General features: G+C 41.4%; 1 protein-coding gene and 1 long non-coding RNA gene across 5 annotated transcripts; one reads left to right on the plus strand and one right to left on the minus strand.

The window, feature by feature from the left end:
• Positions 1-11,858: 11,858 nt before the first annotated feature.
• Positions 11,859-39,820, minus strand: TMEM106B (transmembrane protein 106B). Of its 4 annotated transcripts, XR_012157544.2 has the most exons (11): positions 39,151-39,820; positions 34,105-34,169; positions 31,970-32,191; positions 25,665-25,728; positions 23,121-23,280; positions 21,104-21,244; positions 20,965-21,014; positions 18,839-18,892; positions 17,591-17,810; positions 15,906-15,956; positions 11,859-13,342 (listed from the first exon to the last, which is right to left on the minus strand). XR_012157544.2 is itself a non-coding variant. In XM_073333839.2 (9 exons), exons 2-9 carry the CDS (start codon positions 34,160-34,162, stop codon positions 17,672-17,674), a joined length of 888 nt encoding a protein of 295 aa, XP_073189940.1. In that variant the 5' UTR covers positions 34,163-34,169; positions 39,151-39,820; the 3' UTR covers positions 16,509-17,671. The 4 variants fall into 4 exon arrangements, 2 of the variants coding, with proteins under 2 accessions (XP_073189940.1, XP_073189941.1); XR_012157545.2 differs by lacking the exon at positions 15,906-15,956; XM_073333839.2 differs by lacking the exons at positions 11,859-13,342; positions 15,906-15,956 and having other exon boundaries at positions 16,509-17,810.
• Positions 39,821-39,849: 29 nt separating this feature from the next.
• Positions 39,850-42,302, plus strand: LOC140907581 (uncharacterized). The gene is made up of 2 exons (XR_012157546.1): positions 39,850-40,930; positions 41,745-42,302. It is a non-coding gene; the product is annotated as an uncharacterized LOC140907581 (long non-coding RNA).
• The last annotated feature ends 29,787 nt before the right edge of the window (positions 42,303-72,089 follow it).

A 72,089-nucleotide genomic window follows, 5' to 3' on the forward strand; every position in this document is an offset into this window, starting at 1 on the left:
GCTAGCAATCCTCATCTCTTGCCTGCCTGGCAGAAGATGGTACAGTACGACTACTAGCAGTCCGTATCGCCTGCCCGCTCACCATAAGACGGTTCAATAGGACTGCAGGACTAAAGAGAATGACCTGGTCAAGTCACTCCAAATTTAGTCCCTGCGCCCATGTCTGCCCAGGCGCTCCCAGCCGACGTGGCCAGGAGCACCTCGGACACGACGAGGACGACTACCAATCGTATTGCACTGTCTGCTGCCAGAAGGCAATGGGTTGCTGCTACTGTGCAGCAAAGCCGTACCGCATCTGCCAGCACCCAGGAGACATAGGGTGACGATTACCTGAGCTGGCTCCATGCTTGCCGTGGTATGGCATCTGCACAGGTAACTCATGAAAAAAGGCGCGAAATGATTGTCTGCCCTTGCTTTCACGGAGGGAGGGAGGGAACGGGGGCCTGACGACACGTACCCAGAACCACCCGCGACAATGTTTTAGCCCCATCAGAGTGCTCCATTGTGAGTGCTCTGGACAGCACTCTCAGATGCCCGATTGTTTGCCATTGCTCGGACGCTGGGAGGGGCGCTTACAGGGTTGGCTTCAGGGAGCTAAAAATCAACAAAGGGGGTGGCTTTACATCAAGGAGTATTTCAGGCAGGACTTCACGGAGGGTTCCAATAAGAAATGGTGCACCTAAGTTATTGTCCTTATTGGAACAAGAAGGTTAGCCTGGCCTCTGATTGATACATGGCTAGATTTACCTCGCTGCACCTTCTCTGTAAGTGACTGCAGTGTGATCTAGAAGAATGAGTCCCCTAGACAGGGGAGGGGGGGAAGCAAATGAGTACAAAACAAATCTGGTCTATTTCTTGTTTTGATCCACTCCATCTATCTTTTACATCTTTGGCTGGCAGCAGACGGTGCAGAAGGACTGCATGCCATCCACATCTCATGGCTGCTCGGCAGAAGATGGTACAGTACGACTGCTAGCAGTCCGTATCGCCTGCCCGCTCACCATAAGACGGTTCAATAGGACTGACTGCAGGACTAAAGAGAATGACCTGCTCAAGTCACTCCAAATTTAGTCCCTGCGCCCATGTCTGCCCAGGCGCTCCTGATCGACCTCACAGAGGCGACCAGGAGCACCTCAGACATGACAATGATGGCTACCAGTCGTACTGTACCGTCTGCTGCCACAAGGCAAGGGGTTGCTGCTACTGTGTAGCAATGCCGTACCGCGTCTGCCAGCACCCAGGAGACATAGGGTGACGGTTACCTGAGCGGGCTCCATGCTTGCCGTGGTATGGCGTCTGCACAGGTAACTCAGGAAAAAAGGCGCGAAATGATTGTCTGCCCTTGCTTTCACGGGGGGAGGGAGGGAACAGGGGCCTGACGATATGTACCCAGAACCACCCGCGACAATGTTTTAGCCCCATCAGGCATTGGGATCTCAACCCAGAATTCCAATGGGCAGCGCAGATTGCGGGAACTGCGGGTTAGCTACCCACAGTGCAACGCTCCGGAAGTTGACTCTAGCCTCGGTACTGTGGAAGCGCTCCGCCGAGTTAATGCACTTAGAGCATTTTCTGTGGGGACACACACACTCGAATATATAAAACCGATTTCTAAAAAAAACGACTTCTATAAATTCGACCTAATTTCGTAGTGTAGACATACCCTTAGACTGGATAGGGAATCTCAGCTTTAGCAGGACCTGAAAATGCTGATCCATTTCATGAGGAAATTATAGCACACGGAATTGTCCACTTGAGATGAGGCCTAACCAAAACCTCTGAGGCCAAACCACACACAGACGTATGTGTGTTCTGTGGAGATTGGCAGGCAAAACATATTTCAAGTCCATTACACAGCGAAAAGGTTAGCATTTAACTTGCCCCTGACTTTTGTTCTTTTATCTCACAGACTTTCCCACACCCTCTCCCTCCTAGGTTTTCCTTCTCCCATTGTTTACATCGTAAGTAGTTTGTTTTCCCTTACTGTGCAAAACCTTAAACCAGGAGCCTAAGGTATCAATCTTTGTAAATGTCCTGTACGAGCAGTACAACATACATAACATGAGATGATCAACTTATCAATACAGTAACAATCTGTTTGAACAATAAGTATACTCTAGATTTGAATAGTGTATATGAACAGTTCAGTTTTTAGTGACTCTGAACAAAGCTTGCTTAGACTATGCAGTTTTGATTGTGATAGAGCTTGTGAAGTCCCTAGCGCCATTCCTTGTAAATGCAGAATTGCTTTCTACATCATATCTCAGATTTGTTTTGGCCAACATTAAAGAGCCCATATACTAAGGCTACTACTGCTTCTGCTATTCCATCATCTAACCAATCTCCTTGTTGGAAAAGTTTTCCTGAAGATTAGCCTGGATTTCCTTCAAGTTGTACTACCTTCTGTTTCACTAGTGAAAATATCTGATGGTAGGGGGAACCGAGGGAAGTGACACAAGACTTTTATTCACGCTATTACCTTAAGTGCTTGGTAGTGAGAAATTGCAATTGAACTGTCATGCTACAAGACTTCTTTCATAGAAGGAAATGACTTATTGTAACAGCCACTGATCTGAGTGCTTTAGGCTGCTGATTTGTGATGACTACTTCACCCACAAAATGTAAGATTCAGTACAAAGGTAGTTCCAATAATGTGACATCTTGCACTAGTAGGTTCTGTAGGATTTTAATTTTGTGTGATGGTACATATACCCAGGGTTAGACAGTGCTATATTGTTTTTGTTTGTTTGTTTTTAAAAGGAAATCATTGCCCTGCCTCCCACAAGGGAAGTATGTGACTATGGCTTTGTACACACTACAGCTTACGTCGGTATAAGTTATGTCGCTCAGGTGTGTGAATAAGCCACCCCTTGAGCGACGTAAGTTACACCGACCTAAGTACTAGGTCAGCAAGAGAGCTTCTCCCGCCGACATAGCTACTGCTGCTCGTGAGGGCTGGAGTAATTAAGTCAATTTGAGAGCTCTCTCCTGTCCGCTTAGAGCGTCCGCACTAGCAGCACTACAGCGGTGCAGCTGCATCAGTGCTATGTTCTGGTGTAAACACTACATTACAGACCTATATCGGTATAACTCTCTCGCTCGAGGTGCATGAAAAATGTGCGTATCATTCTTGAGGTCTGGTCTAAAAAGTGATGGTGCATGTGTGGTGTTTGAAAGAAGAATAAAATGGATATTTCATCTGGAGATGGCTATAGAGAGAGAAACAATACAAAGAGTTGGTTAAGCCACAAAATCTACCTCCCAGATGTTACCTTTATAACAGTAGTAGGTGAGCCTTCTAAAGATTAGAAAGTGTATTTTGCTTTGGGATATCAGTGGCACAGACTTCCCACCGTCATAAGATTTCCTGTGTTGCCTCGCTGTGATTGATTTACAAATAACTATGGCTTTTCCCCTGATGTTTCGTGTTTTAGAACAGAATTTGAGACAGCCTGTGCTCTACTCATAATTCAGTGCTTTTAGTGCCATACATTTTTATAAGTGGAGCAGTAATATGCTCACACTAAGATGCTGTGCTGCTTTCTTTCAATAGATGGTGCCATATACTTTTGTGCACTGATGAAGTGTGTTATTAAAGAGTGGGAGTGATTTGCATTAACTTCTAGGAAAACCAAAAGTGGCTGCATGAAAAGACAGTGTTAAAATTATAATAAAACTTCCTTGCTCTTGTCATTTTTTGTCACTATTGTGTTTAAAAGTAACTAGAAGCAAAAATACCCTTTTAGGAAAAGGTATAAAATGCATCATATGTAATCAAGAAGCTAAAACTACTCCCTAGTCCATACATTTTTTCCTCTTTCCCCAGTTAATCAACAGTTTGCATATGACTTACACAACTAATCATAATGATCTGTTGAATGCATTCCCACTTATGCACATTTTAATTTTTAGATATGTAATACTTTCTTAAACAATCACAGTAGCTTCAGTGCCACTACAGTTTAACCATAAAATAATTTAAAAATGGGGTTTTAGTTCAATAAATGCATTCAAAAGAAATACACATTTCATTTTTTTTTTTTTACAAAGGTACAGTACCCATGTTTCTTAGTGAAATAGTTCAGCCAAGTTAATTTTTCTTTTTCTACCCCACAGGTATTCCAAAGAGCATTCACTTGTTTTGCAGAATAAAGGTCTGAAAACATTCCCATTGAGAGAACAATCTATTCGGAATTATAAAAACACAGGATTATGTTTCAATTGCTAGTTAGTGAGGGCTGCATATTTAAAGAGCACCTGTATTCTGTGCAAAAAGGCTTCCAGGGTTCTACGTTTGTCTGTCTCAATGAAACTCTATAAAATTTGCTCAGCTTATAGGCACAAGGGTGTCTCTCGCTTCTCCTCCCCCGCCCCCCCTCAAGTGCTAGCCCTGCAAACTAAACCTGGTCTCTGGGAGTCTGGGTTCTTTCTTCTTGTTCATTGTCACCAGTACTCCTAACTAAAGCAACATTTCTTAGGTGCTCACTTTATTTTTTTGCCCCTTAATTATGTCTATAATGCACCCGAATTACTGGTGCTAAAGCCCTTATAAAAAGATGAGCCTTGCAGTGTGTAAAAACTAACAAAACTATTCTAAACCAAGGAGGGAGGGGGTTCCATACATAAATCTACTTGTTTCATTGGTGGCAGGGGCGAGGGCTGCACCATTTACCACTAGGAATGCAATCTTTGGTGAAAAAAATCACATCAGCTCAAAGAAGCTCTTGGACCTAAGCACCATTTGCTGGACTGTTTCCTGTATCTAATTCCATAACAATAAGGCAGTTCTTAGTCCCATATATTTTATCAAAGGTCATTTCTGATTTCCCTGCCAACCAATTCATCAACCTGTGATCCCTTGCTCCTGTAGCCAGGAACAGGGAGTTATATGGGCCCATGGTGCCCGTGCTCCAGCAATATTCAGGGCTTGGGGGCCCGGCTTAACCAACATTACACACACACACGCACACACACGAGCATAAGTTTTAAACAATTTAATACTGTACACAGCAATGATGATTGTGAAGCTTGGTTGAGGTGGCGAAGTCAGAGGGTAGAAGGGGGTGGGATATTTCCCAGGGAATGCCTTGCTGCTAAATGATGAACTAGCACTCGGCTGAGCCCTCAAGGGTTAACACATTGTTGTTAATGTAGCCTCACACTCTACAGGGCAGCACAAATGGAGGGAGGGGAGACAGCATGGCAGAGAGACACATGTGTGTGAGAGACAGAGAGAGAGAGAGAAACACATTGCCCTTTTAAGTATGCTGACCCCACTCCAAGTACACTGCCTTTTTAAGTTGATCAGCAAGTTGAGACAGCAGCTTCTGAGAGCAAGCTCCGTCGGTCTGGAGCCCTGTCATGTGTCCCCCTACTCTATGGAGATGAGGTAAAGGAGCAGGGGTGGGGAGGGCAGGAACGGGGGAGGGGGACACCCTGACATTAGCACCCCTCATCTCTCTCCTGCCCACATAGCAAGCAGGAGGCTCCCGGGAGCAGCTGCAAGGCAAAGAGGGCAGGAGCAGCACACGGCAGTGGGGGAGGGACAACTGAACTGCCCGGCAATTGATAGCCTGCTGGGCGGCTGCCGCACAGGGAACTTAGGGGAGCTGATGGGGGGCTGCTGGTCCACCCTGGTTCAAAGCCCCCACCAGCTAGTTGCAATGGGCTGTTTTTTCTGCAAACAGTGGACAAAGCAGATGGTTGCCAAACAACTTTATAAGGGAGCAGTGCGCAACTTTAAACGAGCATGTTCCCTAACTGATCAGCAACATAACAATGTTAATCGGGACTAACGTTAAGTGAAGAGTTACTGTACTAACCTTTTGTAGCTGTTCTTCAAGATGCAGTGCGCCTGTCCATTCCACCCTTGGTGTGTGCACACCCCGAAATTTCTCTCAGTGGTAACTATAAGGGCAGCTTGAGTGCCCTTTGCTGCCATGCACCACTGCGCACCAGTATAAAGGATCCAGATGCCCCCCGAGCAACCTCAGTTCCTTCTTGGCAGACAACTCCAATACCAAGGGGTAGGAGGGTAAGTCATGGAATGGACATGTGCATAACCCTTAGTTCAGAGGGGGCCCAGATGAGCGCCCCATCCCAGGACAAACACATCCATCATAAGTTCAGCGAAGGCTAAGGGTGGACAAATGGAATGCCCGCTCAAACATTGTGTGGGTCCGCCCACCAATTTAGTAATGTTAGTACTTGCAAGGGTACAGTGTCCAGATGGTGGCAAATTGGTAAATAAACGGAGGCCAGACAACTTAAGAGTCCGGCGATGCAGTCACAAGTTTGGACTCTTGTGTATGGAAGAAAAGCTCTTGTGTCAGTAAGAGTCCAGCACCGCTCCAATAAACTCTATCCTCTGCACTGCACAAAGGGTAGACTTAGAAAAGATGACCAGTAGACCTAGAGCTTTGAAGGTTGTCTGGATGAGTTGAACCTGAGCCCTGGACTAGCCCTTGACTAGCTGTTTGACCAGATAAGGATAGACCTGTACTCCTAGTCTCCTCAGGAATGTTGCTACCATAGACATACATTTTGTGAAAACCCAAGTTGCTGCTGACAGGCCAAAAGGCAGCACAGTGAACTGGTAATGAGAGTTCTTCACTATGAACCTGATAAATTCCCACGTGAAAGTAGGCATCTCAAAATCGAGGGTGGCGTACCAGTCTCCAGGGAGGGAATAATGGAAGCCAGGGTGAGCATGGAAACAATCTTTTTCAGATATTTTTTGAGCTGGCACAGGTCTAAAATTGGTCTGAGACCTCTCTTTAGTTTCAGTATTAAGAAACAACAGAAATAGAACTCCTTCCCTGTGACACACTCTGGAATCTCTTCTATAGAGAGACACCATCCTGGATTAGAAGCTCCTTGTGAGAGTGATCTCTGACAGAGATGGGAAGGGAGAATGGGAGGCAGGAGTAGAAATAAATTGGATGGTATCTCTCACTTCCACAGTGCTTAATACCCAGTGATCTGAGGTAATTCGGGACCAAATCACTGAGAAAGTAGGAAAGGCAGTTTGCAAATCTGGGAAAAATGGAATCTGGCATGGCATCCTCAAGTGTCCATCAACATGCCTGTTGAGCATCCCCTGGGTGTCTAGATGGTGCAGGCATTGATGCAAAGGCAAAATGAGGAATAGGTCTATGCCAGCAACCACTACTCTGCTTTTTCTGCAGTTCCTCCCAAGGAGCAAGGGCAGAAGAGGTCTGCTGTGGGTGAAAGTGCTTTCTGGACAGGACTGGAGTAGACAACCCCAAAGACTTTAGAGTTGTCCTACAGTTCTTCAAGCTGTGGTGCTTACAGTTTGCTCTGAAAACAGAGTAGACCCATCAAAAGGCAGCTCCTGTAAAGTCTGTCAGACTTCTTGTGGAAGCTCTGAAGACTACAGCCAAGAGCTCCTGTGCATGACCACTGCAGAAGCCATGGACCTAGCTGCCAAGTCTGCTGCATCCAGCACAGCTTGCAGGAAAGATCTCGCTACAGATTTCCCCTCACCAACTAACAAGAACTCATGCCTAGCATCCTTTGGAAGCATATCTCTAAGCTTTAAAATTGAGTCCAAGACATTCAAATCACACCAGCCCAAAAAGTACTTGCTGGTTGGCAATCCTAAGTTGCAACCCCCAGTATAATAAACCTTTCTACCAAACAAATCTAGGGTTTTTTGCATCTTTTGATTTTGGGGTTGCTCCTTGTTCCATTTCATTGTCCACTGACACCACCACAGAGCCCAGGAATGGAAACAGGGAAGGTTGTGAGACAATATACAGGTAAATCAACCCCTGGGAAGGCACATAGTATTTATGTTTGGCCCTTTTTGGAGGTAAGGGGAAGACATGATGGGGTATGCCAGAGAGCCTTAATAGGATTCATAAATGCCTCATTCATAGGTAAGGCCACTCTTAAAGGCCCTACTGTGGCCAAAACGTCAACAAGGTGGTGTAAGGATTCTTTAGCCACCTCCACCTTGATCCCTAGGCTTAAAGCCACACTCTAACAGCTCTTGGTGAGCCTCACGGTTATTGGGGGAGGCAAAATGACCCCGGACGAGTCTTCCTCCTTTCCTGATGAGAGAAGCACAGGCTGAGGCTGCTCTTTCTCCACTAGTTGTCCAGCAGGGTGCTCCTGCACTACCTCTTGCTGCTCACTACTGGTCCCGGTACTGGGCTCAGGAACAGGCAGTGCCTAGTGAGTGGGTGCCCCATGCCTCTCCAAGGACCCCCCTCCCCCCCAAAAAAGACACACATCATGTATGACCTAGAAACAATGGGGAAACCCCATGGATTCCAAAAAGGCCATTGAACTGGTGGAGGGCCTCAGGGACCAGCCTGGCCACCCTCTTGATGATACTCCCAGATGTCTCCTAACAGTGTAGTAGTGTCTTAGTACGGAGTAGCAAAAGTGGCTCCAAAGCTGGGAAACATAGGAGCCAATGTCCGATTCAGAGGACGACACTCTCCCTCTGCTGACCACGGAGGAGCTGCTCCAGGAGACCAGTGCCAAGTTGAATGACGCAGAGCAGCCATCATTGCAGACTTCCCCTTCAATAGTACAGACGTGCAGTTTGAGGCAATGGTTGACAGAGTACTGAGCACTGCACTGATGCTGCTGGCGCCTGTGTGCTGCTGGTACGGAGAGCACAGTTTTCTGCATTTGTTATGCTTATAAGAAGCACATGGGATCTTTTTCTGCAGAAAAGGCAATACACCGCATTTATTGAAGATACAACAATTAGCATATACATTCAATCACACCACACACACACACCGTGCCACCAGTCAATGTTATAGTTACCAGTCCAAAGTCTGGAAAACCAAGTGGCCAGCTAGGTTGACCACCGGTAGGGAGGAGCCGGGTTCAGTCAGTCACGACACAATGCACCAGGAAAGTCATGGCAGGATGAACCCAAAGTTTCATGGCAAGGCACCCTGTTTACATAGTGATTTTCCTTCATTGGGACCAATGAGTTTTGCACTGTCATGCTGTAATCAATTGTTGTTTGACGAGTGCTTGTCTTCTTGAATTGTCCTTCTTTATCACAGCAATCTTGTCCCCATTGATAGGGCCTGTCTCATCTTAAGAGTCGTCAATCTGCCCTCCTCTGACATTTCATTAGGGGCGTGTTGCAGCCTCTTGGCACCCTTGCATCTGTTTCTGGTTCCTCCCTCCTACATCTGGCTCAGTGATGGCCTTCACACATTCCTCATTCACTCACAAAACAGAATTTACACAGAACATTTTGAATAGGAACATCAAATTGCAATGCACAAGAAAACAATCATGGCATTCTTTTACTTATTTTAAAATGCTAAACCTACAACAAAATAGTGACCTTAAAATGTCTGTTACTGCCTTGAAATCAGCCCAGACACAGATTCTGGCTGATGCATCTTTACCAAATAGCCCATTAGGCCATTCCTTTCTGCTCTTCAAAAAGGGTGGCTGGGAGGATATGATCAAATCATACTCCAATACATTTAATACATGCTACATCATCTCAATACTCTTTATCCTTCATTCTAAATCATACAAAATGCAAGCAAAAATCCTACTACTACACACTTCTGGAGAAACTGACACCAAAAGGCTCAGCAAATCTTTCAAGGCCCCAAATGCCTCTTGCATGTCAGTATCAAGATGGTCTCAGGACTGTGTGGTGCTACACACAGAAGGCGCTCCCTCAGGCACCAGACTCAACAGCACATGTTTTGGTGTCAGTCAATGGTGCTGACTTCTGCAATGCCAAAGAAGAGGAAGGCTTAGGTTTTGGCTGCACTCTACTTTTATCCCCATGCCTAGATGACTTCAGTGGTAGCAAGCTTCCCTTGTCAGCAGTCTACGTAGAAGTCTTATGCCGCTTAGGCACTGGGGAAGGTGAACACTGTTGAGACTCTGGTTAGGAGAGCGCCTCCTATGTTGCCAATGCCAAGGTATTTGGTGCAGAGTCTGACCATGTCCTATAGCCCTTCAAGAGTCTGTCTGACCAGGCTCTGACAGAGGCCTTAAAACTGCTTCAATGAGCAAAATCTTTATCCTGGCTTCTCTGACTTTGTCCAAGGCTGAAAGTTTTTGCAGCTCTGGCAATGATCCAGAATAGGAGCTTCACCAAGAGACTTCAAGGAGCTAAGGCATCAGCCTAGTACAAGAGATGCAGGGCTTGAAGCTCAATGAGCAAGGCATCCATCAATGCAGAGTAATGAAAAAAAAATCCAACTGAAGGCAAAAATGAAAACTTCCACTAAGTACTAATATAAATCTAGAAAGCTATCTACAATTGTAAATTTACAGTGAATACTCAGAGCACTGGCTAAAGGAAGTCAAGCGATTCCAACAACAATCACAGGCAATGAGAAGGAGCAGAGGGAGCTTGGGGGTGGTGGGGCCTTTTATACCGGCATGCAGTGGCACACAGCAGCAGAAGGTGCTCGAGTTGCCCCAAAAAGTACCTCTGAGGGAAAAATTTCCAACGGTGAGGTGCACATACAAAACAAGAATGGAATGTATATGGTCACTCAAAGAATAAAGCAAGACAGCTACAGAAATCTAGGAAAATAGCAGGGATATACTCAAAACATCCTCTCTTTTGCATGAAATATCAGATTCACAACTGGGGGCAGGGGGAGGGGAGGAGAGGAGAGGATTTACAAAGGCTCTGAGAGCCGTTAGGCATCTAGTTCCCACTAAAGTCCATGGGAGTCAGGCACCTAACTGCATTAGTTGCCTCTGAAAATTCCACCCTCATTTTTTCTTTTGTTAGCCCCCTCAATTTACCATACCAAAATGAATTCATTTGCACTTACCCACTAAGTTACAGGGCTAACATTAGCCACGTTCTGTTCACAGGCTACAAATCATTTACATGTTCCATCAACAATTATTTATTCTGCCTATGTAACTATTCTTAATCTTATTCATAAAAGAGAACAATGCTATTAGACTTTTGTAACATTGGATCCAAACTATAGTTGCAAGTCAGACACAAACTACACCATTCTTCCCCCATTAATGAGATATCACCTACATCTAGGGTTTGTTACTTACTGCCTAACAGCTGACCCCCCTCACCCCCAAAATCTTGGTGTCCTGGCCCTATCTTCCAGAATCACAGAGAAACATCTGCTGTTTTTTTGTTTGTTTTTTTTTTTGGGGGGGGGGGGTTATCAGTAATTCCACATTGGGCAGAGATCAAAACAAACTTCTCTCTTCCCCTCAGCCCCCAAGGTATCCCAGCTGACTCCTAACTACGCCCACCTTTGCCTCCTATCCTTATAAATTTAAAACTGTAAACTCAAAACTCTCACACCACAAGTTATTCTAGCATCCACTTTCTGGCCCATTAAGACAATAACTCTTGGACTGATGTTAGTGGAAGTGCATTTAGAAACCAGACTAATGGCATTAGTGACAAATTAATCTGTTTATATGTTGGGGGGGGGGGGAAGGGAGTGGAAAGTGTTAAGAATGAGAAAGGGTTTTCAGTATATTTTAATAAACCATGTACAAGACTTATTTTGAATAAGTTTTATTTTTCATTTCCTTTAAGTTATTGTTCATACACTGGTGTTATAGAATTTTTCTTTATCAACTTGGTAAACTAAAGCATAATGGACAATGTGTATTGTTTAGCTTTAAAGTAATCCAATTTAGCAATTATGTTTCTTTTAAAATAAACTAACAGGTAAAAAAGTCGATCCTCAGGCTCATACAGGCTTGCTGCTAGAGAACCTCAGATGTACATACAACACTATGAAACTTAATCCATTAATGTATGAAAACTCAAGACATGAGAAAATCAATTTTATTAGAAAACACTGGATTGAAGTTATTAAAAAGCTACAGGATCCAAGTTTACTTTCAAAAATTAACTTTTAATAGCATTCTTTCCACGAGTGCACAATTCCTTTTAAAATTCCCATTATGAAGTCCCTTTCAGAACTTTAAACACAAATAGTGATATAACTTAATATTCCCCTCAGTTTACTAACATTTTAAGACAACTGATGCATGTCCAAATACACTGACATATGAAAGATTTACCATGCTTGATCAACTGAATGCAAACAGATTATATTTGCCACACAATTACAAAAGCAACAGTTACAGCTTCTATATTACAAAAATAGTTATCACCTATTAGCATCTCTATACATATATTTAGCAATATGCATTTTCTGTACAATGAACACTAATAGTGGTTAAATTGGTGGAAAATTACTTATTAAAACAAAATTAAAGGACTCAGTAATTAAGTGGCTTAATTAATAGATAATGTAAAATCTTTAATGTCCAATAGACAACTACACCAAAACTGCAGACTTGTTCCCCATCATCAACCATGACAAATGGCAGTATAGTTACCGGTGCACTACCAATACCTAAAGCAGTGACCCAGCATTTTAATCCAGGCTAGGGAATACTTTCTGGTATTCACAGATCCCACACACTGGGGCTTGTTCTCTGCTCTCCACATTTCTTACCAATTAAGAACTGTTTCTGACAGATAATGATGGGTTCTTGATAATCTTAAGTACATCCATGTCCCAAGCAGGCCCATACAAGAATAGAATTCCATGGCCAGCAGAAAAAAAACTACTATTTCTTACCCTGTCAGTATAACCAATTAACTAAATTAGGGTTTAAGGGTTTCCCAAATGAAACAGTGTATGATGTTTTTGTAATGCATCTAGTTGTTACCATTCCAGTGAGCAAGACAGTTCAAGACTGACCTAAAAATCATTCTAAATAATGAATACTATTACCTTTAGACCTCTTATCACACTAAATTCATGTTTTTAACATGCTGAATAAAAAGTCTATTAGTTACTTATTATCCCAACACATTTCTGATTAATACAGTTTAAAGAAGGTAGGTTTCCCCTTCTAGAAAAGGAATATATCTTAAAGTGTTGCCAGACATGTCATAATTTAAGTAAAAAATAATCCAAACTACTACAAGTGTCAACCAAGGGCCTGATCCTGAAAACCTTACTATGTAATTAACTCTTGCACATTAACTAGTCCCACTGAAGTTAACAGGAATATACACATAATAAATGGGTTGTGGAGTCAGGTGCCAGGTTATTGGCAGACAAAACTTACAAAATGTTTTCTGGTTATAGACTTGTTACACACATTTAAGAGAACTTCATGTTATATTTTTCAGCTTTTAACAACGGCAACTAAAAACATTTTGCCTGTAACACTCAACACACCACCTCCAAACATCTCAATCATTTCACCCTTTCCAAGGACATATTTCAGTAATCAGCTGGTAGCACTAAGTCCATGATGAAAATGTAAAGCCTCGCTGGTAAGTAGTCTGCTCTAGTCACTGTACAGTAAAAAACAAAAACAATGTTTTGAATTATACTACTATTTAGCAGATTACTCACTTGGAGAATTTCAAGGACAGTTTGTATCAAAGTTGATCAGTGTGTGTGTTAAAATAAAGTTGCTAAATATAACAGCAATGTTAATATTAAGGTAATACACACATCAGAAGTGCATTAAAACTGTCAAACTATACTGCATAGCAAATTATTAAAGCACACTGACCTCCACATTACAATTTTTAAAAATTATGCAATCTTCTACCAAAGAGTCTCCAGATGAAGAAACAAGTTACAAATGTGGTGGAACATCTGGAAGGCATTTTTTTCCCACAATTCATGAGTAACAATGTATCATGGGCTCTGTCTTTCAGAACAAAAGTTGCCTTTGGAATTCCTCTAGTGTGTATTCAAGCAGCAGATCTCCAGTGTTTGTAGAATACTTTTTTCTTTTTTTAAACATTTTAAATTAAACAGGTTCAATTTTTCTAGTTAGAAACAGATCAAAGTGTCTAGTAGCTTATTGACCTAACATGCCATGCAGTTTACCACAGCATAAATTAAGCTTTTAGTTTTCTAACAATGAATATATTTGACAGTTATGTTTTAAAAGCACATTTTCTGTTTAATGTCATAACTGCACATAATTTATTATTTGTATTACCATAGTGCCCGGGATCCTGGTATTTGACCAGGACTGCTCTGTGCTAGGTGCTGTACAATCACAGAATAAAGAGGTGATCACTGCCCTAGGAAGCTTACATCATCCCAGTCATATTTCAATAGAGTTTCTATTTTAGAGTGCAACAGATCTGCTACAGAATAAAAACTAAGAAAATGCAAGTGACAAACTATACCAGAGATATTGTTTGCATTACAACAGTGCAACTTTAAAAAGAAAACGTCTTACATTATAGCACCAAGTTACAAATAAGTTACAAGAAAATTACACAAACATTTTGGGAGAGTGGGGAGTCCAAGTTGTAGTTAGGATATTCATCTTCCTCAGCTCAAGAGAATTAGGACTAATTTCTAGGTTTCCTCAAGTGCAACCAAACAGTTGGGATTAAAAGAGTGGATTTTCAGTATAATCTGAATTTCTCTTTAAAAAGTTAAATACATGTAACAACATAAATGAGCCTTAAGAAGAAGAGATCAATCCAGTTAAGAGTAAGTGTATGGGTCATTTTTAACCAAATACATCTGGTATCAGCTGTTCTAGTATACATTTATATTAGCCTCTCCCTTCACCCCCACATCGCAGTTCCAGAGTCATTTCCAAGCTAACACATTCCAATGGATACAAAGTAAGCACCTTAATTTAAATTGCATATCATCTCCTCAGAGACTTTGTGGCCAAATAAATCAGCATTTTACAAACCAAATTATACAAGGATATGCTTCACTATGGACCTAATTAGTAGCTTTTGGGGCTTCTATGAAAAGAGAATGCTTTCCAACCTACGTTTCTTGTACTATTTCAGGCCCTGATTCTGCATAATAACTCGCTCATTAGCCCCTATCATACACTCAGGTAGATCCTTTTTCAGAATCAAGTCCATGAAGAACTCTACATTTTTGTCATCTTGAACCAAAAGTTTCTTAGCTGGACTAGCCTAAGGAAAGTAACTAGCTTTTACACAGATGTATTACCACTGACAGCACTGTTCACAGAAAGACACATTTTATTAATGGATCATTTTCTCAAAATAGCCAATACCAAGAAGCTTATGTAGAAGTAAAATTGATTAAGAGTTTCAGTCTATTTCTGAACCCACAGTTTTGCTCACGGAATGTTTTGCACTGTATCATTGGCAGGTTGTAGCCTTAAATCTGGCATGGCCAGATCCAGAAAGAAATAAACCATGATTTAGGGAGATCCTGCAGTGGCAAAGTGCTCTAGAGGTGGTAACTCTTACCACACACTACTCTCTGCTGCTGGCACAGGGGCCTGGCCAGAGCCTCTCTATATCCCAGTCACTGGCTGAGAAATCAGCCCTTTTTAACTGTCAGCAGTTAGCTGCTCCACACAAATACTGGTACAAGCTCCGCACACAGCCATCTTAGTATCACCAATCACCAACCTCCACCCCAGGCATGCTTTGTTACTGCCAGCCATGGTCAAAGACTGGGCATTTGCAACTAAATGTTTATGTATATAAGAGCACTAGGTTATATTAAGTTCAGTAAAACTTTTTTGATTCGGATTTTACACCATTTTTCGAGTTTACAACCCACAACCAAAAATATTTTTAAGGCAGCAAAAGTAACTTGGTGTTGAAATGCCAGCATTGTGTCTTCTGGTTCAGTGTGAACTGACCAGCACTATTTTACAGAATTGTGATGATTTAGAGTCCAATAACGCAAAGAGATATAGGCAGGCACACCTTCGCACCCATGCAGAACCCTTAGCAGGACCGTCACTTATAGCAGAGTAACTTTTTCTTTTTCTTTTTTTTTTTAAATTAAATTGTGACGTTTAGCTCCATATAACAAAAAATGTGAAGAACAAAAAACAAAATTACATTTTTAAACTTTCAGACTATTTCTTAACTGAAAAGTTACCTTTAGAATATAACACTACTGCCAATGAACTGGATTCGTATTTCTAATATCCTATGTTAGAAAGATATGGAAGCATTAAAGCGGCAGTACCTGTTATTTAAAAATACTGTTCATTTTAATTTAACAATCTAACCACTCAATAGCACAGTATACATTAACCTGTCGTTATCCAATTTAGAACTAACTAAATCAGGATTCTTTTAACTAAACTGAAGACATTATTTGGATTGAAGTAAAAGAACAAAAAAGTGTTTTAAAGACATTAAAAGTAGTCTCCAAAAATCAAAGAAATGTTAAGATTAAACATAAATTAAATTATGTTCCTCATAAGGTGAAATGCACAAGCACACAGTTCTGCGGCCAATTATACCTGGCATTCAGTGACACTGAAAACATTTACTCAGGACTATTTTGGTTTGTTATCAGAAAGTAGCCACATCTGAGTTCTTGTAGTTTAGTGTTTGCATAGGTACTTGCACTTTAAAATAAATAAATAAATAAAAAAGTCACTCTCCAATCTCATAATGTGAAGTGTGACAGCTCAAGAGGATTTGGGCAACTACTGCTTATTCAGTCGAGAGAGATGTTAACACTGACAAGTAGTTTAGGTACACATTCTTTATATTTCAAAGCAATTATGATTAGTTATATTTTCAGTTTACACTTAGCTGCCCAAAAGCCAAATCTAGATTTCCTATGTATACTGTTTAAGTGATTCCGTGTAAACTTGAAAGTGATACACTTGTACACCAAACTACTACTACAAAAAAAAAGGGGGGGGGGAGGGGAATGGTAACTTTATGCATTTTATATTTTTCATTATCCAATAGAGACTTCAACATTCTTTAACTAAGTGATGAATTTTGCAAAGCAGTCATGAATTTGTGTCATATGCATGATTCATTTTTAAAAATATGAATGTAATGAACATTTTCCATAACTTCCCATCCTGGGACACGGGCAGAGAGGAGGTAGAAACAAAAACAAATGAACAGTAGCCAACTTAACACCAGATCCAAAATTCCACATTCAAGGAAAACAAAAACTTTCATTCAAGTCAATAACAGTTTTGTTTGTGCTTAAGGAGTGTGTGTGTGGGCGGGGGGGGGGGGGGGGGGCGGGGGGGGATAAATCAAGCAGTTAACCTGTAACGGAAGCATATCTAAAACAGAATTCCTATACAAAGAAAGCTGTATTGTCGTAAGTTTACTAATGCATTCTCAAGTTACCACATATGCAAGACATATCCAGACACTCTAAAGGAAACCGGTGACTTAAATAGAAGCCTTGATCTGTACTACTGTGTTATAGTTTCATTTCTCAGTAAATAACTTTTAGCTTATATATTTATTCCTCTCTCACAAATGTTCCTTAGTGACATTGTTTCATCTATACAACTAAATATATGCACATTTACTTTAAAAATCTTATAGCCACATTGTGCTGTAGGCAATAATCCAAGCTCTCTGTCTAAAAATTTAAGATGCATTTTTTGTAATGAAACAATCCGACAGAAATATCTACATATCATATAAGTAAACAGAAGGGGAAATACACTGTTCAACAATTGTGGCTATATACATTTTGCACTTTTCCTCCTCCCGCAGATCGTATTGTAAGCGAACAGACCCTTCAGGGTTGCTAAACTTTACACACACACACACCCCTTTTAAATAGTAGCAAACCTGATCAACGTTTCTACTAAGACGAAGTCTGGCAGCAACAACAGCCATCTTTTTCTTCCTGCATCATCCACTCCGCCACTTTTACTGTGGAGGTCGAAGTACGTTTAGATATTCTGACTGGCCCATTTGATAAGTCGTGTTTCCACCACAGTCTACATACTGGTATCTCTCCTGGGATATTTGTTCAGAGTGGCCAAAGTAAGAGGTCGTCACTGTCACTCTTAAATACAGACAAAAAGAGAAGAGACGTTTGGTTTGTAAAGGCTACAGAAAAGGAATTTGTGAGATGATCAGTATTTTAAATCAGATATACATTTTCTTCAAAAAAATTTTAAAACAGTTTATATAAATATAAGCAATTTTTATTTCACATTAGTGGCTAGCTAAATTTTAATTAAAAGTTAATATTGTACTACATGACCAGAGCTACTATTATACGTGACTACACTATACTTGGAGAGGATGGTGAAACCAATGAAGCGGTATCAATTTACCCTAGCTGAAGATCTGATCCATAAAACACACTCCTAGCATATCCTGTTGAGTTTTGTGTTTTAAAAATAGTCATGATGGACTGTATTCAATGTTATTAAGACAAAGTGTAAAAGCCCAAACTTTGATCTATTTTTTTATTATCTGGGTGCAAAGGAAAGGTAAATATTTACATCCAAACCATCCAAATATTCAACACCTCTGGTCTTCACACCAACACAAGAAACTGGCAGCAAGCTTGAAAACAGAGACAATGTATACAGGTGGAGAAGAGATGGGTAAGGGACAGTTTCAGGTTTAAACTATAAAACCCAGTGAGACTTTCGTAATTTTTAAAATTAAAAAAAAAATACTATAACCCTGCCTGCAAGTGAGCATAACTTATTTTAAAGGCTTTCTTAAAAACTAATTTAGCAAATATGACTTATCAGACCAATGGTCCTGGAGACAAAAGGTCTCCGGTCACAGAGCAGACAGAGCACTGGCATTGGCTGTGCAAGTTTCATCACCCTTCCAGGCTCCATGTTAAGGCAAGATCACATTTACACAGCAAATAATTTCTTAGAAGCTGAATCATACAAAGGAACGATGACCCATTTAGTAATTTTAACACATTATAAATTAGAATGTTTATTCATTTTACATAGAATATATTTACCCCCATATTTAAGAACACTGTAGATGAAATTTTTTTCAAATACACTGAATGGCTTCACTAATTACTTTTATGCACAAATACAAGTGATCCATACTTACTGCATCATGACTACTATGTTATGCACTTTAATAGATGGCAAGGTACAGTAATCACTGAAATAACAAAACCAGAATTAGACTAATCAAGTGGTAAGATTTAACAAGCTAAAATACTTTTTAAATAACTAAAATTCTAATAGAGAGGATATTTATGTGCTCCTTGGTCTTTAAAGAAAACTAAGTATGAAGAGCTGCTATTAATGTAAATTAACTATAAAATATTTTTAGTAAAAAGTTGCTACAAATAGAGCATATTGGCATCTTCTCTACACACAAATCCCTTTTTAAGTTTACATGCAAAAAGTCATTCTATATAATTGTAGATTTTTTTTTTTCCTGTTAACTGCTTTTTAAAGTGAGGAAAGGGAAAGACTGTATTTTAACAACAAATGTTTAGTCATAGGCTTGCAATTTAAATTTAAATTTCAAGCAGGGGATAGCTGGGCTCTGTAACCAATAGTTCAATTTAAATCTCAAGATATGGGCAAAGAAAGCACAACAGAAAAGCCTCAACACATCACTAAGGCTACGTTCACACTACAGCTTAAGTCAGTATAAGTTATGTCACTTAGGGGTGCGAATAAACTGCTCGCCTGAGCTACACAAGTTACACCGACCTAAGCTCTGGTGTGGACAGAGCTATGTCGGCGGGAGGGCTTCTCCTGCTGATACAGCTACCACTGCTTGTGGGGGCTAAAGTAACTAAGGGCTTGTCTACACTTACATTTTATAGCACTCTAACTTGCTGGCTCAGGGGTGTGAAAAAAATCACCACCCTGAGCGCAGCAAGTCTGAGTGCTTTAAAGAGCTAGTGTAGATGGGCTCCCAGCGCTGGGAGCCGGGCTCCCAGCACTCGGAGCTTATCCCCTCGTGGAGGTGGACTACCAGGAGCGCTGGGAGACCTCTCTCCCAGCGCTCACGCGCGACCACACTCGCACTTCAAAGCGCTGCTGCGGGAGCGCTCCCACCACAGCGCTTTGAAGTTTCCAGTGTAGCCAGGCCTTAAGTCAAAGGGAGAGCTCTCTCCCTTCAGCTTAGAGTACCTCCACTAGCAGCGATGCTGCTGTACCACTGTAAGCTCTGTAGTGTAGCTAGCCTAAGATTTCTGCCGGACTCCTGGTGCAAAGTTGCAAGGGAAAGAGTCAACAAGGTTGGCAGGCTTTTTTGATTAACTCTTTGTGCCCACCCATTTTAAATTTGGACATTAAGAAACATGAACAATAATTATGGCAGTAAGATTCCGAGCTAAGTTATGTATTTGAATCATTAGACTTGTATGTATTCTTTTAAAAAGTTCAGAAAATACAAGTGTTTAAGCATTTGTAAGCTAATTTCACATTTATTCTAATGTTTATTAGCAATATTTTTTTTAAATTTTCTCCAAACATACCAAGACACTAGTTCTCATTGAGTACTATGGCTTAGACCCTGCAATTGGTGTCTACAGTTGTATCAAATTGAAACTTTTTTTGACTGTGTATGAATTAAATACAAAAAGCTCATCTGAAAGATGTTCATGGACAAAAGATTCTTCATATTATGGTAACAAAAATGGCAGAGTTAAGTTTTACCAAACTACAAAATTCAACTGAAATTTCAACCCAAATACATTTCTTTTTTGAAGTTATAAATGAACAAATGCTTATAAATTGTCTCCTCAATTGCAACCACAGGAATTACACCATTGTACATCCGTAGTGACATCCATAGTCCAAAGAGGATAAATATAAGGGATATAATCCCTCATGTTTGCATCATAAATCAACTCCCAGCCAGACAGTTAGTTAGGAAAAAAACCTTTTCTTGGAGCAGATTACTGTAAATTAGTCCATTACAAGAATTCTGGCACCCTTCTCTGAAGCACTGGGTGCTGGCTAATGCTAGAGACAGGAAACTAAAGTAGATGAACCAGTGGTCTGATTGACTACAGCAATGCCCATGTTCCTGTCTACCATTCATAAAAAAGCAGTATTTGCTTTACTACTGTATATTTAGTAATTCCTAATCCAAATATAGCACAAGTACAGCAATGTGGTAAATGTTAGTTTTTAGTGGGCACCATATATAGCATCATTAGTACAATGTTGTATACACACACACACGTATTTTAAAAGTCAAACACTTACAACATGTAGCTCATTTCATCCTGTATGACTGTGGGCACCATATAATCAATCTGGAAAAAGACCCCAACAATAATTCAATGAAATGATCAGAAAACACAAGATCAAATATGGCTCATTTCAAAAACATATCCACATTTACCTGCTTCATATCCAGTGGACCAATGTTGGTGATATTGTTTAGCCGGGCCTTCCCGATAACCGTTTTTGAAAACTGAACTTGGGCTGTAACGTTTGCCACTTCAACAGAATAATAATTGTTGTTTGTTATATTTAGGGTGTTCTGCCATAAAATAAAATAAAATAAAATAAAAAGAGAACTTTAGAATTGCCCATCATGAGTTTCTTGAAAAATAACCATTTTGAAAATTGTTGAGTAGAAGACATTAAAGTGTCTCATATCAAAGTGAAATAGTTGTATAAATTATCTTTTGCTTTATCTATCTAACTCTGCATACTTTTCTAAACATATTATCTAAACAGTTACAGTGTTTCTCAAATGCAGCCATCAGGGGCTTTTCTTGCGGCCACAACCTCCTCAGCTGTGATGGAGGGGTGGGAGCGAGAGGAAGTGGCAAAATAGCGGCCCTTCCCTGTTGCTCCTGGATGGACTGCACTGTTGTTGGTTACTGGGGCTGCCAGCAGGGGTTGGGCCTTGCCCCGCTCTGGAGACACCTGGGGCACAACACTGGAGGAGGAGCAGGCAATTGGTGAGTTCCCCGCTTTCCCGGGGTGATGGGGCTAGACTTTGGGCTTCAGCTAGACTTTGGACAGGGCAGCAGCAGGCCTGTTGCTCCAGCCTCATTGCTTCAGGCTCTAACCCCGGGCTCTGTCCCCTGGCCGTGGGGCTTTGGGAGCCGACCACAGGGCTTCAGGTTCCAGCCCCTGCCTGCCTCCCCCAGCCACTCACCCATCCCATCACCCCAACCCAGGTTTAATTTGTCCCCAGACTTGCCAGGGCTGAGTAAGGCTGCTGTGAAAAGTGATATTTTTAAATAAATTACAAGGATTTGGACATGTATATGTGCATATTTATTTGTTTTTCCTAAAGCTAATCAAGTACTTTAGGGGAAAAAAATATGAGAGCGGCTACCAGCCAAAGTTGGTGGCCACACTCCGAGTCCACCAAAAAATTTGTACTGAGAACCAACATGTTAAAACATGTTTTAAAACACTAGGTAGCATCTGGTGAAGGCAGAGACAGTGGTGTTTTCACAAATGTTAATTAATATTTTTACTAAATCTCATTTCTTATAGGATAAACAAGGTCTTAAATGGCAAGAATGTGAGTGTGGTAGAAGTATACCCAATTTTCTCCCTTGCAATATCTGTCAGCTCATTAATTTATGCAGGCCGTAACAGGAAATTCACTTCTGTTCACATAAAATGAACAACTGGGTTTTCAGCAAAGATTCCAACTCCATGAAGATTTGTGAGAGAAAGGAAAACTGAATCTACTTTCCCAGTTCACAGGAGAACGTGGATCTGTAATGCATACACTACATGGGGAGCATTTAGCTATTGTATCCACAGAGTAGCCCCTTTTCTTAGCCTCCTTCCAGCATGCTGCCACCTTTGCACCAAATTATTTAGAGCCATCCCTGTTCACTACTCTATCCAATTCAGCATGCTGGTTCTAAACACTTACGATACTTACATTTTAGGTGGCCACATTTTAAGAGGTATCCACCTCAACAGTTGCAATCACCTTGTATATTATTTTTAGTGAAGTACAGGTATAGACTTAAGGAAGGCATATCTTTCTGAATAGTAGACCTAGAATCCTGGCACACCCTCCCAAAGCAGATCAGGAAAAATCCCAGCTTCTACCTCTAAGTCACACTGTAAGACCTCTACTGTTCCCCAAAGATCCAGACCAGATGAAAGTCTCACAGTAAACTGAGGGTAGCAGCCCATGAGTATGCAAACTGGAGAGAGAATTTGACCACCTGAACAGTTGTCACTATTTTTATAATCCACATAAAATCCCGTTGGGGTAAACATTGTCATAATGCTTACAAATAAATGATATACATTATGTGCCTAGTAAAATTCTATATAATAAAGCATTTTTGACTGGATCCATACATTGTGTTTTAAGGGGAAACTATTTACACAAGTTTACTGTTCACTTTACCACAATGTTCAGATTGTCTTACCGTAATATTTAGATATATTATGCGCCTACTTGTTTCATAACTGACATATACGGACTTCACTCCAATGTATTCGACATCGATGGAACGAGGAAATAAGAAGAATACAGCCAGCCCAGAAAGGAGTAAGCATACAATTACAGAAGCAGTCACATAAAGTTTTCTGGAAAAACAAAACAAAAAAAACGAAAAAAACCTGTTAATCTAGTGATATTACCAACAAAAGTGATTTGTTATAAAATTCAAACCGCTCTTTTCCTATAGTTTATTTTCTTTTTAAGTATATAAGCATTCCTCTGTAAAATCAAGATATTTAATCCAGTCTGTCTCAATCTTTCACTCTAACTCCTTAAATTCCATTTAAGCTGAGAGCAATTAAACTGCATATTATATTTAAGAAAAATATTGGCGTATAGGTTAATTTTGCTTTCAAGTAGAGTTCAATTATGGAAGTAATTGATGTAATTAGTGACTCAAACTTCAACAGATATGGATACTCTGGTCTAAAATTTTTAACCTTATTCTGGAGCCCAATTTAAGAAAAAGACCTCAATCAAAAAATACTCTTAATTTGAAATAGAACCCTCAGAACTGAGAGAGCAAGGAAATCAAATTCTGAAATATTGTCATATATGAGAATGAGGCTCCCATATGCCTTTCAAGGCACCTTATCTTACAGGAAAAAATATTTTATACTAAAGCTAAATAGTAATGCTACTAGTTTGCTTAAATGTCTGTTTAACTAAGAACTGTGACTTTTGGTTTCTTGGGAAAAAAAGCAAACCCTATGAAATAAAGCCTTGTAATACGGCTTTATAAAACTGCAAATTTGTTCCAAGTTTTGGACAATAAACAATTCTTCAGAACTGACCTACCATTGTACCATATCTAGATGATTCTTAACCTCACAGTATAATCTTCAAGTCCTCACAATTAAAGTTGTAGAATGTGACAATTTTCACATCCCTATAAAAATGGTATCGCCATTTTTCAGTATTATAAAATGAGTGGTATACTTGCAAATAAATGAGTACATTTTTAAAAAAAGCTACAGCTTCAGTAAAACACATTAGTGTTGGAAATCAGAACTTGGGACTGGTTTAGCAGAGAGATGACAAACCTAAAAGAATTATAAATATCTCTCTATTCACTAATATTTCCATGTACTTGTTAATAATTGTTATTATTGCTAACATTACACTGTTGCCAAATTAAGTATTGTAGGATTTCTAATGTCTGCTATACATGAAAATAAAAGTCTATTACAGAAAAATCCAAAACATTTTGGTCACTATCATAAAATACATCAAAAATCACTAAGGTTCAACTGGTTTAACACATAGGCAGATCTAATAAATTTAATAGAGAAAGCAGCAACAAAAAAGGCTAGACCAGAATGATGAGTTTACTGATCCTTGACACTGGATGACCAAGAAACTATCTAAAGAAATATATAACAGCAATTGACTTATTTGACAACAGTGGGCGAAATTCACTGCTGAGTTAGATGCGACAGTGAAGTACTGTCTCCTTATGGCGGCAACGAATCTGGCCTTTTGCCTTCAGGTTAAAAGCTACTTTGCCCTTTGTCTAGAGCAGAGGTGGGCAAACTACGGCCCGCAGGACAGTCCTGCCTGGCCCTTGAGCTCCCAGCTAGGGAGGCTAGCGCCCAGCCCCTCCCCCGCAGCCTCATTCAGTTCACCGTGCCACCAGCGCTCTGGGCGGTGGGGCTGCGAGCTCCTGCTGGGCAGCGCGGCAGTGTGGCTGGCTCCAGCCAGGAGGTGCAGCTGCCAGTCCTGCTGCTCGGAGCAGCATGGTAAGGGGGCGGGGAGCGAGGGGGTTGGATAAGGGGCAAGGAGTCCAAGGGGGCAGTTGGATGGGGCAGAGGTTCCAGGGGCGGGGGGCGCCCACAGTCGGCAGACCAGGAACATGGAGGGGGGCTAGATAGGCGTGGGAGTCCCAGGGGGAGTGGATGCATAGGGGTCGGGACAGTCGGGGACAGGGAGCAAGAGGGGTTGGATAGGGGATGGGGTCCCAGGGGGGCAGTTAGGGGCAGGAGTACCCAGGAGGGGGCGGTCAGGGGACAAGGAGCAGGGGAGTGTTGGATGGGTTGGTGGTTCTGAGGGGGGAAATCAGGGGGGCGGGGACCAGGCTGTTTGGGGAGGCACAGCCTTCCCTACCCGGCCCGCCATACAATTTTAGAAGCCCAATGTGGCCCTCATGCCAAAAAATAAGTTTGCCCACCCCTTTGTCTACAGTAAAGGCTACTGGATTCTCAAGCAATATACAGCCACAGTCGTCTAAAATGTTAATAATTCAATATAACTATAGCCCAAAAGATATTGTACTGCATTATGCACTGTGCTACAAAATACCTTGTTAAAAAACAAGTTTTTGTGCTACCCTGCAGCTCTGTTGTTAATGTTTTGAGAGTTGGTTTAAACAAAAACAAAAAAAAAATCTATATTCTGATGCTAAATGTGATGCAATTTATCAGCAAAAGAAAAGTTCATCATTTCATACATTCATATTCTTACTGTAACTTACGTTCTTCTTGGCCTCAGCCTCTGATCACTGTATGGAATCAGAGCCACAAGCTGGTTTTCCTGCCCTACAAATATACAAGAACAATTTTCAGAAATATCTTTAGGTGGACTTAGTTATCTCTAAACAAAAACAGTGCAAACAGCATTTTCCAGCAGAATATAATGGCACCTCATGATGGATTTTTGTTTTTAATAAAAAAAGACAGTAATTAAAACAACATTTTGGAAAGTGTCCTTAGGTATGGAACATCTCTTCATAGACTACACAAAAATCCTTTTAATTTCCCGTAACAGAACAATCTGTGGGTGTATTAAGGGACATGTGCTTTTATCTCAGAAGAAAAAAGTTAAGAAGCAATTTTTTGACAGGGCAGCGAAACGAAATACTGGTTTCTCTGGAAGACAATTATTTGTATTGCATTAGTCACCAAAAGCACCAAACAGAACTAGGGGCTCATTACACTAGATGCTATATGAACTCATGGGAATACTAAGTACAAGCAGGACTTGCATAGAAGAGAAGTTGAAAGTATGCAGGTTATTTAATGTGAAAGTTGTACAAGCAGCAGGAGAGGAGATAAGGCAGATGTAGCAACACAGCATGTGACAATAGTTGGTTAAAGTGTGGAGCCTAATCACAGATATCTAAATATTAACGGCACCATTCAGCTCAAACATAGCTTTTGCGATAAGGTATTGCAAGGGGAGGTTAAAATAAGTTGAAGCACACTGGTTTCCTGTCCACACCAACAGACCTCTACATTTTTTTTTATGAACCCACAGCCTCTTCTCTGCACAGTTTTCAGTTATAGACTCATGACTGGGTAAACAAAAACAAAGCCACACAAAGTTTCCTCAGAGCACAAAAATCTGTGTGTGAAGAGCTAGAAACACGGTAAAAGGTTTGAGAAAAAATTCTGGAATATTTGTTCTTGTTTGAGAGAAACCGAAAAAAATAGTCATGTGATTGTTTAAATATAGTCTTCAAACTTTGTGAAAAAAAGTATTGTAGTGCTACTTTTATTTTTACTCTGCGTTGTGTTGAACAGCTGCATTTCGCCAAAAGACAAGAAACAAATTCCATATGATTGCTACAGTTTAACAAAAGCATGAATCCAAGTAGGTTGTGCTCGTAATTCCAATTGTGAAATATAGTCTCCTATATTCAAAATTTTGTTACCTATATTGAAATCTTATTTTCTAGCAGACTGAATTTTAAAATACCAGTTCACTCTATTAGCCAGTTCTAATGAAAATATTTTATTGCAGACTTTCGTTAATTAGTTCACATTTTAATATTTAGTATGAGATATGCAAACCAAATAAATGGTTTAATAAGTCACCCTAATGCAAAAATTGAATAAAGGTATGTTTAACAATTTTCTATTTTGATTTACTAAACAAACATTATATATTAGAAACATCTTCAACTTAAGTGTTATCTATTAACATAACACCTAGTATTACCATAACAGGATGATTAAAAACATTTCTATTTAATTTGTTTACTTGAAATATTTGACAGCCCTTTGTATGGGTCTTTCACATGGCAACAGGAGAGAAAAATATATGGTTGTAAAACTACAAAAACAGAAGGACACAGGCCAGATGTGATGCCTAATGATATTAAATCTTTTAGGTTTATGTAAGCCACTACACTGATACTGATATTAGTTGGAAATTACATTGTCTTCAAATTTGTTGCTATTTTTTAAAAAATGATTTTTTTTTCAATGGTTTTGGAGCCTTTCCTCCCAGAAGATTCTGAAATGCTTCACAAACTGTACTTGAACAAGGACTTCTAACCAGTACTGAAATACAGCTCTCTCTGGAGTAGAATGTGGCAGCCGTTCTATGCCAAAACAACATTTTACTCCTGGGGGAATTCTGCACCAAAAAATTAAGAATTCTGTGCACAGTATTTTAAAATTCTCAAAATTCTGCATATTGTGGTGTTTTGACAAAATATAATCATGCCCATTTCAATTATTATGGTAATTTATTTCTAAATATCTGTCAGCAAGTATATCAATACAAACCAAAAAAAAAAGAATCTGGTAATTTTTTTTTGACAAATAGTTTCCTTACTAGGCATATTAATACAGAATTTTGAGTAATTCATTTAAATTACAATGCAGAACTGTATTTCTTGCACCCGTCAGAAGCACTACAAAGGTTTGAGGGAGTCAGGGGTAATGGAGGAGCTGAGGGAGGAGGAAGGAGCCTGGAGTGAACCTGGAGGGTTGCTGGGTATGGGTGGGAGAAGTACGGAACAGGGGTTTTTTGGGGGGTGGGGGAAACTGTTAGGGAGTTGGGGAGCCTCCCCCATGCAGACCCTGGCTGACCCCAAGTCTCTCCCATTCAGACACATATCTGCTCCGGCCCCACACCCCCCAGCCCCATGGGTTTCTGCAGTCTCCTCCACCATCCCCATATATCCCTGCAGCCTCCCCTCTTCAGTCCCCATGTGGCCTTGCACTTCCACTCACATTCAGCCCCTGGCTCAACGTTGTCACCCCACTAGCTCTGAGCCCAAGCCCCAGTCTCCCCCCCCCCCAAGCCATTCTGAACAACAGTCTGACCTGCCCCAGCAGCCCCATGTGTCCCACTCTGTCTGTCCTAACTTGGCTCCGCAGGCAGGGTTCTGTGATGAACTTCTACTCCTGGGGGAATTCTGCCCCACTGAGCACTCACAGAATTTCTCCTCCCCCCTCCCACCCCCAAATTACATTATGACCCACAAGTGTTGCAGTTCTGCCTTTTGCCCACTAGCGGATGTTGTGGTGCCAGAACAGTAGGCTGTGTTCATGCTGCTGGCTGTTCTGGCACCACAGTGTCCTCTGGTGGGCGAAAGGCAGAACTGCAGTACCTCTGGGGCAGAATGTATTTTCTGTGGAAAAAAAAGTTCTGTGGGACACATGAATTCTGTGCGTCCACCGTGGTGCTGAATTCCCCCAGGAGTAACATTTTTATGAGGGGAAATGAAGACTAATTTGTCAAATTAAAGATGCAAGAGTAATTTTAGGAAGATTATACTTTGCAAAAATAGAATTTGATCAAAATGGGGCTAGTACACCTAACGCTGTGTCTTCTATAGGAAAAAAAGATGAGCTAACACATGGTAATATGCTAGTGACGACAAGTTATAATTTTCATGCATATTAGAAGGTCAGGGTAAATCCTAAAGGGAACATCTAAAACTACAACTTTCTGGTCTTCACTAAGATTGTACCTCCTGTTACCTAACACACAGTAAGAACTCTAGTGTCATCAAAAAAGTCTTCTACTGAAGAGATGGATTTTGCTTTGACATGAGCATCTACTAATCATTTGACCAGGCTAACTAGAATTGGTTTTAGGACTGAGGCTGAACATTTCTGTAAAATACACCATAATAAAGGGTTCAGAGTAACAGCCGTGTTAGTCTGTATTCGCAAAAAGAAAAGGAGTACTTGTGGCACCTTAGAGACTAACCAATTTATTAGAGCATAAGCTTTCGTGAGCTACAGCTCACTTCATCAGATGCATATCGTGGAAACTGCAGCAGACTTTATATATACAGAGAGAATATGAACCAATACCTCCTCCCACCCCACTGTCCTGCTGGTAATAGCTTATCTAAAGTGATTCCTGCTGGTGATAGCCCATCCAAAGTGACAACTCTTTACACAATGTGCATGACAATCAAGTTGGGCTATTTCCTGCACAAATCCAGGTTTTCTCACATCCCCCCCCACCCCCATACACACACAAACTCACTCTCCTGCTGGTAATAGCTCATCCAAACTGACCACTCTTCAAGTTTAAATCCAAGTTAAACCAGAACATCGGGGGAGGGGGGGGTAGGAAAAAACAAGAGGAAACAGGCTACCCTGCATAATAACTTAGCCACTCCAAGTCTCTATTTAAGCCTAAATTAATAGTATCCAATTTGCAAATGAATTCCAATTCAGCAGTTTCTCGCTGGAGTCTGGATTTGAAGTTTTTTTGTTTTAAGATAGCGACCTTCATGTCTGTGATTGCGTGACCAGAGAGATTGAAGTGTTCTCCGACTGGTTTATGAATGTTATAATTCTTGACATCTGATTTGTGTCCATTTATTCTTTTACGTAGAGACTGTCCAGTTTGACCAATGTCAATAAATAGAGACTGTCAATAAATAGAGACTTGGAGTGGCTAAGTCATTATGCAGGGTAGCCTGTTTCCTCTTGTTTTTTCCTACCCCCCGCCCCCCCGATGTTCTGGTTTAACTTGGATTTAAACTTGAAGAGTGGTCAGTTTGGATGAGCTATTACCAGCAGGAGAGTGAGTTTGTGTGTGTATGGGGGTGGGGGGGGATGTGAGAAAACCTGGATTTGTGCAGGAAATAGCCCAACTTGATTGTCATGCACATTGTGTAAAGAGTTGTCACTTTGGATGGGCTATCACCAGCAGGAGAGTGAATTTGTGTGGGGGGGGTGGAGGGTGAGAAAACCTGGATTTGTGCTGGAAATCACTTTAGATAAGCTATTACCAGCAGGACAGTGGGGTGGGAGGAGGTATTGGTTCATATTCTCTCTGTATATATAAAGTCTGCTGCAGTTTCCACGATATGCATCTGATGAAGTGAGCTGTAGCTCACGAAAGCTTATGCTCTAATAAATTGGTTAGTCTCTAAGGTGCCACAAGTACTCCTTTTCTTTTTGCATAATAAAGGGTACAGCTTAAAACCAGTTTGTGACAGCTCTAGATAGAGAATACTTAGCACTTTAAAAGTGTTTATATTTTCAAAGCAGTGTACACCAGGGTACTTGAAGGTGCATGAATATTTTTTTAAACCAGAATGCTGAATTTCAATAGCACTAGATATTGGACTTTGCCCATATTCTCACATTATCTACTAGCTAGCAAGAAAATCTCCAAGGAATGTCAGGTAGAAAGGATAATACCACCATATGATGAAGTCCCATTAACTATTTCACTCTCCTGATCAAATATACCTTTGAGGACCTTTGCAGCAATACTGTCAGGAGCTCCAGCATGCACAGACAAGGGCATCCTCTTTTAAGGAAAGTAGAAGTAACAAGGGGCATCCAACAATGCAGTCACAGGAGAAAATCATTCTATGTCCAGAAACACAGACTACCTATTTAAACAGATTTTCCCAAGCCACAACTGATGTTTACTATTCAATGCATGCAAAATGCATGGCTTTCAAAAAAACCTCTTCTTGTGGTATGTACAATACACAAAAGCGTAACAGCCTGCAGAGAGCTGAATCCCTCAATTATGATTTTAAAAAACAGAATACAATGTATGTTGAGAATTATTGATGGTACTATTTAAAGAGGTCCAACAGCCTTCTCAAAGGCACAAAAGGCTGCTTTTTAAAAGAGAAAGAGAAGTAAAGCTTTTAACACAACATGCAAAAGACATCTAAAAGGAAAATGCTCTATCTGCTAATGTAGTTTCCGTAAAGGCCATTTTTCACAAGTATTTGTAGGTCATTTTAAGAGGTGTAATCATTTAAGGTACAGATTGTCTAAGCAAGAATTACGCCAGACTCTCTGTACGACAGTTCCTTACCATAGTCAAAAGACCATATTATACCTACCCTTGCCTAAATTTCTCCATCTATAAAATGGGAACTACACACTATTTACCAGTTATGAAGAGCTTTGATATAATTGTTGACAAAAAGTTATTGTATAAAACTGCAAAGTTAGAATTGTTAAATGTTTGGGACCAATATGTATGATGAAGTACAAGTTTACACATCAATCATCAAAATTGTTACTTCACAAAACTAATCTGACCATTTTTGTTAAATAGAAATGTATGCTGAAAACATTTAACAGAAAAAACAAATCAGAAGATCGTATACTTGATGGACAGTTAGAATTCTGAATTGAATCACATGTTTTAAAAATAAAGGTTAGTGAGAACATTATTAAAATAATATTCTTAAGGGTGCAGGCTCCAATTATCACAGTGTATATTCCAGTGAGAGACCTCATACAATGTCTCTCTGTATAACTCTGCCTAGTCATTTCAAAATAGTTAAGGGATAAAACACCTAGACACAAGGAAAGTTAAGAGCCCATAAGCACGAGCAAATCAAGGTTAAAGTCTTGCACTGATTTTCTCTGATACAAATATTAAAAAGGTAATTTATAAAATGTTGATTCATCGCACTCAATCTGACTGTCTTGGTGGTGCAGAAATAGAAGAGAAAAACAAATTTCAATTACAGAATTGTAGCTATTGGATGCAGGGTATTAGTTTCATTTACAAGGAAATATGCTTAATTTTATCTATAACACCTACCACGTGGAATTCTCCCTGTTCCCTGGCAAGTGGGACAAGTGACACTGTCTCTTCCTGTAAATTCCACATATGGGAACTGTGACACATCCCCATTTCTTCCATCTTCACTATGGGATTCAGAGTGAACTAATCCATTCCTCATGTTTTCAGATGCCGTACCTCCATCATAGCCATCTTCCTTACACGTATGTAAAGGCAGGTGAGAAAAGGATTTCCCCATGTCTAATGGTAGAGAAAGTTAGAAGTATGTTTTAGGAAAAACAATCAAAAATGGTTTACTGTCTTCTGCTAAACCTAAGAGGCACTATTAATACTGCATTGCTTAGGAATTAAAAGAACCCAATTCATTTGGAATTCATAATAAAATGAAGTCAGAATAAAACAAGATGAAATCCGAAATTGAACAGCTGACAATTAACAGAGGTCACTTTGAAGCTCTACAGCAGAGAAGTCAAACATATAACTTGCAGGATCCACCCAGCCCTACAATTGTATTTATATGGCACACAACGTTCAGATCGTCCAGAATGGCAACTTTTTTTTTTTTAAAGTAATATTTGCAACTAGGAGCACTAAAAGGAAAAGTTTCCAAATATAACTGAGCATAACTGTTGCAGTCATATCTGCCTGAGTATGCAAATAGCCTGTAACAACGACTAAGAAGTGTGAATGCCCCTAGACCCTATTATCCTAACTGGACATCAACTCTAAAATTCAATTATAACATTTCAGCAACAACATTAATTACTTCAGTGCTGATCATTTTAGCAAAAAGAACAAGGAAGGAAGTGAAGCCAAACGCCAAGGAAAGTGGGATTTAGGAGCTGCTGCACGGAAAGAAATGTAAAGGGGAATAACCCAGGAGACAGAAGAGAAGAATATAGGCAAGGAAAGATGAGAAAACAATGGCAGAGACAGAAATCATGACAAAGGGGAGAAGAGCTTCCTGTTCAGCATTGCTGAATAATAAAGTACTACATAAATACCTAAAAGTTTAGTTTTCACATATAGGCCAGATTCTGAAAAGGATCTCTATCCAAATATCCCACTGACATCAGTGGGGGATGGTGTAGATTAAGGGGGAAAATGGAGTCCTAAATTTATACCCCAACCCACAGAAAACCAAATGTGGAATTTGGCCCTTTACAACAAATCAGTTTGGCACCCTTAATCTACAGCCTTTTACTCAGCCTGCTTTTCAAATCAACACTACAAGAGTTGAAACCCCAATTTTGACCAACTTTAACATTTGTATGACTGGGTGGACCATGTCATCCAGATTATAATTACTTACTTTAAAAATACTTCTAATTAATCTTTTTTAAAAAACAGCTTTTGGAAAAAACTTTAAAATAAAATGTTGAGCCCTCTATCTGCAGCAATGCATAACAAATCTGTATTCCAAGCCTGAAAATTCACTCACCAGGGGCAACTAGGGAACTTTGCTTGAAGAGACAGGAGCCAAAGACATCACTTTCTACAGAATTTAACATTTAATTATTACCTAAATGTTTAGCCATTATTATTACAAAAATGGCTCTAAATCAGTTTCCATATATAAAGAAAAGGAGTACTTGTGGCACCTTAGAGACTAACCAATTTATTTGAGCATGAGCTTTCGTGAGCTACAGCTCACTTCATCAGATGCATGCCGTGGAAACTGCAGCAGACTTTATATATACACAGAGAATATGAAAAAATACCTCCTCCCATGTTTCCACGGCATGCATCTGATGAAGTGAGCTGTAGCTCACGAAAGCTCATGCTCAAATAAATTGGTTAGTCTCTAAGGTGCCACAAGTACTCCTTTTCTTTTTGCGAATACAGACTAACACGGCTGTTACTCTGAAACTTTCCATATATAAGGCTATCTTCCTGTATCTACAGACTGTGTTAATGCCCCCAACTGGTGCTCCTAGCTTTCTAATGAAGAAGATTGAAATGGAAAGCTATCCCTGGAATCCTATAGGCATGAGTGAAACTGACAAGAATTGCATCATTTTCACTCTTATACTGGTCAGGAACCCTATAAACAGCTGAGACAGACAGGGGAGATATTCAAGGGGGTGGAGGATACAAAAACAGAGGTTAGGAGATTGGTAGAGTGCTACGGGACCCTCAAACATTGCAAATACCAGGAAACAGTGAAAGGGGTAGAGTAGTGAAGGCCCTCCACTTCCCTGTTGCATCCATCAGGAGGCTGAAAATTAGATGGAAAGGAAAAGCATATTAACTTCAAATTTCTTGCAGTCTAGGGATAGAGGAGTTTTCAAGTTTCACACACTTAGAAAACAGAGGCAGATATATATTATCCCTCTACCTCACACCCCACCAAGCACGGTACAGGAAGATAGCTAATGAGCAAGGAGAGGAGTAAAAGGGCATGGACTTCTCGCCAGTACATTAGTCTCAGCCCTTGCTGGTGGTCCCTACTTTCTGTACCAACCTCTAACTGGAATAATCCTCTAAATCAGGGGTGGGCAAACTTTTTGGCCCAAGGGCCACATCTGGGTATGGAAATTGTATGGCAGGCCATGAATGCTCACAAAATTGGGGGTTGGGGTGTGGGAGGGGGTGAGGGCTCCGGCTGGGGATGTGGGCTCTGAGGTGAGGCCAGAAATGAGGAGTTCTGGGTGCAGGAGCGGGATCAGGGCTGGGGAGCTGGAGGGGGTCAGGGGTGCAAGCTCCGGGTGGTGCTTACTTCAAGCATCTCCCGGAAGCAGCGGCATGTCCCCACTCTGGCTCCTACGCGGAGGCATGGCCAGGCGGCTCTGTGTGCTGTCCTGTCCACAGGTGCCGCCCCTGCAGCTCCCATTGGCCATGACTGCTGGCCAATGGGAGATGTGGGGGTGGCGCTTGGGTCAGAGGCAGCATGTGGAGCCCCCTGGCTGCCCCTAATCATAGGAGCCGGGGGACAGGGGGAGAGGGAAATGCTGCTGCGTGGAGCGGGGCAAACCCCAGACCCTGCTCTCTGGCTGGAGCTCGAGGGCTAAATTAAAACATCTGAAGGGCCGGATGCGGCCCCCGGGCCATAGTTTGCCCACCCCTTCTCTAAATAGTGGGTGTATGGCTATGCTCCAGGCTAAACAGTAGGAGCATTATGACTGCAAAAAAATGACTCCAAGGTGAAATAATTTTCAAGTGTCTGTACCTTTCTAGTAATAAGATTATATAATCTACCACTATCAGTGTGGATAAAAATTAATGTTTAAAAAAAATCTGATTTTTTTTTAATTTAAATCGGATTTTTTTGATAAAAAGCTTTGAGGGAAAAAACTATCTAAAAATTGTTTTAAGATACAGTATAGCTCAAAGATATCTCATCATGGAATAGGGATTATAAATCCTAATTCTATAGTATGAGACAATATATTCATGTAATGTTTAAGAAAAGTTTTGTAAATGAGTTCCAATAGTTCATGCATTAGGGACCCAGTCTTATGGGGTTCCACAAGTTTATGTATAGATTATTTAGGTTAATCTTTCTATCTAATCAATGGGACTCAGTGCTCAGTCTAGAAGATACCATCAGAGATGCTTAGTTTTGCAGTTCTCAAACTGAGGATTTGTCTCCCCGCAGGTAACATGCTTGTTAACAAAAAAAAAAAAAATGTTTTAAATAAATAAATATATAGAGGTGAGAAATACCAGACCTCAACTCTATTGTCCCTCTGCAAATTTGCATACACAGAGTCAATCCCTTACCTCTCTCTAAAAGTGCAAAGTTTCAAAAAGTTCAGTGAATAGAAGATTGTTGGGGGTGGAATAGATCTACACAAGAAAAAGAAGTCTGGAGATAAATGTGAGAAGTGAGGGACATACGCTTGTTGTGTTAAAATATTATAAGTTTGCCATTGAAGAAAAAAATCCAGAATATGCAACGTTGTTTTAGTTAAATAAAACAATTTAAATGTCTGTCCAGTGATGTTCTCCTCCTAATACAGCATGGCAAGAAAATCCTCCAAATATTAATGATTAACCTGTTGAACTGGAGATAGTTCACCTCCCAATGACTTCATAAATATCTGCTTCAATTACCTTTGGTGAATGAAATAACCAACCATTTCATTTTCTGATATAGCTGTAAAACTAATGTGAAAAGTTTTCAAAATAAATCACTGTTTAAAAATGTATAGTGTGTACCTTCTAAAAATGAAACCTACATCTATCAGAGTTGTGAAGAATATGTATTAAGGTTATAACAATCAACAAAAATGCACTTTTATGTAGAAAACCATGATTAAATTGAGTCTTCCTGACTAGTGATTTAAATCAAATCCACCCTGACCACTATCAAACTTTAATGCAAGGTAGCACATCTACTACCATGACTTAGATTACAGTCTTCCACAGAGTTTGAAAAACTCACTAATGTGCAGCTTGATCCTGCACAAATTATTTAGATAAAGCTCCCATTGAACCGAAAGGGAATTTTGCTTTAGCAGGAAATGCAGGATCATGCCATTAATTTCCACTATGGTACTAGAGAAAAAAATATCTAAAATATAAAAGAACTCCATTCCTGCAATTGTACAATAAGGTGTCCCATATAGAATAAGTAGTATTTTGAGACCTTGCATGCGTTCCTTTTGTATAGACTTTTCATATTATTTCAATAGGTGGTAAAACCTACTGGAAAGGACAGAAAAAGGTCATACATTACTTACACTGATATCTTACTGATGGTCCCAGCAGCATTACTACATCATTACAGTTGGGTGTACACAGACATTTGCTTGAATTAAAAATCATGAACGTGTGTCAATATTCATGACCCATTTTGTTGGTTTTTAGCAAGTATTCATACACGCCTAGTTTTAGTCACAAGAAAATTCATGATAACGAAACCTACTCATATGGGTATTCTTTCAACCATTTTGAATGTGCTTTGAGGATCTGGGCATGATCCAATAATGGAGCTGAAATACCACACAACTCAAATGACTAAAAACACAAAGCATATTGTAAACAGAAAGCATCCACAGCACAAGCTGCAGCAAGTAGTTTGTGAACAATTTATAGACTGAAATATGTTCACACAAACCATTTAAATAACAAATTTACAATAATTTGACAGCAAACACAGAAAGAGTTTCTAATTCACTAAATTATTCACTGATTACACAAGATGGCTCTGCCCCTCTGTTGTCATCAGTCCACTTAGAGAGTTTTATGATTCTGCCAGAGCCTTGGAGCCTGAGTTCTTTAGGTCAGGCAATAGAGGTTATTGCCTACACTGCAGCTGGAAACATGCCCCCACTCAGAGCAGGTAGACAGGCTCACACTAGCACTGCTGGAGGTACTGTACTAAAAATAGCAGCATGGACATTGCACCATGTGCAGTGGATGGGGCCAGTCACCTGCCTCAGACCTGTGCCACAAGGTCCACACTTATTTTTAATGCTAGCTCAGTCAGAGCAAGTGTGAGTCTCTCTGCCTATGCTGAAAGGCACAGTCTCTAGGTAGACATACCCAGGGGACCATACTTTTAGATCCAGAGGACCTGGATTAATCCCTGCAACTGTTATTCTACAACTGCAACTAATTAGAAGATTCAAATGCCAACTGTAACTGAAAACTACCATTCCATCTATAACTTAAATATTTACACCTCAAATCTATAAACATCAATTCTGAATACCCCAATACAATGGGATTTAAAAAACCGTAACATTTTGTAGATGAGAATACAGAAAAAAAGCAATTAGTGGAGCTGCCTGATCTCAAAACTACACAGCAAACCAGTGTCAGAACCAAGATTAAACACATGAATTCCTGGCTTCTAATTTGTAGTCAATTCCTTAGACATAATACTTCTTAGTACTACACTACAGCCTATATCAGCATAACTTATGTCACTCAGCAAGTGGTTTATTCATGCCCCTGAGTGACACAAGTTACACTGACATAGGTGTTCATATGCACAGCACTATGTCGGTGGAAGAGCTTCTCCCGCCAACACAGCTTATGCCGCTCATTTTTTAATGTCTTTACCAGCAGCACCACTGTACATATAGACATGGCCTAAATGGATGCAACTTTTCTTTTAAAAGACAAATTAAAGGTGGAGTTCTTATTTCACTCTACTATACACAAAATTAAAATGCCACTCTAAAAAAGCAAACAAAATGATAATACACCCAGTTTTAAAAGCCATTTTATTGCAGTTGCCTGCTCTATCAGCTGAGGATTACTAATTACTATTACAAACTCTCCCAAGATATAAAAGGTAGAAGAGGAAAAGAGACATGACTTGGTATTCACAAGTCTGTTCAGCCTGGGTAGGGCACCTCTAATGACGTGCAATATACAAGCTTTAACAAACTCCTTGTCAAATCCCCGCCTTCAGCTATCCACTAAGTACACAGCAAAAAGTGTTGCAAGAAAACACTTGAAACTTGGGACCTTGAAACTTATGTGGCGTGTGGACAAAACAGAGAGACAGCCCTCAACGCAGACAGGGCCTATAGCGTGTTTACATTTGAATCCCACAACCCCCAACAGTCATAGCAGGAAGCAGGAGGTTTAATTTCACCAGAGACCTAAATAACCAGCTGGTGGAGACCTCCCCACAAAACACACACATCAAAACCACAGCATGACAACACCACGCCTTAGCTATCCATCCCACCTCAGCACACAAGTCGCCCCCCCCCCCCCAAACACCGCTCCTGGGCCGCAGGTCCCACCTCAGCACACACACGCCGACACCCAGGTCCTGCGCCACCCATCCTACCTCACCATACAACTCCTACCCTCCCCCCCCCCCCCAAGGAAATACTGATATTGGACCACACATCCCACCTCGGCCCACAACCCCCCACACACCCCCCGCTCCTGGGAGGTTGGTCCCACCTCGGCCCACAACCCCCCCTCACACGCGCGCACACACACACCCCGCTCCTGGGCCGGTCCCACCCCGGCGCACAACCCCCCGCACGACAACACCGCTCCTGGGCCGCAGATCCCACCTCGGCGCACAACCCCAGCAGCGCCCCCCGCCCCGGCCAGCAGCACTCAGTGACCCCGGCCCACCAGGCCCCGCTCCCACCGCCCAGGCCACAACAGGATGGCACGGCACGGCCGCGCCGCTCCGCCCCGCTAGGCCGCCCCGCCGGGATGCCCGGCGCCCCCTCGGCAGCACCGACGATGGCCGCCGCCCCAGCTCGGCGCCCTCTCACCTCCGCGGCCGGGCTCGGCGGCTCGCTCGAGGCAACTGGGCTGCGTGCGCGGCAGGGCCCGGCTCCCGGCGGTGGGCGAAACGACGACGCCGAGCTCGGAGCCCGGATCCTTCCTCAGCGAGCGCAGCACGCAGGCGCGGCAAGGAGGGGGCAGGGGGCACCTGGCTAAGGGCCGACGGTCCGTAGGGGCGGGGCTGAGGCCCAGCGGCGAGCGCCCGGGCGGGGGAGGGGGACACCTCTCAGCCGCCCCTCAGGCCGGGCGGGGGCCTCAAGCTGGGGCCGCTCTGCTGTGGTGCGAAGGTCCGCGTTGCAATCCCTGTCCGCCTCGAGCAGTTCGCAGGCTTGCTCTAGCGGAAGCCCCGCTAGAAATCCCCCTTCTCCGGGTGCTGCTGGGCGCCGTGACCCGCGGGGAGCAGCGCCCGCCGGGCTGGAGAGCCCCGGGAGTCACCGTCGAGTCCGCTGACGATGGTCTGACTTGTTCCCCCGGGAGCCAGCAGCGGGCTGGGCTTTGCCAGAGCACAGGCACGGCGCAGCCCTTCCCTCAGCGGGGCCCACAGCTACACCGCTCAACGGGGCCTCTTTTCTTCAGCGCCCCCGCCTGAGCCCCTTGGACCCCGACTTCTCCTGGAGCTGTGCGGGCGCCGCTGCTGGCCTTTACGGCATCGCCAACTCTCACGATTTCATCCCAGCCAGGTTTTGTAACGTTCAGTGATTTTGTTTCTTAACGCCCCAGCCTCCTGGAGTCTTGCGAAAGATTGTTTTGTCGATGGGCAATACTGCTGGCTAGATGGTTCCTGTCTCTAGCACAGGAATATTGATGTGGGGGAAGGGCTTCCTTTCCTTCTCCACATCACCCCCTTAACAGTTTCAGTGGCGACTTTCCCATTGTACCTACCTTGGGCAAGTGGGGAGGGAGCAGAGCAGAGATGTGTGTGAGAGAGAGACCCCCGCACCAGTCAGCAGAGCTGACCATGCACAAGGGAAAGAGTAAGCTGCCTCCCAAAAACAGAGGAAATAACTTAGGCCTTGTCTATACTACACAGTTTTGTCAACAAAATGCAGCTTCTGTCAACACACACTGGAGTACACTCAACAGTGCTCCTCCCACCGATTTAATTCCCCTGCTACGCCCACAAAATAAAACCCCCTCAAAGAGCGGCATAGAGCTTTTTGCAAGGTAGTTAGAGTGATACAATGCCAGGGTAGACAGTGCACTTCCGTGTGTTGCCATAATTGGGCTCCAGGAGGTGTCCCACAATGGCCATCATGACCCTTCTGGTCAGCAGTTTGAATTCTGCTGCCCTGCACTCAGCCACCTATTTAAAGATCCATGAATTGTAGAACTTCCTCTTCCTGTTTGCTGTGAATGGACTGTTCCAGCTGACCATGCTTGCTTTCTGCAACAGATGTGCTCCCACATGGAGTACACCAAAGCTGTTGGATTTGCTGGGTCTGTGGGGAGAGGAGGCTGTGCAGTTGCAGCTTCACTCAAACTGTAGGAACTTTGATATCTACTGGCAGAGTGGTCATGGCATGCAGGAGAAGAGCAATGAAAGGGACATACAGCAGTGCTGTGCTAAGATCAAGGAGCTGAGGTGGCATACCAGAAGGCAAGTTAGGGCAACAGTTACTCTGGTGCAGTGCCGATGACATGTCACTTCTACAAGGAGCTGCACGCCATCCTGGGTGGTGACCCCATCACCAAGAGCCCCATGGATACTTCGGGGGGACTGGAGGCAGCAGCCAGTGGAGTCAACCCTGAGGATGAAGTGGTGGATGAGTAAGTGGAGTTGGAGGAGGATGTGGGACATGTGACAAGGTCATCCAGTGGTGTGGCAAGCCAAGGGCTATTTTCGACTCCAGAAGGGTCTAGCCAGTCCCAGCACTCTGACTCTGGCACTTATGAAGCAGGAGAGGCAAGCTCTGTTAAGCACGCATTTTGCTTTGATACTTCACAGTCATAGGAGACTGAGGTCTCATTTTCTTTGTTATAAGGTAGAGGAGGGATAAGGGATAGAAATTAATAGAGCCTATGCAGCTACGCAGTGAGGGCCCAGTGGAAAAGTTTGGTAATGTATACCAGAATGTCCCAGGAATCCTCCATAGAGATCCCTAGGAAACGTTTGTGTAGGTACTCAGCAACCCTCTGCCAAAGATTCCTTGGCAGAGCTGCCTTGTTTCTGTCCCCACTGTAGGAAACGTTGCCATGCCAACTGGCAATTATTTCTTCAGAGACCAAAGCAGCATACAGGTGAGCAGCATACAGACTTAGTCTGAAGCTGCACACATGCAGGAGATGCACCCTGGCATCTTGGGTTACCCGCAGGAGTGAGGTATTGGGTTTGAGTACCCCAGCCTTTGGAAGAGGGTACCAATATTCAGAATATCCTCTTCGCAAACCACCCATATCCTTTGTCCCTTCTTGCTCATTCCCCCTTCCTGACCCTCCACGCTGCCTGCCAAACTCATCATATTTGGGACTCTCGTCAAGTGGTGTGCTAGCAAAGGGACAGTGAGAAAGAGGTGTGTGTGACTTTTGTGATTCACGGCTTTGAGTGCACTCTCAGTACCGTCTCTGTTCATTGTTTCTTTAGCTTCTGCAGATGTGCCCTTGAGGACCAAGCCCTACACACTGGTGGAACACCTCTGTCAGAAAAGGAAGCGAACCAGGAGGAGTAAGGAGGAGGCTATGTTTAGAAAAGTGCTCCTGTCAATAGATGCAGCACATAGCGAAACAAGAGCATGGAGAGAGACAATTAACGAAAAAGTCAGGTTGGATAGCCTGGAAAGGAGACATGGACTGGATCAGATGATAGATGGACAGGAATGGATGATTAAGCGACTGGAGGGACATAGGTGCTCAAGTCCCTTGTAGTGCAGTCTGAGCACATCTGTGCACGACTCCCCCTGCAGCCAATACAGAATGCCGTTCCATGCTCTCCCCAAACTCCCCCCCATACATTCCTCACATGTTCCCATTCCGTCACAGCACCCCTTGCAGTCCACCCCTAGGGCCTGGTTTTATGATGAAAGCTGGAGTTACACACAGCTGTGAGAACCTGAACCGAGAGACTGCTCCTCATTGCCACGTCCCCTGTTTGCAAAAATATATGTTTTAATCTTTTAAGTAAAGCCTAATATTTGAAACAAAATGAGTCTTTGTGTCATGCACATGGTAGTTGCTGCTAAAATTCAAATACAGTGACTATAGGCAGGAACATTGGCTCACTACAATTAAACCTCAAGAAGCAAGCATTACCGGGGTCATTTAAGGCAGCAAGTAAACATTGCCTGACCGAATACATCACATAAAGACTGGTGCTCGTTGTCAAAATGCTCCTTCAGAGCCTCTCTAATTTTAATAAGGAGGACTTGTGGCACCTTAGAGACTAACATTTATTTGAGCATGAGCTTTCGTGAGCTACAGCTGTAGCTCACGAAAGCTTATGCTCAAATAAATTTGTTAGTCTCTAAGGCGCCACAAGTCCTCCTTTTCTTTTTGTGGATACAGACTAACACGGCTGCTACTCTGAAACCTCTCATTTTAATAGTGCCCCCAACCTGTTGTTCCCCTGTGATTGCTCTGGTATCTGGTTGCTCAAAATCAATAGCCAGATGATCCACCTCAGTTCTTCACCCCTGGGGAAACTTTTTCCCCGGATGGTTCGTAAATGTTATGCAGCGCACAGCATGCTGCTATGACCATCAGAATATTTTCCTCATTGAGGTCTAACCTGCCGAAAAGGTGGCACCAGTGACTTCTTAATCTGCCAATGGCAGATTCAGCGGTCATTCAGGACCTGTTGAGCCTGTTGTTGAAGCGCTCCTTTTTCTGTCTAGGCTCCTGGTGTAAGGCTTCAAGAGTCTTGGGTACAAGGGGTAGGCTGGGTCTCCCAGGATCACTATGGGCATTTGCACATCCCCCGCTGGAATCTTCTGCTATGTAAAGAAAGTCCCAGCATGCAGCTTTCAATACAGTCCAGTGTTCCTAAAGATGCATGCATCATGAACTTTCCGTGACCAACCTGCATTGATGTCAGTGAAATGGCCCCAGAGATCCACCAGTGCCTGCAAGACCATGAAGAAGTAGCCCTTTCGGTTGATGTACTCTGTCACAAGATGGTCTGGGCCCAAAATTGTGATATGCATGTCATCCGTTGCCCTGCCACAGTTAGGGAATCCCATTGCTGTAAACCCATCAATTATTTCCTGCTCATTACCCAGAGTCACAGTCGTTCGCAGCAGGAGGTGATTAATAACCCTGCACATTTGCATCACCGCAACCCCTGTGGTGGAATTTTCAACTCCAAACTGATTTGCAATTGACTGGTAGCATTCTGGATTTGCCAGCTTCCACCCAGCGATTGCCACTCGCTTTTCCACTGTGAGGGTAGCTTTCATTCTGATGTCCTTGCACCGCAGGGCAGGGGTGAACTATGCACACAGTTCCAGGAAGGTGACTTTCCTCATCCAAAAGTTCTGTAGCCATTGCTCATCATCCCATATGTACATCATGATGTGATCCCACCATTCAGTGCTTGTTTCCCGAGCCCACTACTGATGGTCCACAATATGCAGCTGCTCCATGAATGCCAGCAGCAATCGTGAATTGTTTCTTTCCATTGCACACAGCAGGGCAGGCACCACAGATTCACTTTCTGTTTCCCAGCTCATGAAGTACAGCAGGACCAGCCACATTGTGTCCATAAGGCTTATCACCATACTGGCCAGCAGTTCAGGAACCATGCTATCAGGCAGAGATGGTAGGTGCACAGTTTACAAGGAGCTGTTAAAAAGTTATGCCAAAGGAAGTCAGAAGCCCATGAAATGATGGGATTGAAAGAACTGCATCATGGGACAGTGAGCACACCCCTATGATGCACTGTGATCCATTCCCAGATCTTCCAGTGGCAGAGGGTGAGTTGCACAGTGGGATAGCTACCCATTGATGCAATGCTCTCTCTGTCAATGCAAGAGCACGGACTGTGGACACGTTCTGCTGACACAAGGAGTGTTATATGGACATGCACAACTGATGTAATTAAAGTGGCATATGGTTGTTGACATAAATTAAATCGACTTAACTCTGTAGTGTAGACAAGACCTAACACTCTTCCAAGAGCAAAATGGGAACAGAGGAGGAATAGGGCTGCCAACCCTACATGACTGTCCTGTAGTCTCCAGGAATTAAAGATTAATCTTTAATTAAAATTAAGTCATGATGAAACTCCAGGAATATGTCCAACCAAAATTGGCAGTCCTACAAGGAGTAGTGACTCTGGGGGTACACCTATACTTCAATTACAAGACCCACAATGCAGCCACAGCTGGCCCAGGTCAGCTGACTCAGGCTTGCAGGTCTTGGGCTGCTGGGCTAAAAATTCCAGTGTAGACATTTAGGCTCAGGAATCCTCCTCTCTCTCAGGAACAATTTTGTGACCCATTCTTTGTGTTGTAGTCAGGAGTAAAGAGGGAATAAGATGCCCCCTTGTGCTAGTGTACCCACACTCAGGGGATAGCAGTCTCCACAGAGCTGCTGTGCCCATCTGCATACAGGTTGTGGGTTGAGTCTTGACTTCCCCCCTAAATGGCTTAAAAAGAGTAGTTACACTGGCATGTGGAGGAGCATATGCTGTGTCCTCTCATTCCAGTGCATTACAGACCTCTCACTCCAGTGAATCAAGGAGATTGGGAAGGACATTGTGACTCCCAGAATCACAATCTCTCTCCAGGGCTGCTCCAGTGGCAGCACAACAATACAAACTCACAGTGTAGCCTATAATTTGTTCGGTAATATGGTTCTGGGCAGCAGCAATTTTTTAAAAGTTGTGTGGTCACATTTCCAAATGCTTATTTCAACAATGTCTGCATTAAACAGGAATTTTGTTAAAAGGATGCCATAATGCTAACTTGGCCCATCCTTTCTGAGGGGTATGCCTAATAAGAAGTATAAATAACCACTCAAAGTCTTCTCATGTAGCATTCGCTGTATTCCAGAATTGCAGCTATCTATGAGGAATGCACCAATATAATACTTGGATACAGTTCTCTACGGAGAGTCTCATCAGTATTCTGGTGTCTGTGCATTGAGCTATCTGGATAAGTAAAGAATAAACATATTTCATATCTGATGTTTTTTTGATATACTACATTCCTACTAGCAACTGTCATTGTTGTTGCACTTTGGTCTTATGAATGCATACCTTTCTAGTTTATTTTGTTTATTATTTATACACAGTACAGTAGTTACTTAATTGACATGAGTGAGATGATTAAATTCTGTGTTATGAGGAGGGGGATGCAGAAAGAACATAACTTATCCCAGTTACTATGCAATTTTAATGTTGTGTATGAACTATGACTCATGCAGCAATACATATTATCAGTGCTTCATGAACAGCCCATATTTCTCCATGCTTGCATATGTCCATCTTTCATATGTAAAACCATATGGTTGAATACTGATGAGCAAAATACCCTTGATACAGAACAGTAGCATATTTCTTTTCTAATTGAATGAGTGATCTGATATATTTATATAACACCTGTTACTCAGAAGCAGTCCAAAAACTGTGATCAGAGCCTTTACCTCAGAAGAGCAGCAGCTGATTGCAGAGCTGGCCAGATTCTGCCATCCTTGCTTATATATAGTAGTACTCAATCCTCTGAGTAGTCCCATTGATTTCAGCCTTGCCCAGTTTACACACAGTCTTTGTTACAAAGGCAGAATTATATGCTGCCAAATAGGAATATAAAATGTAAGATTCTAGTACTATTAATGTTCATGGAACTGATACCAATACACAAGTGGGTTATGTGGGAATTTTTAATGTTTAATCTTCTTGTAAGCGCTCTTTTGCTTCCATATCCTCCTTCATCATGTTTTATCAAACTAATGTTTTTACCATAAAGTTTTGTAGGGAGAGGTAGGAGATAGCGGAAAACTTTGGCATTTATGCAATGGGATTTGCTTCAATCTAAGGAAACCCACAAAAATTTAAAATAATTTGGGGGATGTAAGAATTAGATAAGACCTTGGGAAGGTCTGGCCTATGACCTGTGCTTCTGTGCTTTAAAAGTCTCCCTTTCTCACTTTGTCAGCCTAACACAGCTATTTCACAAGAGAACGTCAATGCATGTCAAATATCTCCAACTATTGTTTTCTTTCCTAAAATCTTGTTTGGCTAATATGAAGAAAACCCTCCGGTACTTTTGATTTCCCACATGTTTTTATTATAACATCTTAGTGTATATCTGGTGTAAAGAATCTTGTTTAAACTTGATGTTTAATGTCTTTGTTCTAGGATTCTCCCATCTGCTTTTAAGACTCAGGTGCCAAACAGCAATCTGTAGTGTTTAATATCCTTCTGCACAACTTATTCTGTTTGTTCATTGAAATTGATTTACTTCATCTTGGCATCAATGCAACGGATCCAGAGGGAGTGCCATTTTGAGCCATTATTGAAGCATGTGAAATGGCACCCACAACCGACAATTAAGAGCTAACAGAAGATGCAGCATCAGGAGGACCAGCATGAACAGAATGCACTGAAGCAGTTCTGTCATATGGCATGAAGCCAGGTTGTCCCTGGCTCTCATGCTATGGGGAGGGTTCAGTATTACACTCATTAATGTACATGATATTTACTACTTCATGTCAAGACATTTTCAGTGGCCTAATATAGTCTATTGATGAATTTCTGGGGATCTATTTTTAAAATGAATGCTTAAGGATGGAGTCTGCCAGACTGATTAGTTACTACTCCTGAAGAAAATTGTTTTGACCTGAAAAATATTTTTTTTAAAGTTTTGAACACTTAATCATTTTGAAAAATTCCAGTTTTCCACTTCAAAATGATTTTTGTTTGGTAATTTAAGCTAATTACAGTTAAAGCATTTTTAAATAGTTAAAATCAAAATGAAATATTGAAGTTTTCTAAAACAAAACATTTTGATGAACCCAAATTGATTTATTTTCTTTTCAGGTTTTCAGTTCATGAAAATTTTTGAGATTTTTTCTTTTATCACACTTCAGGATCGGAGCACTTTTTGATATCTCAACTTTTCATGGCATGAAAAAACTGTTTCCTGACCAGCTTTTCTGAGGGTATTTTTCACAATTAGCATACTGTAAAACTTCATGTGCTGTCAATGCGCAAAGACAGTTTGTACGCTGTTACAGTATGCAACATCATTGTTAGTCATATTGATGGACAGTGAAGAAATCTATTACAATGAACAGCAATAACATCTCTGACCAATAAGTATAGTCACTTTATGCTTTGAATATCATGAGGTGTTTTTTTAAATTTTTTGGACACATTTTGGGCGAACAAAGGCTGAACGAATACAGGCTTAATGGCTTGAAAATTGAACTAACTTCTTATTGGTTCCATGGTGAACTACGCAATGTATAGTTCTTGCAATTATTGATATCAAAGATGCATCACGTTCAGTGATCTTTGGCTTGTGTTGCTATGTGAGCTAATGGCTTCAAGATTGACCTCAGGATTTTCACTCAGGTCCAGATTCTGAGAGATATCTAGGTTCCTAACACCCACAGATCCCTCAGTTTCTTGGATGGTGGATACCAGAACCAGAGCATCAGCTGCTGAACAGAATCTTTTACAGAATTTTTTTTAAACTATTCTTGTGACCTGCAAAGACTAGCCCCAATCTTATCTTCTTTTCCTAGGCAAAACTCTGTTGACTTAACTTGGAATTTTGCCTAAGTAGGAAATGCAGGATCAGGTTCACTGTCCTCCAGCCAAAGGACGGATGTCCCATTCACACAACAACTTCTGACCATGCCTTTAGCTGGTCAGGGACACAGGCTAAAACATGGGTTTTGTCAATATGGTATATAGATAAAAACTAAATAACAATTAGTAATTAATTACTAATTAATAACTAGTGAATCTTAAACATATGGTGGTCTTTCCGGCTGCTTAGTATGGCCTGGTCAACAGGTCAGTTTCTGTAACCTGTTACATACAGTTATTTTATGTGTAGGAGCACACTTAACTGTGCCTCTGTGCCAGCCAGTTTTCACATAATTCTGTGTAATTATGATCTCCCACAGTGCACTTCCCTCATGATGTGGGTGCCTGACAGCTGGGTTCTCTCTCCTCCATGAATAAGCTATTTCGGAGGGCATTTCTAGTTATTGCACATGGAATATGCAAGGCAGTTTAAAATTCTCAGCATCTTCCTTTGCTGAACGTAGCATTCACACCATTGTTCACAAATCTGAATATAGCAAGCTGCAAAGCAACTGCACCTACTATCTAGATGGGAGGGAAAGGGTGTGGAGAGAAAGGAGCCTTAAACATAACTATCATTCTTGGCACAGGCAATTGCTTCTGAGCAAGCCAGAATGATTCAGAATGTGCTCATTAAAGATAATGAGGGAGGGTGGTAGGTGTGGATCCAAAAACATAGTTGTAATGTCAGAAGAAATACTGTGCAGACATAACACTGTCTCTAGTTACACATGAGACAAGGTGGGTGAGGTAATATCTTTTGTGGGCCAACTTCTGCTGATGAAAGAAAAAAGGTTTTCAAGCTACACAGAGCTCTTCTTCAGGTTACAAGTCACAAGTAACTATTTAAGATGACTGGTTTCAGAGTAGCAGCCGTATTAGTCTGTATTCGCAAAAAGAAAAGGAGGACTTGTGGCACCTTAGAGACTAACCAATTTATTTGAGCATAAGCTTTCATGAGCTACAGCTCACTTCATCGGATGACTGTTCCTCTAACTGATTATAAAGTCATAGTTGTAGTGTGGACGTCTATTAATGTTAAAAGCAAAATATGTGAGCATAGTGTAATACCCCATCAGGTTTACCTGCTCTACCAGAAAAAGAATTTCTGGCCTTTTAGAGACCAGATAATAAATGCAAGGGAGTCTTGCCCCTTAAATCAGTATGATTGGGAGGTGGGTGCTCCAATCAGAAGAAAACACCCTGCTAGCATATGGGCAATTAATAGAAGCTGGGTTGGAGAGAAAACAAAGGGCCAAATTTGGAGATTCTTACACAATTTATGCCAATTCCTTCTCAGTGACAACTCCAGTTGAAGTCAATGGGAAATTACTCGAATAAGGACTGAGTAAAAACTCAACAAAGACTTCAAAATTTGTCCCAAAGTAATTAATTAAAAGAAACTAGAGAGAAGAAACACAAAGCAAGATTCTGATCTCAGTTATCCTGGTGTAAATCTGAAATAACTTCATTAAAGTCAATACAATTACTCCCATGTAATTGAGATCAGAATCTGGTCAATTTTGTGTGAAAGGAAGTAGGAAGGAAGATAATGCAGCTCAGAGGGACAAATAAGCAAAGAAATACAGAAACATCTTTGTGAACTGAAGAAATACAAAGTACCACAAAAATGCTGAACTTTCAAAAGGGAAAGGGAATTTTTAAGGAGTGCAGACACCAGAGTAGTAGTGTGACCAGTTTATAAGATAGGTTTCAGGATGCCATTCACCCCAGCTCTGTCTCCACAGTAATTAAACAAAATGACTGGCTAAAACAGTGGGTCACCTTTGCTGTTTCATAGACAATTCTATCTAACAGGAATTTGCATGCATTCCAATTTAGCTCATGTTATATATATATATATATATATATATATATATATATATATATATATATATATATAGTTAGCTCATCTTTATATATATATAAAAATAAAACTCATTAACCTTTTTTCTTATCTCACCATACAAATCACAGGTAAAACACTCATGCAGCCCCAGTCAAGTCAACAAGATTGCTTGGATGAAACCAAAAGAAGAATTAGGCTCTCAGTAAATAAAATATACAGATAAGCACATTTAAAACAGTATTAGATTAGTAGTTAGATTACCTTCTAAGAGTATAAATATTTTTTTGATAATGCATAGTAATTTTCTCCTGTGTTTCTAAATATGTTTATGCTGAAAGCTGAGTATTTGGACATTTCTGAGTGCTGGTGTGAAGAACAAGGTTATTTTATCTCATAGCTTGGAATGAGACATATGGGACCTGAATTATATTTTTCACAAGCTGCCAATCTGATTTCATGGGGTCTTAGAGAACATATTCTCTAGGGAGTGCCCACAGTCAGCCTCATGTTCTCTTTTTCTATTGTGTACTTTTTAACCCTAACATTGGCAAAGCTCTATATTTGAATATTTTGTGTAAAAACATGTGAACACACAACTACTGGCAACTGCAAAGACTATTGGCCACTTATTGGACAGAGGTTCTTTCCTGCAAGACACATATTTGATTTTTAACACATTTTTAAAAAATAGATCTGATGAATTAAAAACACCCCTTAAGGGCTAGGCAAATTTCCTTTCTGGAGAATGACTGGGATTAATGTGGATGTGCAGTAGCGACTTCAGAAATCTCTGTTTAGAGCACAGATGCATTCAGAGGAGACCCGTTTATGCACTGTGTCAGATGCATGTTTATTTAGTTTCTGCTTATTTCAGATCCACCAGCTGGATCTCATGGAATGACATCGCTTTTGTCATTAATTTGAGCAGGCTGAAAGGTGCTGTCTCTATATTCATTTTTATTCCTAAAATGTACATTCCTGGCACTTGATTTGTGACACCTGACACCAAAAAGCTGATGTATGACTCAGAGTTAAGAAGCATGGGACCAGACAGAAGGAGTTAGCTGTAATCCCTCAGACGTACAATATGCTAATGTACAATATAATACTTAGTCCTGCCATGAGTGCAGGGGACTGGACTAGATGACCTCTCGAAGTCCCTTCCAGTCCTATGATTCTATGCTCTTCTGTCGTCAAAATGTGAAAATTACCTGAGTGTAAATAGTGTCATACAGAGAAAATACTAAAGTAAATAAAGTGGAAAATTGTGTGAGTTTTGATTCAGAATGGATTAGGCTTTCAAAAATGTTTGCTTATACATTTTGCATCAATTTCCCTTGACTCCTCAGGATTATAGAAACCAGACTTATTTTCTTTTCTTACACATTAACTTCTCCTAAAGAGCTGTCATGATCAAGGGGGGTATGAGGACGAGCTCTCACACATACCCTAGAAAATGTCTCATGCAGCCAGCATAATATATAACCTCTGACAGCTAAACTCCGACCACTTGCCCTCTCGTGGCAGAGAGAAAGAGGTGGTGTGAAAGGCAGGTGTCTGGTGCCTTATAACTAGATTGCTCTGGGCAAATGGGCCTTTTTAGCCATGGTGAGCAGTCCACCTAGAAGGGACTCTGATTTCAGATCAAGAATGTCAGGACCAGCCAGCTGGTTTGTAAAAGTTATGCCATTGACACATACTGTATGGGTCTTTGTCTTCAGGCAGCATAACCATACAATGCTATGGCATCCCACAGAAGCAATGTGTGACCCCTTTGCCTGACACTTGTGGAAATTGGGAAAAGGCTACTGTATTCTGGGTGCATGTGGCTAAAGAAGCAAGCCCAAGAACTATGTTTGATTTCCCTGAACTTGGGAACAATGACTGGGAAATTTGTATAAGTTGCTGAGGCGTTGAAAAGTAGGAGAGTGCATGCAGCCTGTGTACAAGAGACAAAATGGAAGTGGTCAAAATCCATGAACATCGGGAAGGATTATAATTTATCAAGGCTCAGTAGTAATGGGGAATGGAGCAGCCTGATGAGTCGAGGAGGAGCACATTGGACCCTAGTTTCAATCATAAAAGAGATGTGCAAGAATGTAGTAATTACTGATCCATTAAGTTAATGAGTCACATAATGAAATGGCTGTAAATAATTATTGAGAAACAACTTTGGGAGGAGAGGAGCATTAACTAAGTGACAACCAATTAGAGTTTATGCTAGGAAGGTCAACAATGGATACAGTGTTTGCCACCCGAATATCTCAGAAAAAGTATAGGGAGAAATGCTAGGAACTGCACTTAGTGTTTGTGGATTTAGAGAAGGCTTATGACAAAGTTCCTAGAGAATTGTTATGGTAGTGCTTGCAGTCGCGCAACCTGCCAGAGACATATGGTCAGACTATCATGGAGAGGTACGATGGTAGCACAACAATAGAAACAGCTGTGGCTGCAGTGAGTCATTCACTGTGAGGTTAGGCCTACCTGAAAGATCTGACTTAAGCCCATTCCAATTTGTGATTGTAATGGACACCTCAACACAGTGTATATGGGGAGACACTCCATGGAGCATGCTTTTCATTGACATTATGTTGTGCCATGAAGATAAATGTGAACTGGAAAGGGACCTCAAACTATGGAGGGCTGCATTTGAAAAAAATGGCTTACGAATTAGCGAACAAAAGATGGAATACATGTGATGCTTCACAGTGATGAACAAAGAGAAGTCAATAAAACTAGATGGTATGGAATTTACATCTGTGCAACAGTTTAAATACCTTGGTTCAGCATTGAGCCATGATGGGAATGTGGATGCAATGTTAGGAGTCGCATGCAGAACGCTTGGAGTAAATAGAGGGAGTTAATAGGAATTCTCCATGATAAGAATATGCCAAATAAACTAAAGAGCAAAGTGTATAAGATCATGATTGGGCCTGCGATGACATATGGATTGGAATGCTGGTCAATGAGGAAGAGAGAAGAACAACTATTTCACACTGCCAAAATGGAATGCTCAGGAGGATGCTGGGTAAGATGCGATAAGCTATGCCAGTGCTTCTCAAGCTATCTGATGTGGGGGACCGGCAATTTTTTTTTTCCAATGTGCACGCAGTCTGACAGCCGATGGCTCGGTCCACCACTTTGAATAGCATTGGGCTACGCAATGGAACAGTAGGAACTATGATGCAGGTAGCCCCCATCATGGAAAAGATGAGAAAGTATCAACAAAGATGAAAAAGTATCAACAATGTGACCCAATTGCACACTGGGTCATGTGCAATGATTAGATGTGGGATATGTTATCCAGGAAGTACAAGAGCTAGTAGTCATGGGACAAAGACTACAAAGAAGACCTAGAAAAAGGTAATTTGAGACCCTGAAGGGGTATGTCTACGCTGCAGTTAGACACTGCCACAGCTGGTCTGTGCCAGCTGACTCAGGCTTGTTGGACTTGAGGTAATGGGATGTTTAATTGTGATGTAGATGTTTGGGCCCACCTTCCAGGACCCAGCCCAAGCCTGAACTTCTACATCACAATTAAACAGTCCCTTAGCCCAAGCCTCTTAGCCTGAGTCAGCTGGAACGAGCCAGCCACGGATTTTTAATTGCAGTGTAAAAATACCAAAGGAGGACATGAAGAGGGTTGGAAGATGCACTTGAGATGAAGAACAAGAGTGACCAACCCCAACTGATAAGGTGAAGAAGAAGACACATTTACTCATTTGCAATTTTCTGTGGATGTCAAATTACACATAAGAAAGAAAAGAAGTCAGATACTGCAATGGGGAAAAGAAGCAATTGTCCTACTTACAATGTTTGCTTCCTAGGATTTGTTTCCTAATCTCCTTTTTAAAACGGTACTTGAAACAAGGGTTGAATTTACCATGACCTTTGGAATAGAAGATTAGTATCCTGAGTTACTACATTGGCCACACTCTTGCTTTAAGTCCTCATGTAGCCAAACAGGGTCAGTCATATTTAGACCAGGTTTGCAGTGTTTAAGTTAGCTGAAGGAGTGATGTCTTTTGTCTCTGAAAGATCCCAGAAGGTAGCATTTATAGCTATTCATTTGGCCCCAGAATGCTGTCATGTGGTGTGCCACAAGGTTCTGTTCTGTCACTCCTTTTCAATGTGCATGTGAGGCCATGGGGGTAGATAGTGAAATGGTTAGGACTGCAGTGCTACCATTGTGTAGATGACATGCAACTCTGTTTTTTTGTTTTCAGCAGACCCAGATGGTGCATCTTTGCATTTCTGGTGTTTTGCCAAATTGAGACTTGGATGAGAGTGAATTGGTTGAATGTTTATCCAAGCAAAACAAGAGATGCTACAGTGATCTTAGTTAAAATGTCATCATGTTCTACTAATAACTGTATAGTGGTATCTGAGATTTAGAACAGGAGGCAAATACTGAACCTCATATACCACTGTGGTAAATGTCACTAAAGGTGTACATCTTAATGGCAATCAGATTGGTGAGCTGGAAGAAGGGTTTTTAATATATGGAAGAGAATATTTCATCCCCCATTAATTAGGGAATTTGTCAACCATTTGTTGAAGAGGTTTTCATCTACTGAAATAATTGTGCCTACCACAGGATGAGATGTCCTTTTAAGGGAGCTGGGTTTAGCTCTGCCTTTGATTAATTAGCTGTCTCCCAGGTGATGTGTTTCAGGCTAGGGATCAGGTGAGAGAGCCTATAGATCACTGGTCTGTGGATCAAAGGCAAACAAACAGCTCTGTTAGGAAAAAGAGGCTTTTTGTTTGTCTGTTTTGCAAAATAACTTTGAGCCCAGCAAGGGGCTGAAGAAACTGTAGAGTTGTGGAAAGGCTAGTTTTGATGTAAGTTGATATTTTAATTGTGATATTTTTAATAAAGCAGATCCCAAGAAGGGGTGTTATTGATTTATAACAGCCGGGATGCGGTTTGGAGAACCCCAAGAAGGGGGAACTGTGGCAGTAATAGGGTCTGATTCCAGAATCTGTAAGACCTTGTTAAAGTGCCTCTCTGTAGCACCTCATATCTATATCATAACCTGAGATAAGAAGTACCTAATCTCTGCAGTGGCTGGTGGGGAATTTGACACAGTCAACTACATATGTATTTTACTACTTTTTTCATTTTGCACTTGACCTGGATTCCCCTTAATCTTATTTCACTAAGATTTATAATATGTAGCCTATCTTATGACTTTTTCCTTTAAATTAAAAATGCATTTGCATTAAAAAAGAGAGAAGGATGGCTAAGCAGGCTGCAAACAATTCAGGTGGCAACCCAAAACTTAATTTAAAAAGTTTTAAGTCTGTGCTGGTGATGCTATATGCCAGGTCATCTCTTAGGGCTCCAAGCTTTTGTGTAAGCTTTTCAAATGGAAGACTCTTATGGATTTTTCTTTATGTAAATTCTGAATTTCCCTCTCACCACGCCTTGGCTGTGCCACTTACTCTACATATATACATGCAAAATGTTTCTATAATACCCTAGTGTTGTCTGATGCTAGGACCAGTTTAACTGCTCTAGAAGCCTCAAGGGACGCTGGGTTAGAGTGCCTTATATGGGGTCAGAGTTTGCACCTGTGAATGTCCCTTCCACCTTAGTGCCCCATCTGTGTTTGTTCTCTCTTGTTAAAGAGTTCCAGCCATCAAAGTTGCCTGTGTTACCTATGTAAAGATGATACTTAGCTGCCAGGCTGCAGCTTGGGACATGATTTTGGAGCCTAGTGGCAATTGAAAATCAATATATGTCAATTCAATGTGCATGTGGCTGCCAGCTTAAATTTGCTTTGTATTTATTTAGGTCTGACTGCTACCATTTATTTCACCTTTTATCAACTACCAGCAGTATGAGGCTAACAATGAAGAATGATGCAAATTCAATGATCCTATTGACTGAACTGAGGAATTTTCTCCTTGAGAGAGAGAGGTTAAATGCACTTATGGAAAAAGAAGGAAGGTAGGTAATGGACTCAGATAAGTTAAGTGTGGACTGAAGTTCTCAGTATGGACTGAAGAATGGAGATCACATTATATAAATCTCTTGAGCATATGCAGCTCTCCATAAATGACTGTGAAAGACACAGAACTGGTACCAAAAATCTGCTCCACAGAACAATAAAATGCATAATACATTAGAGACATCCTAAGTATCAAAACAGTTGAAAAAAGACAACTGCTAAGGCACAAGGTTTGTTCTACTTCAAAACGCTGAAAACTGTTTAGGGCCAGATTGTGCCCTGGCCTTACAGGAGCATAAGAAAGATTAAATCCCCTCCTCCTCCTGATTCCCTGCATCTTGAATGGAGGCACAGAGGATGCAGCAGGTACACTTTTCTCCCCCACACATCTTCTAGTGCGGGAGGACAGAGTTGTGAGGAATGGGTGGAGCCTGGGCTCCACTGCCCCCCCACCCAATGCCTTAGCAGCACCACAGAGTTTGGAGAGGGTGGGAGAGTAAGCAATTTACTATTAGTAGCAGATTACTTCTGCCTGTGTTTCCCTGCACAAGGGACTTCATAAGTAAGGAACTCACCCTCACCTTCCTATGCGACTTCAGGGTTTTTGTTTTATTTATTTTTTTTAATTCTGGTCTGAAGGAATAGTAGAGATCACCCATTAGGCCTTGGAGGGTTCTACCCACATGACTAGGGGGGTTGCCATTAGTTAGAAGGGGCTTGTTATAGGGCTAAAATGGGAGTCTTTCTATGTGTGTTTCTCAGTACATAAATTTTTTTCTTGTGGCTAAGGCACCTTAAAACCTCACCTTGGAATGTAAAACATCCTGACTAAAAGGCTGGATTCCTTTTTCCATTGCTGAATAAACTGATCCACTCCACCATCTTAAGCCATTTTTATTACCACGTTTTGGGCCTCATTTTTAATGTAGTGCATGTGTATTTTTCATTAGCATCATGTGAAATCTGATCACAAGCTATTCATATGATACTTTCACTTGGCAAGGACTGAATCACTCCTGGCATCTCATGACATACCTTTGATTTTATTGGACATTCTGCCGCAAACATACCATGTCACTTTCATGCCCTAACAGCAGTTAAGTGGTTAAGTAGCATATTCCTCATAATGAACAATGTTGCAAAAACTCCACTTGAATTTATAGCTCAAACTCAGGGGAAACATTCTGTCTATGAGCAGCATGTCAGTAAGAAGATATCCTGAACCTTTGAAAACAGGATTAAATCCAGTAGGTTACCAGCTACACACAGAGATAGAAAACGCAAGGTCAGAATCTTAAAAGCAAAATCATGACAATGGCTTGAAACTAGGGATGGTCCAATCTCAGAATTCCACAAAAGCCTGTAAAATGGCCCTATCTATCTCCCTTTTCATCTATTTCCCATACTCATCCAATTCCTGCAAGATAACAGGTCTAGCTCAGTGATATCCTTCCATCTAAAACCGTTACTCTAACCCTCTAGTGATCCCTTCTTTTTGTCTTCTGCTGTAGGTATCCATGGTCCAGCTGCTGTTCCTGTTAATTCATTCAGATGAGACTGTTCTCAGTCATCTGTATTTTATAGTGCCTGTGTATTCTTTTGAATCACTCACCACAGTCTTTCCTGAGTAACAACGGAAATTAAAGTTACGATCTCATGCCTGTGATAAAAAATAGTTCAGAGGTATCTCCTGTAGTGAATCAAAAACATTTTGAGGAAGCTTCTTCTGGGCCGTGCCCCGAGCTGTCAAGGGAGCCTTTTTTATTTCAGAATGCACTTCTGGAGACAGAAGGGTGTTTATATACTAGCCAGAAATGTGTGACATTTTCTTTCCAAGAAAGAGCTCCTGCCAATGGTAAGGCAACCAGCTGTAAACATAATATCCTGAAGCAACCCTTTTAAGGATATTTATGGTATTTTACTAGCCACTCTTCCTGGATGATATATAAGGATACAATTCTGTCACGGAGGTCACAGGTTCCGTGACTTTACAGAACCTCTGTGACTCCTTCTGGGGTAGGGCTGGAGCAGTTGTCAGCCCCAAGACTGCCAGAACAGTGGCCCCAGCGCGGAAGCAGCAGTTGAGGCTGGGACAGCCTCCCTGGGGCTGGGACAAAAGTGGTCAGCCACTGCTGCTGGAGCAGCTGCAAGCCCCCAGCCGTACTCTTTTTCTCCCTTCCCCCAAGGTATTTTTAGTAAAAGTCCAGGACAGATTGTGGGCTTCCATGAATTTTTATCTATTGCCCACGACCTATCCTTGACTTTTACTAAATATACCCGTGACAGAATCTTAACCTTAGCGATACACCACAGCTGAGATCAGGGTATATGCTTGAGCAGAAGCCCCTCTATTATAAAAAAAGAGAACTGCAGTAAGGTGTTCTCTGTGAGACACGCTCAAATTTGGAAGCTAATCTTCTTCCCCCAGCCTCACAAATTTGCTGATCTTGTGTGAATGTTTTGAGGTCTCATTTCTTTATCCTGGTTTTGGGAGAAGGAAGAGTATACTAAGGCTGTGTGTGGGGAGGGACGTGTTATTGTCTGGGCTTGATTTTACTGAGGATAGTTGTCATGGGGGCAGGGGGAGTGAGGAGCAGCTCCCTCCTTTATTTTTAATTGTTGGCATATGTGCCTGGAAGCCAGGATGAAAGCATATAAATAGAAGTAAATAACTAAATGAAAGAAAGGGTACCTGAGTGGTACCTGAGGAACAAGTATTTGACTTCTAAATAACTCATTCCACATTTAAGCCTTGGTCACCAATAAAATGAGAAATGAGTTTCAGTTCTCTGGTTTAGTGTCCTATATGTGTCCATTCAAGTTATCATGCTCCAGGGAAATTGCCCCCAGTGAAGTGGGCGAGTTGTTATTTAAGGTGAATAAAAGGAGAAGTGCTTTATGCCAGGCAGAAGCTTGACTCCATAAGGGGGAAGTGGGGAAGCCTGGCTCCAGTATATGACTCTATAAGGGGGAAGTGGGAAGCTCAAAGCTCCCGGCTCACACAACTTCCCCTTTCTGTCATTATTCAGTCTGGGCACCATGTCACAATCTACCTGAATCTGCTACAATCCCTATTCCCCTATGTGCAGCCTGTAAATAAGTGGATTTTTTTTAAAATGCTCTTTCTTGCCTGCTTCAAGTGCTAGATTGATTCCTGTGTAACTTCACCTGAAATTAAGGGCCTCTTCTCTGTGCATATGCTTGCTGCTGCCTGTTCAACTCTAGTTTTTTGTTTTGCTCTGCTACTGGTAATCCCCCTCCTGCAAGGCATGGGGAAGAGCATGCACATGAGCATAGTGTGACTACGATGCCTAGCACAACGGGAACCATCCCTGGCTGCAGCCTCTGTTGACAGTACGAATGATACACAATACTAGTCATAAAGCAGCGTAGGAGGGCGATGTCATCATGGGAATGCATGAGACAGGAAAAGCAACTGACTGTCAACAACACTGCATATCGGCAGTTTCAGTGAGTGCCATGAAATGCACAAAGTAAACAGGCTGCAACAAAAGAGAAAATATTTGGTGGTTTTCCTAATCGTGTAGTTAAAATAATATTAAGGGTTACCTGTAGAAAGAGTAGGTACACATTTTTCAGATGAACATTCAATTTTTGAAGCATTCATGGTGTTCCTGTAACATTTTTTATCATAATAATTTATTGAATAAACTGGCTCTGACCGGGAAACAACTGGGTATAACTGTTTAAATCCTCTTCATGATGTGTATTCATTTTTGTTATTAGTTGGTTCAGCAGAACATCCTGTGACTAGCTGGTTCCCATTCCTATTTGCAATTTTTGGTAATGATCTCCCAAGTTAATATTTGGCATCAAATATTTATTTGTACGCTGATTATGCTATTTTGCTGGCAGCTACCATCTGCTGAATAGTGGGTGAGAAAACATTTTAACAGGCGGAGAACAGCAAGATATAACCAAGGACCTGAGGGAAATGCCACCAGAAGACTTATTACTGGTTGGTATCCGGGGAAGAGACAACATAACACACTATCAGGCATAATTACTGCAATTAATAAAGGTGTTGGTACAGGATAGTTCAATATAGCTGATACCAAGTTAGCAAGTAATGAGATCCTGTTTACATGATAGGACTCTATCCTTTTGTTAACGATGATAGATAAATGTTTGTATGCAGCTAGGGACACAATAAAACTGTGAGGAGCGATTATAATGAAACCTGAAGCCAAATGAACAGTGACTGAAAGTCACTGAATCTTTATACGATCTCCAGGATTCAGAAACAGCAGAAAGATGAGATGTGGTAAATTTCCGACAAGAGTTTTGCTATACAATTGAGAAAACTTAACGAGTTTTGTTCAGAAACCATTTCTGTTGCATCATTGATTGACAAAGCTCACTTAACTTTGAGTTTTGCAGTTCAGATGAACCTGAAATTCAAACTAAGGGCTTGTCTAGCCTAGGGAAATTTGCACCAATGTACCTACATCAATATAGCTTACTAAAGTAAGTCTTTTTGATGCAAGCTCCATCTTACATCAGTGCAGCACAAGTACACGGGGGGAGGGGGGGGAGGGTGTTATATCACTGGTGCAAAACAACCCTATATAGATAGGGTCTAAAATTAGGGCACCATCAAATAATGTGAAGTGAAAATGCCAAAATTCATGTCAATTGAAACTTGTGGTATATACAGTGCTTCAGCTGTTACTTATTATGTCTTTTCTTGGGTGGAGGGTGAAATCCTGACCCCACCAAAATCAATGGTAAAACTCCCATAGACTTGAAAGGGGCTAGAATTTCACCGATTGTTTGTATTCTTTAATAGAAACTACAAAATCACGTTTCTTCTCCTACCAATATTGCCACTCTTCTGTTAACAAAGCTAACATTCCCTCACCCCGGCCCTGCATTTCTAAAATGTCTTTTTCAAATACATTATCTCTGTACTTCTATATTAGTATCATCAGGGGTATCCAGCATCCTGAAGAAGTATATTTAAATTTTCTGCATCTGTTGAGAAAGAAGCAACTTAAATATCAGCAGACAAAAAGAAATAGTGTTTTATTTCTAAGAAAGTCCACAGAAATATTATTTAGTGTATTTTATATTAATCTATACAATAAGATTCCAGGAATGTCATTCTGTGTGTCACTCTGAAGCCTAAAATGGCTGAGTCAGATTGTAAAGCGATGGAAGCAGCTACAAACCTGATTGAGAGAGCTTTTTTGTTCAGAATATCACCAGGTTCAGTCATCACTGGGTTTTGCTGTCAGTAACCATGCAATTTTAAAATTCTCAGTCATTTTTACTTTACAGATTATAACTTTGCAGCTACAATGTGCCATATATCTATGTCATGTGAAGAGTCCTAGACCATTGTGATATCAGAGGTAACTTAACCAATTGCTACCCTTAATTTGCAGCTAACTTGCATTAACAGTTTCATTGGTTGTATGAGAGAGACTCTATATATGGTGGATTACTTGGCCCATCTGCCACATCTATGTGCCCAACTGCCATCTGCATAAATCAACACAAATCTCCCAGCACAGTCCCTGCCCCCAAAACAAATCAACACAACCATCCACACAACTAGCCTGTACAATAACCCCAAACATCACTTTGGGGGTTGGACTAGATGACCTTCAGGGGTCCCTTCCAACCCTGATATTCTATGATCACTCTGTAGCCTAAAATATCTGAGTCTGTGAAGTTATGGAAACAGCTGCAAGCATGATTGAGGGTTCTTTTTGTTTAGAATATCACTAGATTCAATAATCACTGGGATTCCAATTTTGTTGTCACTGTTCGATTTTTAAATTCTCAGCCATTTTCAGCTTTTTTTACACATGACCTCATGAATGACACCTTATGCGACAGCACAAGCTTTACTAGTTTTTAATAATTATTGTAACAAGATGATCTGTTCCTTTTAAAGGCATTAGGGTCTGGGGCCGGCCAACCCTGTTCCAAGGCATGGCCCCTTCAAGAATGGATGTTCAGGATGGACTAGCAGAAGCAAGCTAAGAATTGGAGTGAGGCTGGGACCAGTCAGGTGGCTACATTCTGAGCATGATAAAACCCTGCTCTGAGCTCAATCAGAAGAGAACTGAGCCAAGCCAGAGTTGCAGGGATGCATGGTGTGGGGGTAGAACAGAACCCTGCTGGGATGGGGAAGCCTGCCAAAAATGAAGGAGGAGGGCTGCAGCTTAGTGAAGTTCTGTGGATCACAGCGATGCCTAAAACGGAGACTTAGGTCTGGTCTACACTAACGCTGTAAGTTGATCTAAGTTATGCTAGTTCAGTTATGTAAGTTACGTAACTGAAGTTGCCGTAACTTAGGTTGAGATTTACAGCAGTGTCTATACTGCGCTATGTCAATGGGAGACAGTCACCTCTCGACATAGCTTCTGCCTCTCAGGCCTTGTTTACACTACTAGGGTAAATCGACCTAAGTTACGCTACTCCAGCTATGTGAATAACGTAGCTGAAGTCGACGTAGCTTTGGTTGACTTACTATGGTGTCTACACTGTGCTGCGTCAATGGGAGAGCAGCTCCTGTCGACTTACCTTACTCCTCTCGTTCCAGTGGAGTACTGGAGTCAACACAGAGAGCGCTCAGTGGTCGATTTAGCAGGTCTTCACTAGACTCACTAAATCGACCCCCACTGCATCCATCACAGCAGCGTTGATCCCTGGTAAATGTAGACATGGCCTCAGGGAGGTGGAGTACAAATGTAAATAGGAGAGCGCTATCCCATCAACTTAGCGTGTCTTCACCAGACATGCTAAATTGGGGGGGGGGGTGGGACGGTAGGGCGAGGACTCGATTTAACTAGGGCATAGATTAATTCTAGAGTCTGCCAGCAGCAAGGATTGCTGCAACGCAAGGTTCCCACAACCTCTCCTACGCCAAAAGTGGGTGGCACTGGGCAAAAAGGGGGCCTGGCTAGAGCAGCTGGAACACTGACTTGTCACATCATCTTAGGCATCTTCTTTTGGTAGAGCTCCCAGAAAAGCTTCCATCGGCAACAGAAACTCCCGCAAAAGGCGCACACACTACCAGCACCTCCCTTCCCACAGATGGGTACCCCGAGGATGGAGAAAATAAAGGTGTGGCTGTTCCACTCTTTTGTATTTAGCGAGGTGCCATCTGATCTACAAAGTCTCAGACTAAACCAAAAAGGCTATAGAAACTGTTAAGAGCTGATATAAAGAATTACCAGAGGAAGACATTGGCCACGCTCAACAATTGAGCCAGCAAAGTTCAGGAACTATGCTACTTACTCCTGAGTACCATTTGCCTGCACTTTATCTAGTACTATTACATCTATACAGATATAGAGTGTGGGAATTGAAACTATAGGGTCTATTTTCCTATAACTAATGTTAACAGTAATGCAAACTATTCAGGCATTGGCAGGACAGACTGCAATTACTATTCATAGCTGAGTGGGAGGATTCCATTTATTGGTCAATCTGACTTTGATCAAATAGGTATTTATTACAGTCTGAGTTCTTGCAATGTCAAATACTGATTTCATTTGCCTTAGAAATAAAAGCAGTGTGGTGTGTGAATGTGTTTAAATCCAAAGAGTCTGAATGCTCAATTTTTATAATGTAGCCATCCTAATGGTAAGTTTATTTATATTTTGAAAACATTCTTTCTTGAAAAGAAAGGCAAATTTGGGTCTTGTGATTGACAGCCCTGGAGAGTAAGTTCTGGAGTTAACCACAGAGCAGGTACCGCATATGCAGTGGCAGCGCATGCTTCCCCCACATGCACCCTGCCAGGGTTTCTTATTTCTGACCCAGAGGATATACATCAATGGATGAGACCATAGTTCAGTCTTCATGTTCATTCCATATTTGGTCTTCCTGCTGAGATTGCCAGCCAGTATTCGGATCCTGCAAACACTTATGCACTTCCTTAACTTCACACACATGACTAGTCCCATTGAAGTCAATGAATGAGAAGCTAAAAAATAAGTCTTTTAGTCAATGGCACTACTCATGTGCAAAAAGTTAAGTGCATGTGTAAGTGTTTGCAGGATTGAAACCCAGAAGAGCAATGACTATGGTTTTTTTCATGCAGATATTGGTCAGCTAGGAACTGGACTGAGACCAATAATTCACCCCAGTTAGGCCAATAATCAATCATCAGTTATTAACTGTGGGTCACTAATGGCCTGAGAGGATTTCAAATGACAAAATTTCATTTGAACTCTCCACACCCCAGTTTTTCTATCTGTAAAATGGAGATGATAATACTCCTTTGTAAAGTGCTTTGAGGTCTGTGGATGAAAAGTGATATAGGTATTAGTTTATTATATTTTTACTATTAAAGGTCTTAAAATAATAATTTTATTTTGTCTCAAGAAATGCGTGCCTTAGCCTAACTCAAAGAGCTTCCTTCCTTGTATGAACTGATATCTTCTATTTATTATCATCTGTTACCCAAGATGTTTTCAAATCCTTGTGTGTTAGACTGAGCTAGCTTGTAAGTGAAGACACAGGGCATATTTTTGAGCCGCTCATTCCTGATGGCCCAGTAAATGAGTTTTTGTCTCCATTCTGTTCCTTGGAGAATATATAATATTGTAAAAGTATAATTTAGAAAAAATAGCAGATTTTGTTTCACCAGACTCCCAGACTAATTGAGCACTGAGACTAATTATCTTCTGCCCCCCTTGGGTATAGCCCTGCTTCCCGAGCAGCGTTTAGATCACAGGTGTAGGAGTTTGCGTGATTTATGTCTCCCCCCAACCTTCCCTTCTTAGATTGGTTATTCCATCTTTAAATGCTGATGGATTGCCAGCTCTCAAGTTCAGGCTGTGATGGATTCTGTGTGGAGAGTCATATGACAGTGCAGCAGATGCATGAGAATAAAGGGCGGTTTGTTAGATCTACTTGGTTCTATCAAAGTGGATACTTTCTTTTAATTGGAGCAATTTAGGCATACAGAAATTGGCAGTTTCACAGATAATTTATGTTTATCTAACAAATTTTTGGGGGACTAAGAGAAAGAATCAACAGCAAACAGTTTAAACTCAAAATACAGAAGCAAGTGTATTCTTTCACTCACAGCATTAGACTTTCCTCTCAATTCATGACCATTGCAGCAAATGGACACACTAAAGTGAGTACCAAGTAAGTAAAGTTGTAAATAAAATGGACAATGTTAGATTTTTCAGGCAGCAAGGTAGGACACAGAAGAAATGGGGCTAATTTCCAAAATTCATTTGTTTCACAGAACTGGGCCTTGCTGCTTCCCTCAAGTAAAACTGGCTTTTAAACACAAATATGTAGAGTTACCTTATGCCTAGTGTATCCCCTTACTTACCCGGAAATGTTGCTGCTGTAGCAATGACTTTTATCTCTTTCTTCTTCAGTCACCTATACCTATACCAGGGGTTAGGGGCAGCTGTACCAATTTTGCCACCCCAAGCAGTCACCGCTGAATTGCTGCCGCCGCAACAGCCTCCACGGCGAGAAGAGCGGCGGAGCTGCCGCCGAATTGCCACTGCGGGACACAGACTGCTGCCCCATTCTAAATGCTGCCCCAAGCACCTGCTTGGAAAGCTGGTGCCTGGAGCCAGCCCTGCCAGGGATGGCCAAGCTTACTCTGACCCTCTGAGCCACATATAACAATCTTCAGAAGTTCAAGAGGCGAGGCACACCTGCTGGGGCTCGGGGTTTCAACCTTGTGAGTGGCACCTGCCGGGGTTCGGGGCTTCAGCCCCACTCCTGCTGGCAGGCATAACCTGTGTGGCTGAAGCCCCTATACCACCACCTTGCTGCAAGGCAGAGGTCCCAAGCTTCCCCCCCCAGTCTGATAGGTGGAGAATGGGCGGGAACATGGGGGACTCTTTGAGCTGGACTTTAACTGTAAAAGAGCCGCATGTGGCTCGCAAGCCATGGCTTGGCCATCCCTCACCTATTTTATAAGTAGAATGTGTTAGGATATAGATATTCAGGCCTGTCTGTAAAGGCCTATACTCTAAGAATGTAGGTATATGTTTATTATTTAGCTAGTAATAGAGGTATACAAGAAAGAATCTGTGTAAGGGCCTTCTCTCACTGTGACAGTCTGAGGCCCTGTTCTTAGTCCAATGCCTTTGGCTAAGCAGCAGAGGCAGCCATAAGCTGGGAAGAGTATGGTCACATCCTCACATTCCAAACTAGTCAATATGGGGCTGTTAGGAAGGTGATCCGATCACCTCCAGAGAAAGGGAAGAGCCTAGAAGATGTAAAAAGGAATTTAGGTTGATAGTTTTCTGTCTGATAAGAACTCACTTATCAATAGACACAGCTGGGAAACCCTTATGTCTTTATAGATGTAGTTGTGAAATCCTCACTTCTGTATTGTTTTGTCATTATAGTTCCCACTTTGCTATTGTTTATTGGCATGGTCTCTGTCTGGTTCTGTGATTGTTTCTGTCTGCTGTATAATTAATTTTGCTGGGTGTAAACTAATTAAGGTGGTGGGATATAATTGGTTAGCTAAACATGTTACAGTATGTTAGGATTGGTTAGTTAAATTTCAGTAGAATGATTGGTTAAGGTATAGCTAAGAATATTACTATATAAATTAGGGGCAAACAGGAAGTAAGTTGGGATTCGAAAATAAGGAAAAAGGAACTTGGATTTAAGCTTGCTGGAAGCTCACCCCAATAAACATCAAATTGTTTGCACCTTCGGACTTCGGGTATTGTTGCTCTCTGTTCATGCGAGAAGGACCAGGGAAGTGGGAGAGTGAAGGAATAAGCTCTCTAACAGAATGGATAGAGTAATGCAAATAAAAGGCGAAGCTATGAGAATGGAGATAGAGTTAGAGAACCACTCCAGGTGTCCCATGGTCCAGACTAGCATCAAGGATATAGAAGTGTATGCTACTGAATACAGGGTACTCTCCAGAAGTTGTTAAGTTAATAAAATCAAAACGTCATGACAGTAGGTCTATCTAGAGTAGCAAAATTGCGGGGAAGTCTAGGATACAACACAACAAGCGAACGCTATTCTAAAAGGTGTAAAACAGTTTAGATTGGCTTGTCTACACTGAACAGCAATCCATGCTACAGGGATGTGATTTCTAAAGCACACCAATGTGTCACGTACTAACTGGCCCATGTAGACCCTGCAAGTGCAAACTGAAAGGGAACTTTTAGTCTGCACCAGCAGGGTCTACATGGGCCCTTAGTATGTGACATGTTGGTGTGCTTTAGATATCATACTCCTCTAATGCATACTGGTGCTCCATGTAGACAAATCTAGCTTAAGGTTTAAAAGCCCCTTTTTTTTCCATTCTAAGTGGAGCCAGTAATTCTGGTTTTCAAAGATACTGCTTTGTCTTTTAATGCAGGAGTGCATGCAAAGGCACAAAGAAGAAGGCAAGTGAGATTTCTGGTAGGAAGAAAAAGAAACAGGGATAGAGGATATAAAGAAAAGTTAGGGCAGGGGGATATATAAGACAGCCAGCCACGTAATGTGTACTATTTGAAATATTTTGTTTAGGTTCTCCTTTTTCCGTATTGTGATTTTGAGAAGTTATTTAGTTACTTTGTAGGAAGATCTTTGACATTTGTCTAGCTATTATATGAAATAATTATCCTATCCAACTGTAATTTTAAATATCTTCTGTATTCGTATGGATGAGGTATCTTTTTAAAAATGGGTATTCTGCATTAAAACTAAGTCAAAACTGTATTTCCTTGTAACACAAGAGACCCCCTAAGGTAAATAAGTAATTAACATGTTAAAAGGGTTGCTGCAAAAAGTTATGACTTGATTTATTTTCATGCTTTGCCAGAAGTGTGCTTATTCCTAGAACAACTGCTGAACTGACTAGAGGGGATGCCGTTTTAGATTTGGTTTTGGTGAGTAATGAGGACCTCATAGAAGAAATGGTTGTAGGGGATAATCTTGGCTCAAGTGATCATGAGCTAATTCAGTTCAAACTGAACAGAAGGATTAACAAAAATACATCTGCAACTAGGGTTTTTGATTTCAAAAGGGCTGACTTTCAAAAATTAAGGAAATTACTTAGGGAAGTGGATTGGACTGAAGAATTTATGGATCTAAAGGCAGAGGAGGCCTGGGATTACCTCAAGTCAAAGCTGCAGAAGCTATTGGAAGCTTGCATCCCAAGAAAAGGGAAAAAATTCATAGGCAGGAGTTGTAGACCAAGCTGGATGAGCAAGCATCTCAGAGAGGTGATTAAGAAAAAGCAGAAAGCATACAGGGAGTGGAAGATGGGAGAGATCAGCAAGGAAGGCTACCTTTTTGAGGTCAGAACATGTAGGGATAAAGTGAGACAGGCTAAAAGTCAAGTCCAGCTGGACCTTGCAAAGGGAATTAAAACCAATAGTAAAAGGTTCTATAGCCATGTAAATAAGAAGAAAACAAAGAAAGAAGAAGTGGGACCGCTAAACACTGAGGATGGAGTGGAGATTAAGGATACTCTAGGCATGGCCCAATATCTAAACAAATACTTTGCCTCAGTCTTTAATAAGACTAAAGAGGATATTAGGGAGAATGGTAGCGTGACAAATGGGAATGAGGATATGGAGGTAGATATTACCATATCTGAGGTAGAAGCGAAACTTGAACAGCTTAATGGGACTAAATCGGGGGGCCCAGATAATCTTCATCCAAGAATATTAAAGGAATTGGCACACGAAATTGCAAGCCCATTAGCAAGAATTTTTAATGAATCTGTAAACTCAGGGGTTGTACTGTATGACTGGAGAATTGCTAACATAGTTCCTATTTTTAAGAAAGGGAAAAAAAGTGATCCGGGTAACTACAGGCCTGTTAGTTTGACATCTGTAGTATGCAAGGTCTTGGAAAAAGTTTTGAAGGAGAAGGTAGTTAAGGACATTGAGGTCAATGGTAAATGGGACAAAATACAACATTGTTTTACAAAAGGTAGATCGTGCCAAACCAACCTGATCTCCTTCTTTGAGAAAGTAACAGATTTTTTAGACAAAGGAAACGCAGTGGATCTAATTTACCTCGATTTCAGTAAGGCGTTTAATACCGTGCCACATGGGGAAGTATTAGTTAAATTGGATAAGATGGGGATCAATATGAAAATTGAAAGGTGGATAAGGAACTGGTTAAAGGGGAGACTACAACGGGTCCTACTGAAAGGTGAACTGTCAGGCTGGAGGGAGGTTACCAGTGGAGTTCCTCAAGGACTGGTTTTGGGACCAATCTTATTTAATCTTTTTATTACTGACCTCTGCACAAAAAGTGGGAGTGTGCTAATAAAGTTTGTGGATGATACAAAGCTGGGAGATATTGCCAATTTAGAGAAGGACAGGGATATCCTACAGGAGGATCTGGATGACCTTGTAAACTGGAGTAATAGTAATAGGATGAAATTTAATAGTGAGAAGTGTAAGGTCATGCATTTAGAGATTAATAACAAGAATTTTAGTTATAAGCTGGGGACGCATCAATTAGAAGTAACGGAGGAGGAGAAGGACCTTGGAATATTGGTTGATTATCGGATGATGAGCTGCCAATGTGATTTGGCTGTAAAAAAAGCTAATGCGGTCTTGGGATGCATCAGGAGAGGTATTTCCAGTAGGGATAAGGAGGTTTTAGTACCATTATACAAGGCACTGGTGAGATCTCATCTGGAATACTGTGTGCAGTTCTGGTCTCCCATGTTTCAGAAGGATGAATTCAAACTGGAACAGGTACAGAGAAGGGCTACTAGGATGATCCGAGGAATAGAAAACTTGTCTTATGAAAAAAGTCTCAAGGAGCTTGGCTTGTTCAGCCTAACTAAAAGGAGGTTGAGGGGAGATATGATTGCTCTCTATAAATATATCAGAGGGATAAATACTGGAGAGGGAGAGGAATTATTTAAGCTCAGTACTAATGTGGACACAAGGACAAATGGATATAAACTGGCCATCGGGAAGTTTAGACTTGAAATTAGACGAGGGTTTCTAACCATCAGAGGAGTGAAGTTCTGGAATAGCCTTCCAAGGGAAGCAGTGGGGGCAAAAGATCTATCTGGCTTTAAGATTAAACTTGATAAGTTTATGGAGGAGATGGTATGATGGGATAACATGGTTTTAGTAATTAAATATTCATGGTAAATAGGCCCAATGGCCTGTGATGGGTTATTAGATGGGGTGGGATCTGAGTTACCCAGGAAAGAATTTTCTGTCATATCTGGCTGGTGAATCTTGCCCATATGCTCAGGGTTTAGCTGATCGCCATATTTGGGGACAGGAAGGAATTTTCCTCCAGGGCAGATTGGAAGAGGCCCTGGAGTTTTTTCGCCTTCCTCTGTAGCATGGGTCACGGGTCACTTGGTGGAGGATTCTCTGCTCCTTGAAGTCTTTAAACCATGATTTGAGGACTTCAATAGCTCAGACATAGGTGAGAGGTTTTTCGCAGGAGTGGGTGGGTGAGATTCTGTGGCCTGCGTTGTGCAGGAGGTCCGACTAGATGATCATAATGGTCCCTTCTGACCTTAGTATCTATGAATTGAAAACAGTTGAACAAAGCTATTATCCATAGTTTTAGCAAATCTGTTTCAGTACATGGATTGTTGGAAAACTGATCACCATAGCAATTGTTTTATGTACAGGCTATTTGCAATTCATTTGTGTTGTGTGACTGGTCACCTGAGGGAGATGCTACTGTTTCTGCTTCTGCTTTCTGATTGGATGAGTTAGAAATTCATCAGTGCTAGATGGTCACACAAAATTCAGGTTTAAATACATTTTCATGACTATTCAGAACACTCTCTTTCAAACAACTTTTTTTGCCAACAAATGTTCTCTAGACATGGAAAGGGGTTTGGACCATCAAGTGAATTTATGACGTTTTGTTAACGTTTTTGTTTAGTTGCAGTAACTGCTCATTGTTGTTCAAGATCAGTATTAATTGGTTGTTGGATAATGTTGGAGGCAGCTGCCAGTGGCATTGAACTAAACACCATTCTGCTTTGAGAGCTCAAATACACTAATAACGTTGTCTTGTTGGCTCTGTTTGGTGAATCACTGCGGCTGATGGCCAATCTGTCGTGAAAGACGCAAAGGGCATTGTCCTGGTTATAATCTGGATAAAACGAAGTCCCTGAACATTACCATCAAACAGCCTCCAGCTCCAGATTACAACCAGTTCAGTATTAACCTGTCTGGACAGGATATTGAGCAGATGGCAGCTGTCCAATCTTTGGGTAGTGTCACAGACCGTGCTGGAGGATGCTTGAAAGAGGTGGATGATCATATAGCAGCAGCTTCTTCCATGATCTGAGCCCTTCAGTGGCCTCTGTGGTGATGTCACAACATCCAGCTTGCTATGAAGCTGAAGATCTGAACTGCAGTTTTACCAGTTCTATGATATGGAAACGATATGGGGGTTCTGAAGAAGCTGGAAGAACACTGGGTTGACATTTTTTACTCTAGTCATCTAAAGTTTTGGGGATATAAGATTGTATATTCAGCTTATGTCCATCACTGACAAATCAGACAACTTCAAGAGATCAATCTGGGTGGTGCTTGATTTGCAAGGAGGCCACATCCTTTTTGGGATTTCTTATGATTATGGTGAATATTTGCCAAGCTCTAACCAGGATGCTGAAAAAAGTGAGGGGGGAAAAAAGTCACTAGGCTAAGTATTATAATAGGGATAAAAAAAACCCCACAAGCTAAATTGACATCCTCTTGCAAATTCAACATCTGCATACCAAAGAACCAGGAGCCCATTATTATGATGGTGGGCTAGATTCTAACTGTCAGGCATTTAGGCCTATAGTAATGTAGATGTTAAGTGTAAAATTTAATCTGCCCAGTTTAATATTTTCAATACATTTATATTAATGGGAGCTTAAAAGCTTTGTCTTTGGTCTTTGTTGCAGCAAAATGGTCTCTTACACAGTGTCTGAGCAAGACACAACGTGACAGCTCTGCAATTTCTGACTTGGTCAAGGAGCCTTAAGAGACCTTGGGCATGTGTGAGCCTGAGACATGTGAATTAGTAAGGGACAGTGATTATTCTGTACAAATCAATGGACCCTGAGAAGTCATCTGTAAGCCCTGACCATGAACCTACATGAGGTGGCTGAAATAGTTTTGCAGTCATCTCCTGTTATTCCGCTCTTTGACAGAAACAAATGGACTTGTGGTTAAAAACTAATTTGGTGGGAAAATGTTCCATTGGATGGAGGAGCCAAAAGTGGGTTGACTGAGACTGACCACACTCAACCAGGATTTGCCAATGCAATTGGGGTGTGAACCTGTGGTCTACCAGTTTGCTTAGAAAATCTCCAGGGAGGTTTTGTGGGGGTGTTAACAACTCTGCTGCCTTAAAAGACGAGGTAAATGAGGAGTGAGCCCTTCTTGGGTCAACACAGCAACTAGT

The sequence above is a fragment of the Lepidochelys kempii genome, chromosome 2, assembly GCF_965140285.1.
Source record: "Lepidochelys kempii isolate rLepKem1 chromosome 2, rLepKem1.hap1, whole genome shotgun sequence".
Taxonomy (NCBI): Eukaryota; Metazoa; Chordata; order Testudines; family Cheloniidae; genus Lepidochelys; species Lepidochelys kempii.

What these genes read in the sequence shown, in the direction of transcription:
- TMEM106B (XM_073333839.2), bottom strand. Translation starts at nt 34,162, where the DNA reads ATGGATGCAACAGGGAAGTGGAGGGCCTTCACTACTCTACCCCTTTCA. An exon ending in GTCCACTGGATATGAAGCAG is followed by an intron (nt 21,015 to 21,103) that starts GTAAATGTGGAT and finishes GTCTTTTTCCAG; the next exon opens with ATTGATTATATGGTGCCCAC. An exon ending in AACATAGTAGTCATGATGCA is followed by an intron (nt 17,811 to 18,838) that starts GTAAGTATGGAT and finishes TCTGTATTTAAG; the next exon opens with AGTGACAGTGACGACCTCTT.